Genomic DNA, 72,089 nt, shown 5'->3' on the forward strand with positions numbered 1-72,089 from the left:
AATGCACTATAAAGAAGTATATTAGTATATAACACCCCGCTTCAATCAGTTTTTTGGGGGGACGACTGGTATATCACACCAGTAGAAATTATTTGTTCCAATAACGCTTGTCCCTCTATATACCTGCAGTATCGCAGCAGAACAGCACACAACTGCCGCACAATACAAATGCACTATAATTTACTTTCTAACATAGAAAGTATATTATAACATTGTACAAGGAAGGCAATCCATTAGAATATACATAAAGATACAATGTAACCGCAAAACACGGACACTGGCAATGTGCATTCCGCAATTTGTGGAAAGCACATCACCGGCACTATAATAGAAAATGCCTAATCGTGTCTGCAATTGCGGACAAGAATAGGACATTTTCTATTTTTTGGGTGAAACGGAAGCACAGATGCGGAAGTGCGGATCCGCAAATGCGGATGCGGACAGCACATTCCGGCCCCATTGAACATGAATGGGTCTGCACCCGTTCCGCAAAATTGCGGAACGGATGCGGACCCATTTTGCGGACGTGTGAATGGAAAAGATATCCCTCAAAATGAAAATAAATTAAATTATTAAAGTTAAAGGGGTTCTGCACTTTGTTTTAACTGATGATCTATCCTCTGGATAGATCATCAGCATCTGATCGGTGGGGGTCCGACACCCAGCACCCCGCCAATCAGCTGTTTGAGAAGGCAGCAGCACAACAGCAGCGGCGCGGCCTTTTCACTGTTTACCGCTGGCCCAGTGACATCACGAATAGTATCAACTAGCGTGGGCGGGGCTAAGCTCCATTCAAGTTAAAAGAGCTTAGCCTGCCTACGCTAGTTGATACTAGTCGTGACGTCACTGGGCCAGCGGTAAACAGCGAGAAGGCCGCGGCGCTGCTGAAGCGCCGCTGCCTTCTCAAACAGCTGATCGGCGGGTGTTGGACCCCCATCAATCAGATGCTGGTGATCTATCCAGAGGATAGATCATCAGTTAAAACAAAGTTCAGGACCCCTTTAAGCAAAAAGCATAGATGTGGTAGGCAATAACAAGTGCTTGGCGGCACTAAATCAGGTGCTCGGCGGCACCAAACCAGAAACCATATGTCCTACCACAATACGGGGGGTTCCAGTGCACATCTATGAATCTCAAGGGAAAGTAAAAACCATCTATCCCTGGGCTAGATGATTATGTGGTTTTGAAGGACAGGGTGGGCAAAGAACTGTCCCTGATATTTCCCTACAGGGGGGGGCTATTCTGGCCCTGATAGCCTAACCACAGACCACCCGCCCTAATAAGAGCGACACCCGTCCGGAACCTTACCCTATATAAAAATGGCCCTAGTAAGCCCTAGCCCCTAGGCCCCTGACTTCCAAGTAATCACTATATAGATCTATGTGTTTTAGGTGAACTAAAAAAATGAAACAGAAATTAAAATACCCCTAAAAGCAACAAATATATTTTTCTTTTTGTGCTAAAATAGGCCACTCAATTATTTCTGCGCAAATAACAGCAAAAGTGAACTGAGCATATATTTCTCGTATTGTACTGAAATAGGCTACTAAATTATTTCTGAACAACAGGCAAACGTGACCTGCATATATACATTGCCTGGCCAAAAAAGTCACCACCAAAAAAAAGCCTTTAGCTTTTATTTACGGCACGCATTCGCTGTGGCATTGTTTCGATAAGCTTCTGCAATGTCACAAGATTTATTTCCATCCAGTGTTGCATTAATTTTTCACCAAGATCTTGCATTGATGATGGTAGAGTCTGACTGCTGCCTTCTCCAGCACATCCCAAAGATTTTCAATGGGCTTAAGGTCTGGACTCTGTGGTGGCCAATCCATGTGTGAACATTATGTCTCATGCTCCCTGAACCACTCTCACAATTTGAGCTCGTTGAATCCTGACATTGTCATCTTGGATTATGCCCGTGCCATCAGGGAAGAAAAAATCTATTGATGGAATAACCTAGTCATTCAGTATGTTCAGGTAGTCAGCTGACCTCATTCTTGGAGCACATACTGTTGCTGAACCTAGACATGACCAACTGCAGCAACCCCAGATCATAGCACTGCCCCCACATGCTTGTACAGTAGGCACTAGGCATGATGGGTGCAACACTTCATCTACCTCTCTTCTTACCCTGATGCGCCCATCACTCTGTGACAGGGTAAATCTGGACTCAGACCACATGACCTTCTTCCATTGCTCCAGAGTCCAATCTTAATGCTCCCTAGCAAATTGAATCCTTTTTTTCTGGTTTGCCTGACTGATTAGTGGTATTCTTATGGCTACACAGCTGTTTAATCCCACAGGTGAGGCAACATACTATAACCCTCACCTGTGATTGAAAACAACACCAAGACCGCAGGCAACTGCATGCGGTTACAAGAGTCACGACCATGACCAAGGGTCGTGACAACATGGCAATAAAAGCGTTTAGCGCAAATAACACCAAATGTAAACTGCGTTTATTTTTCTCGTATTGTAGTGAAATATGACAAGAAACGCTTTCAGCACAAATAAGGCTACTTTCACACTAGCGTTGTTTGAATCCGGCGTTCAATTCCGACACCGGAACTGCCCGCCGGATCCGGAAAAACGTGTGAAAACTGATTACATTTGAATCCTGATCAGGCTTTCGATCACAATGGAAAAATGCATTGGAAAAAACGGATCCGCCATTTATGGACTTTAAACTTTTTTTCCCCATTTTTCGGGTTTAACATGCAAAAGCCGGATCCGTTTTGACTGAACAGACGGCGCCGGATCTGGCGTTAATGCAAGTCAATGGGAAAAAGGCCTGATCCGGCGTTCAGTCAAAGTGTTCAGGATTTTTGGCCGGAGGTAAAAATACTGCATGCTACGTTTTTCAGAAAAGCCTGATCAGTCAAAAAGACTGAACAGAAGACATCCTGAGGGACGGACTCTCCATTCAGAATGCATTAGGATAAAACTGATCAGTTCTTTTCCGGATTTGAGCCCCTAGGACGGAACTCAGCACCAGAAAAGAAAAACGCTAGTGTGAAAGTACCCTAACACCAAATATGAACTAAGTCTATTTTTCTCTAGAAATATGACAAGAAACGCTTTTAGCGCAAATAACACCAAACGTAAACTGTGTCTATATTTCTCTATAGTAAAATATGACAAGAAATGCTTTTAGCACAGATAACAACAAATATCAACTTAGTCTATTTTTCTCTTTTTCTCTAGAAATATGGCAATAAACGCTTTTAGCGCAAATAACACCAAATGTGAACTGCATCAATTTTTCTTGTATTGGAGTAAAATATGACAAGAAACGCTTTTAGCGCAAATAACACCAAACGTAAACTGTGTCTATTTTTCTCTATAGTGAAATATGACAAGAAATGCTTTTAGCACAGATAACAACAAATATCAACTTAGTCTATTTTTCTCTTTTTCTCTAGAAATATGGCAATAAAAGCTTTTAGCGCAAATAACACCAAATGTGAACTGCATTTATTTTTCTCGTATTGTAGTGAAATATGACAAGAAACCCTTTTAGCGCAAATAGCACCAAATATGAACTAAGTCTATACTTCTTTTTCTCTAGAAATATGGCAATAAACGCTATTAGCACAAATGACAGCAAATTTAAACTGCGTTTATTTTTCTCGTAATGGAGTAAAATATGACAGAAAACGCTTTTAGCGCAAACACCAAATGTGAACTGCATCTATTTTTCTCGTATTGGAGTGAAATATGACAGAAAATGCTTTTAGCGCAAATAATAGCAAATATGAACTTAGTCCATTTTTATCTTTTTCTCTATAAATATGGCAGTAAATGCTTTTAGCGCAAATAACACTAAATGTTAACTGCGTCTATTTTTCTTGTATTGTAGTAAAATAAGACAAGAAACGCTTTGAGCATATACAGCAAATATGAACTTAGTCTATTTTTTGCTTTTTCTCTAGAAATATGTCCATAAACGCTTTTAGCGCAAATAACACCAAATGTGAACTGTGTCTATTTTTCTCGTATTGTAGTGAAATATGACAAGCGCTTTTTAGCGCAACTAACAGCAAATATGCACTTAGTTTATTCTTATATTTTTCTTTTTCTCTAGAAATATGGTAATAAACGCTTTTAGCGCAAATAACAACAAAAGTGACCTACGTAAATATTTCTCGTACTGTATTGAAATAGGGCACTAAATAATTACAGCGCAGTTTAACAGCAAAAGTGACCTGAATATATATTTGTTTTCTACAGATAAAAGCCACTTAATGCTTTTCAACATAGCACTTGCACCCCAATAACTAATTGCTGGAATGACAGAGCTGTATAATGAGACTATCTGGATCCCCAAGTAGTGTTTCCCTGCACTTGTAAATCACTTTTTTTCACAATGAAGATCGTCCTATGACTCTCCCTAGGATATGTGCACATCTCTCCCTGCCTGTGAAATGATTCCTCTTACTATCCTTTCCCTGCACTAGTAAATCGCTTCTTTCCTTTTTTTTTTTTTTTTACAATTAGTTATTTTTTCACTCTCCCTAGCGCCTGCATACACATCTGTCACTGAACAAAGTACGATAGTGAATGGCAGACTCTAAGATGGCCGCCGCATTTATAGGGCTGTGACATCACCGGGCTGCTGATTAGCTGCATGCATGGCATTATGGGTCTTCCCGCCTTCCCAGAGTTCCTTGTCCCATGTCTTCACAGGTGTAGCCGCCATTTAGCCACCATGTTAGGAAAATTTTTGAATCGTTACCACGAAGCTCGAGGAAATTCGCATGCGTTCAGAATCAAATTTTTTCCTGAAATTCGGAATTAATTTGACTTCGTCAGCTTCGATTCGCTCATCTCTATTGATGACCTATCCTTGGAATAGGTCATTAATATTAAATACATTGACATCCCCTTTAAATCCTTCTGGTATAAAATTCTGTATCAAAGTAAGCCAAGCATAGAGCTACACGAAAGTGCCATCTACAAGATTTATCATTCAGTCTGAGCCACCGTCATAAATCTGGTGCAGGTGTAGACACAGCTTTTCTATGTTTACGCCATCTATAGGCTATTAAGTCTGGGCCATTGTTTCTAGTTGTAGTAGATGCCCCCTTGTGATTGTTACAGTTCAAATAAAATAGAATATTAAAAGGAACCTATCACCACCATAATGGCATGCCAGCCACCTGGACTTTATTTCCTACTCGTGCTCTATGAAAATCAACTATTTGAAGTCAAGGGAGCATTGGTCTTGAAGCTACAGTAGAAGTCAAGCTTACCATGCCCCAATCCCTCCTCTTCACTCTTAATAGACGTCTTTGTGCTGAATGTACATCAGACACAGTGCTCCTGAGAACCCATTTAGCACAGAGACTCAGGATAGGTCATCTATATATGATTTCTGAAAAAAAACTTTTAAGCTACTAACTTCAATATACATGAAAGATATCTGACATTTATCTATGGGCTAATGCCTTCTTGGTAGAATAAGAATAGTTCACAATTTCTGAATAGGCTGGCCATGCCATAAATTCATTATATAGTTATTTTTGATTGGTTACATAGAATTTAATATTATTTGAGATACTTGCTACTGTAAGACTGAATTTGAGATAAATTTCCAAGATAAAGGGTTTGTATCTTCCTATATGAACTTCTATGTGAATAATTGTTAAGACAGATAAAAAGGAATTTTGGGTCTCAGCTTCTTATTTATAAAACCCCTAAAACTTGTACAATATCAAAGAATGTATCAGATGGCATATTACAAGTACTGTATATTACAAAATATTGTATTTTTCCCATCAACATTAATTTTGAACTAGCCGAGGGGCAGTAATGTATCTCTACTGTGCCATCCAATGGTTTCCATGAGGCAATATGTCACTATAGATGAAACATCATTATGGCTTTAGTCATCACATAGAATAGAAAAAATTGGCAATGAGGCAGGTGCGCTTGGGGGACACACCACCACTGTGGCCAGTCATTGGCTACAGCAGTGTACATGACCCTGTCCTTGCCAGAAGTTTAAATGTGGGCTCTGAAGCACAGTGAATACAGCCTCTATAATAAAAGAGGGACCTTGCAAGTGCATTTACTGTTATACTGGAAATTGGTACCAGACAAGTCTATTTTTGTGATCATTGACGGTCCTTGTGGCACATAGTCGGTCAATTTTCTTTAATCCATACATTGCACCCCTTTTCACTCAATAGCATCTTAGGCGACAACTCACTCCACATAACTCCTTCCTAGCACTGACAATAAAGTAGGCTTTTATTAATTGTTCAGTTTAGATTATTTAATATACAAAATCAGGGCACAGTATGGAAGTTCGCGGTGAGAGGCCGCCGGACTAAAAAGTCGGACATGCAGGACTTTTAGTCCGTGCTGCGCCGGAGATCCGCCCCTGTCCCCATTATAGTCAATTGGGTCGGAGCAGCGGTCCGGCGGCACAGCGAAATAGCAGACGGACGGATCCGACAGGGTGAACAGCTTGTCGGATCCGTCCTGCCGCAAGTGTGAAAGTACCCTTAGTAATGATCCCCACAATGTCTTCTTGGTGAATTTTGGAATGGTCTGTATTAAATGCATCATCAATGTTTCCTTTTTGTAAGCTATTACTTTTGACAGGAAACTAATGAATAATTTAAGTCCGCTGGAGAAACAGGACAACCAGCGTTCATGTATTGTAAATGTATTATGTCTGTAAACTTGTAGCTTCTCTGACAGTTTTCCTGACTTACAGTAGAAAAAAAATTATGCGGTGATTGTTTGGTTTTAGAGCACCTTGCAGAAACAAAATTGCCAGAGAGATTATAGATCCCTCTTAGGCCTCATGCACACGACCATAAAGTCCATAAAGAAAGGACACAGTCTCAGTTTTTCATGGCCATTTTGCATCAGTGTGTGCATCCATTTTCTGGCCATGTGTCTGTTTTTAATGTCCGTTTTGCATCTGTTTTTCATGTACCTTAAAAACGGACATGAAAAATGGATGTATTTGATTGGCAGTTATTTCGAGACCCACCCTTCTGAGAACACCCACAGGATGGTAGTCTCCCAGCTAAAATAATATCCCCATGTAGGCCCCCAGCTAAAAAAATGTCCCCCACAGTGTATATAATTTTTTTTATAGTGTCCCCAGCTTTCATAATGCCCCCAGCTAAATAAATGCCCCCCACGGTGTATATAATCTTTTTAATCTTTTTAACCTAGCTTTAATAATGCCCCCAATGTAGGGCACCATCTTAAATAATGTCCCCCACAGTGTGTGTTTTTTTTGTTTTGTTTTTAAGGCCCCCAGCTTTATAATGTCCCCCATGGTTTATATAATGCCCCCATAGAGTCACACAGCAAAAAAAACCACTAAAACTCACCTTATACACTTGCTCACGCTGCAGCAGTCTCTTCACAGTACGGGACCTGCCAAAGGTGCGCGATGACATCACGGCGCGCTCCCACGTGGTTACGTCACCATGCAGATTGCAGCTCCTTCGGCAGGTCCTGCTCAATGAAAAGAGAAGAGACTGCTGCTCCGCGAGCAAGTGGATGAGGTGAGTTTCTTTTTTTAACACCTAAAAGGCCTGTGTACCCATTTTTAACGGCCGTTAAACGGGTGCACTCTTGTCAATCGGCCATTAAAAACTATCCCATTGATTTCAATGGGGTCCATCTGGCCGTGAAAGCGGCCAAAAATAGGTATATTTTCTTTCTGTGTCTGTTCTGTTTTTTTTGCGGATCGTATGTGGAACCATTCATTTAGATGGGTCCGCATAAAAAAAGAAAGTTACTCCGTGTGCATTCTGTCTTCGTATGTCCGTATTTCCGTTCCACAAAAGAATAGAACATTTCCGATTATTCTCCCCATTATGGACAAGGATAGTACTGTTCTATTAAGATCAAGCTGTTCCGTTCCGCAAAATACGGAATGCACACAGACAGACGTATTTTTTGCGGGTCTGTTTTTTGCGGACCGCAAAATTAATGCGGTCATGTGCATGAGCCCTTACAGATATCACATATATACAGTATATAAATAACACAGGATCCACCTTTTACAATAGGTGATATCATAGCTTATCTACTCAGTCCTGACTTATTCACAGGTCACAGATCATGCCTAGAAATTTCTACCACAGAAATTAATGAATCCCCACCTGTCCACTGTGTCTATGGCTCATAGTAGCAACTAGTGTTGAGTGAAGCGAGCTTCGGATGCTTCATCCAAAGCCGCTTTGTTCTAAACTTCGGAATAATACTGTATGGAGAGGGATCTCAGTACAGTATTAGAATCAGAGATGAGCTATTCGAAGCTAACAGAAAAATTTGATTCGTACCAAAGCCAAATTTCCTCGCGTTTCGTGGTAATGAATCAAATTTTTTCCTTAAATGGCTGCTGCACGTGTGAGGACATGGAGAAAGGAACACTGGGAAGGCGGAACCACCCATAATAAGATGCGTGCAGCCAATCAGCAGCCAGACCTGTGATGTCACAGCCCTATAAATAGAGGCAGCCATCTTAGATTCTGCCATTTACCAGTGTACTTAGTGCAGGGAGAGACGTCTGCAGGCTCTAGGGACAGTGTGTAACGGTCGCGTACACACACACACAGGGGGGAGGGAAGTGACCATTGCGCTACACCCTTACCCCTGGCCCTGCCTACTTGCCTCGCAAGTCCTAATGACAAGGGACAACTGGACCGCAATCCCTAGCTTAGAATAAGTGCAGGGATGACAGACAGGCAAACAACAGAACGTGAACGGACCGAGTCAATACCAGGAAAGCTACAAAGTACAAATGGAGCAAGCAGAGAATAGTCAGGAGAAGCCGGGGTCTTAAATACCAGGAGAGACGTGAAGTACCAAAGGAGTCAGCAGAGGATCGTCAGGTGGAAGCCGGGGTCAGAATACCAGGAGAGCAGCAAAGTACACAAGGAGCAGGCAGAGGATGGTCAGGAATTCAGCAAGAGGTAAGTACGCCAGGAAAACAAAATCACAGGTGGAACCTAAATTAACAGGCAACCTGTGGCCAGCAGAGTGAGGGTCATGTGATGTGGCCAGAGTCACATGACCGACAGACCAACTAGTCGAGCACCGAGTGATCAGCTCGGCGCTCAAGGCAGACTTAGGAGCAGGGAGCCACCCAGCTAGTAAAACCGCCCTGAGAACGAGGTCAAACACAGATCCTCGCTCCCAAAGCTAAGTAGCAGGTCTGCGGCTAATGGGGGACCGAGTGCACCTTCGAAACCCCGTTACACAGTGTTAGAAAAAACTTCATTGTGCTAAAAAAAAGATCTACAAGTGTAGGAAAAGATTATTCAAGGTGTAGGGAAAGGATAGGGAGGAATCATTCCACAGCATTTATGTTGAAAAGGATTCAGTAGGAGTAGGGGAGGTTACAGCCTGGGTAATAGGAACAATCCTATTACACCTTGCATCACTGACTGGGGATCCAAATTGACATTATACAGCTCTGTAATTCCAGCAAACCGTTCTTATTAGAGTGCAAGTGCTGACTGATACAGGCATTAAGAGGGTTTATTGCAAGGAAATATTTCTACATCTTATTTGCCCTAGTGTGGTGCTGTTAGGCTACTTTCACACTGGCGTTTCTGGGTCCGTTTGTGAGATTCGTTTCAGGGCTCTCACAAGCGGCTCAAAACGGATCCGTTCAGCCCCAATGCATTCAGAATGCATCAGTTTGGCTCCGTCGCGCCTCTATTCTGCTCTTGAAGCGCTTGCAGCGTTTTGGAGTCCACCTGACGATGAGGAGCCAAACGGATCCGTCCTGACTTACAATGTAAGTCAATGGGGGACAGATCCGTTTTCACTGACACAATATGGTGCAAATGAAAACAGAACCGTCCCCCATTGACTTTCAATGTAAGTCTGGACGATCCGTTTTGACTTAGACTTTTTTTTTAAAGAATAATGCAAACAGATCCGTTCTATATTTGGCCGTAAATCACGGGTCATGGCTCCATTAAAGTCAATGGGTCCGCAAAAAAAACGTAACACATGCAGAAATGCATCCGTATGTCTTCCGTATCCATTCCGTTTTTTCTGAACCATCTATTGAAAATGTTATGCCCAGCCCAATTTTTTCTATGTAATTACTGTATACTGTACAGAAAAACGGTATACAGTATACTGTACAGAAAAACGGAACGGAAAAACAGAAAGGAAGCGGAAACACAACGGAAATCAAAAACGGAACAACGGATCTGTGAAAAACGGACCGCAAAAAACTATAAAAGCCATAAGTTCGTGTGAACTAGGCCTTAGTGTGACTCAGTTTGCCCAGGCAAACCAGGTGCAGAACAGCGTGAGAGTGATGAGAGGGGTTGCACATGGCTTGCATACACTACATGTCTCTAATTATTGGATCTCTACATGAAAATAATGTATTTGCTGTAAATCGCGAGAGGGGCATAGTTGGAGACATTGACTTCACAAGAGATACAGAGCAGCGGAGTTCAGCCACCTCTATTTGTTTCCTGCTGTTTACAGCTCCTGAATTAAAATTGGGACAACCAGCTTCAGCTTCCTCTGATGTGTATGGCTTTGCACAGGGAGCATGTATGTTACGCACAATTCTGATGTAACTCCTGATCTTAAGAAACTGGACTTGGACTCCAAAGCAGAGACTCTCCTGTCATGTCTTGTGTGCTGTGGAGATCGAATGCAGATGGAGCAGATAAAAACACATGAATATTTTCAACTTACTGAAGCTGCTTGATTTAACCCCTTAAAGAACATTGCCGTACATGTACGGTGGGCTGATTGGGCGGGTGCAGGAGCTCCAGCAGTCACTGATAACATAATTGAATATTTTCAACTTATTTAAGCTGCTTGATTTAATTGTGAATAGATGGTAAAGGCAAAGTTCACACAAACTTACTGCTGACACCCTCTCCACTCAGTTGGGGGGCTTTACTTGTATAAGCATTTAATAGAACAAGATCTTTAGACATCTGTGTTAAATAAGCTGACGACGGTGTAAAAGGAGTGCTCTTTTTCTTGGCGCTAACATCGACCTGTAAGGCTGAGTTCATACTTTAGTTATTTGGTCAGTTGTGGCCCCGTAACTGCCCAAATAAGTGAAGTGCGCAGTGATTCTAAGAGCGATGCCTGTCATCTGCATGTCATACGGACTCACAGTATTATTTCACTGCCAAAGCAGACTTCCTATGCGTGTTACTGCAAGTCACAGTGTTCTACACCACTATAAAGGTTCTGTGCAGCCACGAAATAGCAATTTTTTTACATAATTTGCCGCGAATAAATTCGGATCGAGCCAAATCTTTCACCAAAAATTTTGAAAACCATCGAATCTTTGAAAAATGTGCTTATCTCTAACTAGAATGTATGGGCTCCGGTGAGCTGAAGTAAGTTATTTGCGAAGTCGCACGTGACTTTGTGGAATAACTTTGGTTGTCGATTTTTAAAGTGGAAAACTACTTTAAAACTTGAAACCAAACTCTGCTTTGGTTCCAAGGTACTAGTCGGAACAGAAGCCGAGTTCGGTTCAGTTTTAAAATGGTTTTCCACTTTAAAAATCACCTACTGAAGTTATTTAACAACGTCATGTGTGACTTTGCAAATAACTTACTTAAAGAGGACCTTTCATCAGAAAAAAGTATGTAAACTGACTATAACAATGTGTAGAGTGGCGCCCAGGAATCCCCCTGCACTTACTGTTATCCCTGGGCGCCGCTCCGTTCTCCGGTTATAGCCTCCAGTATGTTCCTACTTAGGCTCCACCCGGGGGAACTTAGGCTCCAGCCAGGGGAACCTGCCGGCTTCTCTTTCTCCTATGCTGTAGCGCTGGCCAATCGCAGCGCTCAGCTCATAGCCTGGCTATGAGCTGAGCGCTGCGATTGGCCAGCGCTACAGCATAGGAGAAAGAGACCGCGGCAGGTTCCCCTGGGTGGAGCCTAAGTTCCCCCGGGTGGAGCCTAAGTAGGAACATACCGGAGGCTATAACCGGAGAGCGGAGCGGCGCCCGGTGATAACAGTAAGTGCAGGGGGATCCCTGGGCGCCGCTCTACACGTCGGTATAGTCAGTTTACATACTTTTTCCTGGTGAAAGGTCCTCTTTAAGCTCATCAGAGCCCATACATTCTAATACTGCAGAGAGATGGATCTCCGTACAGCATTATTCTGACAGCAAAATTCCCTTTAAGCCATTTACTTTGTGAATAACCAAGAAGTCAGGACTGTCTTAGAATGGTTTCTTTTTTGAAAATAAAGATTTAGAGATTAAGTCGATCCAGCCACTTCCTTCATGATAAGTGCCTTTGACACACAGGTCTCAGTATATATGTAGCTTCCCTTTCCAGAGTAGCTTTACATTGCAAATAGCAAAAAAAGGGTTTTAAATTGTGTTTGCTTTAATATGTATATTTATTGTGTTTGCACAAGGTACTAATAGGACATATCCACAGCAACCACTAGATGGACCCGATGTTACCCTCTCTCTCTATATATAGAGGATAAAAGAATATTCTAGTCAGTTCATCTCAGTTCAGTGTAGTCTAATCAGTCAGTGTAGTCTAAAATAGTGAACTGATGAAAAAATTTAGTGCTAACTCTTTCAGGAGCAGGTACTAGCTAGGATAAGGCCAAAGAAGAAGAACAACGAGAGCAGGAAAGATGTGACAGAATGCTCTAGAGAAAGCCCAGTAGAGATAACCTATCTAAATTATTAACTCTATGTCATTCATTTTCAGGAGTTGCTTAGGTTCTTGAGCATAAAAATTAAAAATTTGTCTCACTGTTAGAAATACCCACTGTGTGTAAAGGAATTTGACATACTAATTAAGAAATAATTGGTTCTGTCCCCTTTAATTCTGTCCCCTTTAATATCATCATCTATATTCTGTGTAGTGAGTTAGGGATAGTTTGATAACATACACAAATCCCCCAAGCCCCCCCATTGTGCTGAGAAGGCTACATTCCTGAGTGATTAGCTCAGAGATATACGTGGTGCACACTGGGCATGCTTGAAAGGTATAAAACTGGTGAATGCAGACAGTTAATTGGCACTCCATTGAGGAACATCATCAAGGTAGGATGTTGTGATTGAAACACTATCCCTTTCTCTTGTATCACCATGGGGTGTCGGCCATGTGCTATGACATGGTGACCGAAGTGCCTTCTATATTGTATTGTGTTGTAGGCCAGTGATTGTAATTTACTTTTACTACTCTGTATGTGATCTGTCATTATATATATATATATATATATATATATATAAAATTATTATTTATCATATTTAGTAAATATATTTATTCACTTAGCCTTTGTAAGCGTATTTATTCTCAAATCGTTTGAATTCATGTTATAAACCAACCCACCTTCTAAGGTGGATTCTGTGAAGGAGTACTGTAAGTACACTAACAGTTCAAAAATGGTGTAGGAGTTTGCCTGTCGTTAGTGGGGAAATGAAGACTTCGGATTCTGTTGGTCTTTACCGTGGTTGTCCTTCTCTTTGCATTTAATAATGGTTCCTTGCTGTCCATGCCATGAAGTTATCATGCTAGAACATAAGGTAGTAAAGTTTAATTCGTGCTAGGAAGCTTAGAGTGCATAACATTTTTTTGTGTCTTTTAAATGGAGTTCCTAATACAGTATGCAAGGAAGAAGACTTGGGGCCTGGGTTCAGGAACTGGGAGCTGTGTACATGCATATGGCACATATCATTTTAGGTACAGTATATGTATCCTGGGTTAGGAAGCACTACTATTGAAAACTAATAACAATTTTTTTTTGATTTGCTGAAATTAGAATCTTTTGAAAATGTGTAACAATTTAAATTCATGTAGAATCATTTTGCTCATCTCTATTTAGTAGAAAGGTTGTGGGGACTAGTGGCCAAGGTGGGACCAGCAGAAAGGACACCTTCCACCTTCTGAAGTTGCGGATTTAGTCAAAACAGAAAGACAATATGCAGGATGTAATTAAAGTTTCTCCAGGAAAAACACAAGAATAATCCAAGGACAGAACTGTATTTTGACCTTGTATTAAAATACCATTTAAAGTCATTATTCATTGGAGAATGTGTTATTATCCTATTCAATGTATCATTAATTTGGCAATGTCTTGTTTATAATGAAACTGGAGGTCAACTACTCCCATAGGAATTAAATACAGTTCCCTTCACTTAGGTTGTAAAATACATTTACAGAACTAAATATCCATAATAGAGAAAGTTAAGTGACTGTGACCCATTGGACCTTCTCATTACAGAACGCAGAGATTCTTATGAAGATATTAAAATCAGTGTTACCTCAACGTAATTGGTTTACTAATTTGCTGTGTGTTTTTGTGATCATTGTTAGAGGGAAAAAAGCGCTCCTGTGGGGACCACACGATATGTGAAGTCATTCCTCTGTGCAAGAAAGATTGCAAACATTTCTGGTTCTCGCCACTTATCAATGATAAATTAGATATACATTTCTCTTGCATCCAAGTGATTACTGAACCATCAGATGAACCTTGCTTTGTATAAAATGAATATCTCATTTGTTTACAACCGTGAATTCTTGAGGGAATCATTTAATATCCAGATCCTTTCTGCCAGCAATACCAAACCACAAACTGTGCAGGAGACAAGCTAGAGAAATAGTCTTTCATGAAAGCTGCAGACTTGTCATATGTCTGATTCGTTGTGTGAGGTCCACGGGAGACACCACTGTTTATTTCATGAGCTGAAACAAATTAGTCATGTAGAAGTGTGATATGAAGGAACCAGCAGAGCACCGAGGCTCATCTACAGCAATGACGGGTTAGAGATTATTCTGTTTGGTAAAAACAATAGTTTAGTTATTGAGGAATACAAAAACACCCAGCACGACATCAATAATTTATACATGATTGTATCTCTAAACAAATATGTTGCAAGGCATAATTAAACGGGTATTCCCATCTTGGCTTTCCATGGCAGAGATGGGAATAACTGCAATAAGCGATGGCCAGCGGTGACCACAGTTACGGAAACATCTGAGCGACCAGTGCTCCATTGTTTCAATAAATCCCATAGCAGTGAATGGGACCTAAGCGTATTACAGCAAGCTATGCTGTTTCCAGTATATCGAGCAGTCTGGCTTGATGTGCTACTCTGTTTGCACATCTCCCATTCATTGCAGATACGAAAAGAGTGGAGCACAAACCACATGGCCATATCCATTACTTTGCTTACCCCCTGGCTGTGCTTACTGTGGTTACTCCCATTAAAAACAATAATGAGACTAACTACTTAAAGGGGTTGTCCTAAAATTGTCAACTTAGCACCTATATACAGGATGGCTAAGTGTTTAATCAATGGAGGTCTGGCCATTGAGATCCCAACTGACCACCAAAGTGGTCCCCAATTCAAATGCATGAATGGCTCTGCATGCACACTGATGCAACATTTATATTCTATTGGACTATTGATAATAGCTGAGAGGCAGTCCCATGCTCAAATGGAGGACACAGGACCCTGGCTCTTGTGATCACCGATAAGATGCTTTTGGGATAACCCCCTTAAACGTAGGCCTCAAGTCATAAACACAGCCTTATTATGACTTTGTGTTCTACAGAGAAATAATAGGAGTCCCATAGAGATGCATGGGCCTCTACTTTGTTTTTAAATTCTTAAAGGGGCAAACTGAGTTTTTTGTGTAAGTCTGTAAAAATTCAATGGAAAAAGTGTGACATACTGCGTTTGATGCCATGTGTATGGAGATATTCTCCCCTAAAGCTTTGCTTCTGAATATGCAGCCATTTTAGGTGAGGGTAGCGCCTCTTTTAGACTGAGCAACGGCCATCTGCCTGGGGTAGAGTAGAGCAGAATATAAATGTAGCTGGTTCCTACACTGCCCTGAAATTTGTAGGCTAAGGTAAGTTCAAGAGAGGCAGTTTGTTAGTGTTAGGTACCCATCTGTGGAAGCCACCTTGACGCCTGGTTGATGGGCCCTACACACGTTTGATAAAAAAATGTGCACAAAGACCTTCTATTTTTCCCATTTATAGTAGATATAATACCACTTTAATTTAGAATGATCCCCATTTGTCAGATCTGTTGTTTGCATGTGAAATTATGTTGTGCAGCCATTTTATTATCAACCATGTTTGCTTGATGAATATGCACCTGTGACTATGTATATGAATGTGCTAGTCTAAATTTTCTTGTAGTATATACATATATATATATATATATATATATATATATATTTATATACAGTTGCAAGAAAAAGTATGTGAACCCTTTGGAATGATATGGATTTCTGCACAAATTGGTCAAAAAATTTGATCTGATCTTCATCTAAGTCACAACAATAGACAATCACAGTCTGCTTAAACTAATAACACACAAAGCATTAAATGTTACCATGTTTTTATTCGGTAAGACAAATTGTCTATAAATGGAGAAAGTTCAGCACTGCTGATACTCTCCCTAGGAGTGGGCGTCCTGTAAAGATGACAGCAAGAGCACAGCGCAGACAGCTCAATGAGGTGAATAAGAAGTGTCAGCTAAAGACTTACAAAAGTCTCTGGCATATGCTAACATCCCTGTTAGCAAATCTACAATTCGTAAAACACTAAACAAGAATGGATTTTATGGGAGGATACCACAGAGGAAGCCACTGCTGTCCAAAAAAAACATTGCTGCACGTTTACAGTTTGCACAAGAGCACCTGGATGTTCCACAGCAGTACTGGCAAAATATTCTGTGGACAGATGAAACCAAAGTTGAGTTGTTTGGAAGAAACACACAACACTATGGGCCAAATTTATCATTAGCTCAGGTCAGAATAATGGAGTGAAAAAGTCCCCAAAAAAGTCCCAAACGCTAAAACTGCGCACAAATTTGCGACTTTTTTCTGCTCTGCACTATGCTCGCCAGTTTTCTGAAAGTGGGTGTGTTTTCTTATGTAAATGAATCTCTAGACAGATTTACTATTGGGACTATTTAAAAAGTCGCAAAAAAGTCGCAATTTCACTCCAGTGAGGACCATGCTTATCTTATGAGACTTTTTAATAGAACATGCGACTTTTTCATAAAAATGTGTGACTTTTTCGTAAAGATGTGCGACTTTTGTAAAGCTGCTTACTGACGGATAAACTGCTACCGTCAAACCACATCTATTACAGTCTTAAAGGGCCGATCCTAAATCTGACTTGGCTAAAACTGTCTTTAGCCATATGTTAAAGTGGAGTGAGCTGTCAGAGTCATGATAAATCTGGCCCTATGTGTGGAGAAAAAGAGGCACAGCACACCAACATCAAAACCTCATCCCAACTGTGAAGTATGGTGGTGGGGGCATCATGGTTTGGCGCTGCTTTGCTGCGTCAGGGCCTGGACGGATTGCTATAAGCGAAGGAAAAATGAATTCCCAAGTTTATCAAGACATTTTGCAGGAGAACTTAAAGGGGTTATCCAAGTTATATTTATTGATGACCCACCCTCAGGATAGGTCATCAATATCAGATCGGAGGGGGTCCGACAACCGGCACCCCCTCCGATCAGCTGTTTGAAGAGGAGACTCGCACGGTGCCAGCGCTGTCTCCTCTTCACTGTTTAACTTCTAGCCGTTGCATCTGCAGTGGTGAGCAGGTGTAATTACACCCAAGCCTTCCTATTGAAATAAATGGGACGGCTTGGGTGTAATTACACCTGCTCACCACTGCAGATGCAACGGCTAGAAGGTAAACAGTGAAGAGGAGGCAGCGCTGGCACCATGCGAGTCTCCTCTTCAAACAGCTGATCGGCGGGGGTGCCGGGTGTCGGACCCCCTCCGATCTGATATTGATGACCTATCCTGAGGATAGGTCATCAATAAATATAACTTGGATAACCCCTTTAAGGCCATCTGTCCACCAGCTGAAGCTCAACAGAAGATGGGTGTTGCAACAGGACAACGACCCAAAGCATAGAAGTAAATCAACAACAGAATGGCTTAAACAGAAGAAAATACGCCTTCTGGAGTGGCCCAGTCAGAGTCCTGACCTCAACCCGATTGAGATGCTGTGGCATGACCTCAAGAAAGCGATTCACACCAGACATCCCAAGAATATTGCTGAACTGAAACAGTTCTGTAAAGAGGAATGGTCAAGAATTACTCCTGACCGTTGTGCACGTCTGATCTGCAACTACAGGAAACGTTTGGTTGAAGTTATTGCTGCCAAAGGAGGTTCAACCAGTTATTAAATCCAAGGGTTCACATACTTTTTCCACCTGCACTGTGAATGTTTACATGGTGTGTTCAATAAAAACATGGTAACATTTAATGCTTTGTGTGTTATTAGTTTAAGCAGACTGTGATTGTCTATTGTTGTGACTTAGATGAAGATCAGATCACATTTTATGACCAATTTGTGCAGAAATCCATATAGTTCACATACTTTTTCTTGCAACTGTATATATATATATACCATCTGACAGGGACTTTACTGCTTGTACTAGGGAAGTAAGTTCTTCTTCTTGTGAGCTCCGTGCTCACTATTTTACAGTGTGTATTTATTTTATGCACTTATATAGCGCTACTATATTCCACAGCGCTTTACAGACATTAGCATCCAACTGTCCCCAATGGGGCTTACAATCTAAGTTCCCTATCAGGATGTCTTTGGAGTGTGGGAAGAAAACACATTTCCCAGAGGAAACCCAGGCAACAGACTCCATGCAGATGTTGTCCTTGGTCGGATTTGAACCTAGGACCCCAGAGCTGCCCATACTGTTGTACTGACGTACACAGAGATGATTTACATAGAGTGTCGCTGTGTGACATGGCACTCACATGCTGCAGCATATATTATATCTGTAATATCACTCAGGGGCTTAAGAATGGGTGAAGAGGAAGAACAGGTTGATTTGTTTCCCGCTCTTACATTTTCCAGGACACAGCTCTTAATTTACTCTAAAGAAGTCAATTGTTCAAAAAACATTACTGCTTGACACATTAATTGTGAAATGGCTGCTAGAACATGGAGTGACTGATCGAATGTCACTATGAGATCTTCGGTGATGGAAAATTCTTTTGTAGTTGCATGCAAGGTGCGCATTGATTCTCTGAGTATGCTGGATATTTTGAAATAATGTTCTATTTTTTTTTAAAATATATGAAACACGGTTATAAATCTATATAATTTATCCTACTGGTAAAGGAAATTGTGCAAAATCAAAGCTTAGATTTTTTGCTTTCCTATGAGCATACAGCTAAATATAACTTACGTCTATGGATGAAGGGGTAGGGGGGTTACCATGGCAACCAGGTAACACCAACAGGCAATAATGCTTTGAAGGCTAAGTATAAAAAGAACATATTTTTAAATGCACCCCATGCCATGAGGATATATGCTTTTCTGCTATTAACCCCTTCTGCAACTCTGCTGTACATGTACATTGGAAGTCCGGTATTTAAACATGGCCACATTTTACACAGCAGACACCATGTGGTGATAATGCCGATCACAGACATTTGACCCTTCAGATGCCATGGTAAATTGCGACAACAGCATCTGAGAGGCTTTTCCCCAGGAGCACTCCCAAGGCCAGGAGCCACGTATTCACTGTGGTAGCTGCGAGCCTGTGGCAGGGCTCCATAGGAACACAATGAAACTCCCATAGGCTGCAGTGGTAATTCACTGCAGTCTATTGGAGTAGCGATCGCACCATTGCATGTTATAAAGATCATAGGGGTCGCCATGTCCCCAAACACCCTTACTATTAACCCTTTCAAGACCCTGTACATTTTTGTTTTTTACATGAGGACTTACATGTTTTTTTATATGAGGACTTGTTTTTTGAGGGACAAGTTGTTTAATAGTGCATACAATTTAATGTGAAGGTGGGAAAAAATTCCAAATGGGCTGAACTTTTTGAAAAAAAAAAACCCCACAATTCTGGAATACTTATATGGGTTTCGTTTTTACGCCATTCACTTTGAGGTAAAACTGACCCGTTCCCTTCATTTTCTTGATCAGTATGACTACTGCCATACAACTTTGTACAGTTTTTCTTGTGTTTTAATAATTATAAGAAAGCAAAAACTAAAAAAAAAACTTTTTTTGCGTTGCACTGCCATATTCTGACCGCCATAACTTTTTTATATTTAGGTCAATGGAGCTGTGTTAGGGCTCATTTTTGCTAGGAAATCTGCAATTTTCAGTGATACAATTTTGAAATGGGTATGCCTTTTTGATCACTTTTTATTAATTCTTTTTTGGGAAGTAATGAAAAAATGGGGACTCACCCACATTGGTTTATTTTTTCCATTACAGCGTTCGCAACACTGGACAAATATGTTCATATTTTAATAGTCCAGATAATTTTAGATACATGGTGCAAATGATCTTTATTTTTTATATTTTTTATGGGATAAGGATGTGATTAGAAATGTTATATTCTTACACTTATATTAACGGGGACCTTTCACCGTGGAGGCATCATGTTATAGAGCAGATGCAGCTGAGAAGATTAATATATAGATCTGTAAGTAAAGATTCAGTAATATGCTTATTTTATCCATTTAAATTCCTGCTCATTCTGGGCTTTGAAGTCAGGAAGGAGGCGGTCCTATCAGTGATTGACAGACTTCCCTCTATATCTGTGTATACAGAGATAGCTGTCAGTCACTGATAGGACCGCCTTCTTGACTTCAAAGCTCAGAATGAGCAGAAATTTGAACAAATAAATTGTGAGCTATACCGAATCTTTTCCCACAAAACTATATATATCAGTCTGTTCAGCTGCTTCTGCTCTATAACATGCCACCAGAAGTTCAGACACCATATTCAATGTGTCAGGTTCCCTTTAGATTCTCTTAGGGGACTTGAACAGGTGATAACCCATATGGAAGAGAAATATATTTCAAATATATTTAGCAAACTAATTTATATTTGTGACATATATTTAAAATATATTTTTCTTCCATGTGGGAATTACATCGCTTGTCCCATAGACTGCAATGAATTACCATTGTAGCCTATGGGACATTGAATACGTTCCTAGGGAAGGCTGCCAGAGGCTTGCATCAAAATGGCTGATTCTCTTTTGTTTGTCACTTCTAACTACCCAAAACAAAATTGAATAAAAAATAAAGGAAATGTCATTCAGACTCCAAAATGGTTTTAATATAGTAAATATAATTATAGGAATCAGAGGATGACAAAGCATGAAAGAATCAGTTTTTTAAAAGTATTTATGTTTTTATGTATTAAAACCGAAGAAACACTATATGTGTTATTGCTGTAATCGCACTGACTCATAGAATGAAGGTAAGAGGTCAGTTTTACTGCATAGGGAACACTGTAAAATTTAAACCCAAAAATCCTGCTTCACTCAGTCCAATGATGCATTCCCTCTCAATGTCTGTCAGCTTTTTTCCAATTCTACCCCATTTGGATTCTTTTTACAGCTTTCTACTACATTGTATGCAATATAAATTGGTGCCATTAGAAAGTAAAACTTGCACCGCAAAAATCAAGCCTGCATGCATCTATATGAACCCAATACTAAAAAAGATATGGCTGCAGGATGGCAGAGTGTAAACAATAAAATAAAAAATAAAAACACAAAATTGTTAGGTCCTGAAGGAGTAAAACTTAAAAGGATGATCCAGTTTTAAAACATTTTTGCCACTCCTTTTTCTGCTAGAGTTGTGGGGGAAAGAATACTTACCTGCTCCCCACCATTCCAGCTCCTTCATTTCACTGTGCTCCAGTTCCCTGCTTGTCTTCTTCCGGAATAGATGGGGGTCACAAGTGGCGCTGCAGGCAATGACTGGCCGCAGCAGCGACTGTGACGGCATGTGACCCAGTATCCAAACACCCAATCAGAAAGGGTAAATCTTTAGCCTGAGGTGAAGGATGGGGGCTTGAGGGTGTTATCCACCCAAAAACCTGCCAGAAAGTGATCTGACAAGCAAAAAAAAAGCAATTGCCTAAACACTAATCAATTTGTGACAGTGCTTTGTGTGACAGCAGCGATTGAGGTAAGGACACTATATAATAAAGTGATAGATCAAAGCACATTAGAATATATGGAAGAGGCTTGATAGAAAGTGGAAAACCCCTCTAAAACATTTTAGCAAATATTAACAGCCAATACGTGGATATTCTATGTAATTGTTTTTAGTTTTTACAAATGGGTAGTTAGTTTTCTGGGTATAACCTTTTGAAGTTAGTCAATGCATTCTACTTGCTGCCCTGGCTCTTTCACTTGCTCCTTTGTTTATTCTTTTATTTTATGCACTTATATAGCGCTACTATAGTCCGCAGAGCTTTACAGACATTAGCATCCAACCGTCCCCAATGGGGCTCACAATCTAAGGTCCCTATCAGTAAGTCCTTGGAGTATTGGAAGGAAACCCACACAAACACGGGGAGAACATACAAACTCCATGCAGATGTTGTCCTTGGTCGGATTTGAACGTAGGACACCAGGGCTGCAAGGCACCAGTGCTAACCACTGAGCCACCGTGCTGCCTATTGTTTGGACATTTAGCATGGCAGACAGCCTCGCTTAATTTTCTCACTCAGACCATTCACTGCGGCCAGAGTGCGAATGGGGTGAGTGACAAATAATTATTGTTTTAAGTTAGGACTTTTGTGTCTTATATTTAATACTTTTAGACTTTCACACTCGCGTTTTGGCTTTCCATTTGTGAGATTCATCATGGGCTCTCACAAGAGGTCCAAAACGGATCAGTTTTGCCCTGATGCATTCTGAATGGAAAAGGATCCGCTCAGAATTCATACGTTTGCCTCAGTTCTTTCTCCATTCCGCTCTGGAGGACGGACACCAAAACGCTGCCTGCAGCGTTTTGCTGTCCGCTTGACGAAACTGAGCCAAACGGATCCATCATGACCCACAATGTAAGTCAATGGGGACGGATCAGTTTTCTCGGACACAATCTGGTACAATAGAAAACGGATCCGTCTCCCATTGACTCTCAATGGAGTTCATGACGGATCCGTCTTGGCTATGTTACAGATAAGGCTTCGTTCACATCACCGTTCTCCTGCCCTGTCTAGGGGCAGTAAAATGTAAAGGACTGATACTGCACATAACTGAGCCAAACGGAGCCCACGGGCCCCATAGACTATAATGGGGACCTTTAAGTTTCCGCTCAGAAGATGATTTTGGAGCGGAGACAAAAGTCGTGCATGCAGGACTTTTGTCTCCGCTTCAAAAATCTTCTTCTGAGCGGAAACGTAACTGACCCCATTATAATCTATGGGGCCCATGGGCTCCGTTCGACTCAGTTATGTGCCGAATCCATCCTTTCTGTTTTGCTGCCCCTAAATGGGGCAGGAGAATAGAAAGGCTGAATGGTGATGTGAACGAAGCCTAATACAAACGGATCCGTTCCAAAACGCAAGTGTGAAAGTAGCCTAACACAGACAAAATGAAAAGTTTGCTTCCATTTTAATCCCATGATTCTCCAGTTACATATCATGTAACTGGAGAATCATGGGACACATTGACTAAAATGGAACCAATCTTTTCATTTTGTCTGTGTTAGGCTACTTTCACACTCGCGTTTTGGGCGGATCCGTCATGGATCTGCAAAAACTATTCCGTTACAATAATACAACCACAATACAATAATACATCCGTTTGTATTATCTGTAACATAGCCAAGACAGATCCGTCATAAACTCCATTGAAAGTCAATGGGAGACGGATCCGTTTACTATTGTGCCAGATTGTTTCAGAGAAAATGGATCCATCCCCATTGGCTTGCATTGTGTGTCAGGACGGATCCGTTTGGCTCCGCAGCGTTTTGCTGTCCGCCTCCAGAGCGGAATGGAGACTGATCGGAGGCAAACTGATGCGTTCTGAGCGGATCCTTTTCCATTCAGAATGCATTAGAGCAAAATTGATCCCTTTTGGACCGATTGTGAGAGCCCTGAACGGATCTCACAAACGGAAAGCCAAAACACGAGTGTGAAAGTAGACTTAATTGTACAAGCTGTTGATTTTTCTTTTTACCTTATGTGGAATATAATTATTGCATCCTCACTTATATTGTATATTAACCCTTTCATGACCAGGCAATTTTTTTTATTTATTTTTTTGTTTTCATTTTTTACTCCCAGCCCTCCCAAAGCCATAACTTTTTTTTTGTTTTTCTGTTCACATAGCTGTATGAGGGCTTGTTTTTTGCTGAACAAGATGCTCTTTCTAATGTCGGTTGCATACAATGTGGTAGGAAATGGGAAAAAAATATATAAATGGAGTGAAATTGGAAAAAAAAAACCACAATTCCAGAACAGTTTTTGGGGGTTTTGTTTTTATGGTATTCTCTATATCCTAAAACTGACAGTTGCTTTCATTCTCCAGGTCAGTATGAATCTGGCAATACCACATATGTATATTTTTTTAATTGCGGTTTTTTATACTGGGGGGGGAACGGGGAACTGCCATTTTGACTTTTTCTGTTTTGCCTTTTTCCATGAAAAGGTGGAACAGAAGGATAAACAGAAGTGGGGGGCACTACCAGAGAGGAAAACCTAATGTAATAAGAAATGTACACCAGCACTGAGAGGAGCGGATGGGAGCAGGGAAGCTACTGAGCATGTTAGTCCAACCCTGAATGCAGCGAAGGGTGGACCAGAAGGATACTCAGCAAGAAAATATAATTACATACAAATATAAACAATATATTTATTGCATGCTTATAGTAGTAATACTTGATTTACAATGCCTTATTCATTGCATAGTAATACCTTTCATTAGATAACCCCTTTAAGCCATTCATAGATATACAGTATACATGTACATTTATTTAACAATAAGCTCCCACAACCCATGCAACCACTGGTAAAAACTACAATTATTTGCTTTTCATAACACAGATTAAGTCCTCATGGTTTTTTCCGAACAATCTTGTATTACAGTATAAAGTGTGGAATTCATACTGTTTTAAAATGTTCCATAATATATTTCTACCAAATGAAGATAACATTCTAAAATCTGAATATCTTATGATGTATTGATGTAAATAATAGCTAATACCGTTACACAAAGGTATTTGGCATAGAGAACACAGAATTCTGCACTCCAAGAGTAATCTTGTACACTTTGCATCCTCCCAAAATGAGAGCAAAAGCAGTGCCGGGAACAGCAGATTTAATCATGACCATAATGTGATTTTATATTTGAGAACTTTTCTTTTATACATATATTTGTACTTTAAAATGGCATCATCTCAGTGACACTCTTTCATGCTGCTAATTAAATATAGATTGCCAAAGTAAAGTGCAGTCAAAATTGCCCGAAGAAACCAGAGGTGTTTTATCCTCATTACTGAAATGGGGCAAAGTACAAGCTCATATCTATTAAAATGAATATAATTCTCCACTTCCATGAATATAGAGCATCTCTGTTTGAGAGTTTTGACTGAACAGAAGCTTAGCGGCATTTTAAAAGATAGACTAAAATTGTGTATGCTTGCCGGAATAATTGCTGAATCCTAAAAAAAAAAAGATATTGTCGTTTACTGCAGAATTCTAAAGAGATTTTAAAAGAGTAATATATGGGTAATACCCAAGCTTATTTTAAAGTACAAGGGGTTTCGCTTGAAATATCACCATTAAAAGTGCAGTACAGTATATATGTCAGGTTTTTACCTTCACTGACCATTATCAGTTCCTATGCAGATATCTTTTAAAAATGAAGGTATGTCCCGTTTCTTGAATTCATACAAGCATCGGGACATAAGGTTTTTCTTGCCTTTGGCATCTCGTTAGATAGAACACATAGGATGAAGCACTGATGCCCTGCTCATAAACAATGCACAGGGTCTAATAAAATATTAACTTACCAGTTTTAGATCAGGGCTAGAGCAATCAGAGAACTAAAATCTACTTTTTAATGTAGTATATGAAAGTATTTCCCTGGACACCTTTAGCGTATATTTTCTGGGTACATTTTAAGGCATTTTTACATGATCACTGAGAATAACACATGTCAATATTCCTGAGAATTAAATCAACTACCATCTGTCTAGGGCACATCTAACATCTCTGTTGTTTGCAAGCCACTTTCAAATATGGGAGGTAGTACTGAACCCAAGAAAAAAAACATAAAAGTAAAAAAATTCTATTGAAGATATAACTGAAAGATATACTGTTGTTGTTAGGCTGTACTAACACATTACAGTAGCTTCTGAACAGTTCCAGAATGTGTGAACCCAGCCGAAGTATTTAAATAACCCTTGTATAGTTTATACAGCTGCCAAAATCTGGTGAAATGCATACAGGGGCAAGAGAGACCTACATATTTCTCCCGAGCTACTAGTTGGGAATGCTGTACTATAGCCTTTTTTGCATAGTTACGCTCCAGTTCAAGATAAAAAAATCACATTAATTGGGGAACAAACAGAACACTTAGAGTACGGCCACACAGTCAGTTTTCCTGATTCAGTTTTGAAAGCCAAAATCAGGAGTGGATCATACAAGGAAAGAAACTATAAAGGACAGAAACATGTTCTCTTTTTAGAATTCACTGCTGGTTTTGGCTTCCAAAGCTACATCAGGAAACCTATCCCATACCCGATACTCTCATTTTTATTTATTTGGCTGTAGATCTGTAAATTCATGGGCTGCTCTTCTGCCATCCAAGAGGGACACACTTCTTCTCAGACTATCTGATGCATACTGTGCATTTGGTAGTCCAAGACACTTCCTGTTGTCCTTGGATTGGCCAGAACTGCTTACATGAACAGTGCTGACCAATCCAAGAGCTGGCCTAGACAAGTAGGAAGTGTCTTGCGTTATTGATGTCTGAGAAGTGGTGTGGCTATCTTGGATGGCTGAGAAAAAGCCTGAGAATTAGCAGATCTAAAATGTTGTATTTGTTTCCCAGTTTATATGATTTTATTTCCTTGAATTGAAGGCTCGCTTTAAAGGAATTATCTACAAGTCTAGGTGTTAAATTTGACCCTTTACCAATATTCCAACCTCACATGTTCCCTCAACAGTTTCTGCATCCTGTTCCCTCTAGACACACAGTTAATGTGAATGCTCAGCTAATCATTGACTAAGGCAGGACTTAAAGGTTATGTACACCATTGGAGGCGATTTTGTATGATTGCATTTAACTTATTTTTGGCTAAAAAGCATATTTTCTATTGCCCATTATTAAAAATATTGAGCCATTCTGTCACAAAGGGATACAGTCAGGTCCATAAATATTGGGACTTGGAAACAATTCTAACATTTTTGGCTCTATACACCACCACAATGGATTTGAAATGAAACAAACTAGATGTGCTTTAACTGCAGACTGTCAACTTTAATTTGAGGGTATTTACATCCAAATCAGGTGAACGGTGTAGGAATTACAACAGTTTTCATATGTGCCTCCCACTTGTTAAGGGACCAAAAGTAATGGGACAGAATAATAATCATAAATCAAACTTTCACTTTTTAATACTTGGTTGCAAATCCTTTGCAGTCAATTACAACCTGAAGCCTGGAATGCATAGACATCACCAGATGCTGGGTTTCATTCCTAGTGATGCTCTGCCAGGCCTTAACTGCAACTGTCTTCAATTCCTGCTTGTTCTTGGGGCATTTTCCCTTCAGTTTTGTCTTTAGCAAGTGAAATGCATGCTCAATCAGATTCAGGTCAGGTGATTGACTTGGCCATTGCATAACATTCCACTTCTTTCCCTTAAAAAACTCTTTGGTTGCTTTTGCAGTATGCTTTGGGTCATTGTCCATCTGCACTGTGAAGCGCTGTCCAATGAGTTCTGAAGCATTTGGCTGAATATGATCAGATATTACCCGAAACACTTCAGAATTCATCCTACTGCTTTTGTCAGCAGTCACATCATCAATAAATACAAGAGAACCAGTTCCATTGGCAGCCATACATGCCGACTCCATGACAGTAACCACCACGATGCTTCACTGATGAGGTGGTATGCTTAGGATGATGAGCAGTTCCTTTCCTTCTCCATACTCTTCTCTTCCCATCACTCTGGTACAAGTTGATCTTGGTCTCATCTGTCCATAGGATGTTGTTCCGTAACTGTGAAAGCTTTTTTAAATGTCGTTTGGCAAACTCTAATCTGGCCTTCCTGTTTGTGAGGCTCACCAATGGTTTACATCTTGTGGTGAACCCTCTGTATTCACTCTGGTGAAGTCTTCTCTTGATTTTTGACTTTGACACACATACACCTACCTCCTGGAGAGTGTTCTTGATCTGGCCAACTGTTGTGAAGGGTGTTTTCTTCACCAGGGAAAGAATTCTTCGGTCATCCACCACAGTTGTTTTCCGTGGTCTTCCTGATCTTTTTGTGTTGCTGAGCTCACCGGTGCGTTCCTTCTTTTCAAGAATGTTCCAAACAGTTGTTTTGGCCATGCCTAATGTTTTCGCTATCTCTCTGATGGGTTTCTTTTGTTTTTTCAGCCTAATGATGGCTTGCTTCACTGATAGTGACAGCTCTTTGGATCTCATCTTGATTCCAAATGCAAATAGCACACTTGAAATGAACTCTGGACCTTTTATCTGATCATTGTAATTTGGATAATGAGGGAATAACACACACCTGGCGATGGAACATGTCGGGCATATGTATATCTGCACATTAAGGTCTGACAATATTAGAACCAAAATGGAGATTCACATTCCCTTTAAGAGGCCAAACTTTCTGTTGGAATAAGCCAGAGAAGATCATGATGGTCACTGGCATACAATGTATATTGTTTTAAAAGTTATTGCCAACAGATGTGGTATCTTAGAGATTGTAATGGGTCTCACATGAACTGTCTTAACTACCGGGGTCATGAGAGGTTATTGCTTAAAAACACTGGTTTCTCTAAACATATCAGTCTGAGGAACAATGGGTGTTATATAGCTTCATGATCTAATAAGAGACATCCATAAAACACATCTGGTGTGGAATGGGTATCTTTTCGTATATATATATATATATATATATTCCTGTGTGCATTTATTTAGCGTTTGAACTTGTTAATGATTCATATATAATAAGCAATATTAAGTATTATAACCAGACATTATTAATGTATCTTTTTGTATTGTATCTCATTGAGGGGATATAGCAAGTTGTTGTTTTCTTCTCTTAAGAAGGGTCTATTCAGAGGAGCTGAGGGTATTTCAAACATCATTACTCGAATAGCTGTGACAATTAGGTGTATACAAACCAGGGAAAAGCTAGAAGTTTATGGTTCTCTTATCTGACCATAAATAAGATGGTCTGTTAACTGTCAAAATGGATCCATGGTGTCTGGGAAAGTGATCCTAAAGTGTCAGAAAGAGTACCTCCTAATTGATTTAAGTTGGGAGAGACCAAAGGTTAAGAGGTATAATAAAGCCGGATATATATGTTAATTCTAAAAATTGCTATATGATACAACAGTGCCATCAAGTGGTAGATGGGCAGAAGAAATGCCAATAAAATGACGTCATACCCATGATTACCATACGTCACACCCACCTTATCTAATTGGAAATCCCTAATCCAAGAGGGGATGGGCATAGATAAGGATGAGGATATCTAATGCAGTTTTTGGGAGAAGAGAGAGAACTAAGATCACTTGAAAGATCACTTGAGACAAAGAGGACTGGAGCCAAACATCACTTGGAACTTCTTCAGGGAGAACACTTGGGAATTCATTCATCAGCATCACTTCACACGTCAGGAACGTACCTCAGGACGGGATAGATCTGAATCTTGGAAAGCTGGGTCCCTTCTAAAAGCTCTTTATCCCAAAGCAAGGGGTAATGTATAATCCATTTTATTTGCAGTAATTATAAATCGCTCCAATTGGCATATAGTTGAGACCCCATTATTAGTGGGTCAATAGTGTTAACATTAATTTTATGGGAAATTTTAATGAACGTGCACATCATTAGAATTCCTGTAATATTGTTATCAGAGTGGAATCTCTGATCGGATTTTTATTATCCGTAGTTAGGTCAACGGGCGTATTTATAAGGTGTCTCTTACTGCCATATTCTCTGATTGAGCATAAGGGATTTTCCACAGATTCATTTCTATTGTTTTTTTTGTTGTTGTTGTTACATTATAATATTTTGATTACCAGTATATTAATCGGTAATAATTTGATAAAAGGAAGTAGTATTATATTGTACTTAAGTCAGCCTGTAAACGGTGGAGCACCATCTTATGGTCAATTTTGATATTATCTTTGTATTTGTATGCCATGTTTTCTGCTTGTATTTATAATAAATTATATTTTGTATAATTAATTGCACCCTGTTTCATTAGCTGCACAAATTAACTTTAGATCTCATCAATAAAAGAACTGGCGTTTATATGTCCGCCAATTAAATTTCCATTTTAATTTTTTTTATTTTTTTTTATTTTTCATAAAAAAATCTGAAATCATAATTTTTATAATTTCATATTTTTATATATGATAAATACCCGACATATATGGAGGTCCCACCGAGATTGATTGAGATATTTCTATAACCAATTTGTGCAATTAGTGAAAATATTCCTTAATCCTTATTGGCAAGTCAAATTGTTGTTGTTATTGATTATTGATCATAATCATGAGTGTAACAAACAGCGACCCAGGTAATGGCCAGGTTTTAGCAGATAATCCATCTGACCCAGAAAAGATAATCTCTAAGGTTATCAATTATGTTTATTCCCGTTTGAAGTTAGATAAAAATATAGATGAATGGACTAATGAACTGCAAGCGAGAGCCTTTGAAGAACGTTATGATGTATGGAAGTTAGGTGGCATGGTTGATAGATACCTGACCTATATGGATTTGGCAAATGATAATACCAAGAGGGACCAACACCTCTTATGTGCATTGCCACCTGTTTTGTATGCATTGTTGGCAGTCAATACTCTTTCAAAAGCTAGGTATGAGTCTATAATGGGTACAAAAATATATGTATCCAAAATGGAATCAGAACTAAAATCCGCAGAAGCGAAGGTCAAAGACTTAGAATACAACCTTAGTCTCAGCCTTGATGCATACCAAAAGGCAAAAAGTGATTTAGAGGATTTATATCTCCAGTATTCCAGAATTAAACAGACAGAGGAATCAGCCCATAATATAGTCAATGCTGAAAGGGATCCATCTAACACTGTGAGATCTCCTGACCCTCCATTTCTTACTCCCCAATATCCAGACATGTCATCACATGCTTTTACAGCAGACCCCATCCAAAACACTCAGCAACCTGAAAGTGTTGGCATGATTAAACGGGAGGCATTAACCCAATTAGGTCGGGCATTCCAAACTGTAACCACCTTACTAGGTGTTGATATCATGGAAGCCCCTAGAAGTGTCTCTCCTCATACTCCCCTGGATAGACATGTTAGGGTTAGGGTTAAATCACCTGTGCGATATAAGTCTCATGAAAGTTGTGAAAGTGCATGTGAGTCTGACGGTGATGTGGGGAAGCGTGTGACTTATTCCTTGCCACAGAATCACAGGCGACCAACATATGCTGAGGTGGTTTCTAGGAAGAAAAATTCCCAATATTCAGAAAAGGATCAGAGCTCCTCCAACATAATTAAGTTTTTAAATAGTACAGTATCCAAGTTTTCCAAGAAAGGTTCGTCTCAGATAGCCAATCACTTAGAACTGTATGAATCCACTATGGATTCTTTAAAATTATACTCTGATGCTGACCGGATTAGGTTCCTTCCATGGGCATTTGATGATAGATATCGTCATTATTTTACATCCTTTAAGGAGAGAGGAGTACAAGATTGGCCAAGTGTTTTGCATGAGGTTAAATTGGAATTCGGACCATACCGAACCACTACTGCTGCAAAACGGGACATATATAGCCTTACGTGTAGACCCAATCAGAGTCCCCGTGAATTCCTCTCTGTCCTCAAAAATGCCTATGGGTTGGCATATAGATCCCCAAATTGGGAATCTGAAGAATTCAAGCAGTTATTCTATGATGCTATGCCAACCCAGATCAAACTTAACTTAGCCAGAGATCTGGATATTGATGCTCCCTTGGATAGGTTGGTGACGGCTGCCACCACGCTGTATAATATCAGTGAGTGCCATACAACAGGTGAGAGAAGGTTTAAAAATTCCCCAGAGCAAAAGGTAGCTGAAGTTAAGGTAAACCCTAACTTGGGATTTGAAAGCCAGCCACGAAGGTTCCCTCAGTCTACAGGACCTTCTCAACAAGCCCAGCAACAACAGGTAGGACCGCCCAAACAGACCAAACCCCAAAATAATAATGGATCAGAGGGGAATAATTCAGGTAATGGGAAGTCTAACTACCGTCCCTATTACAATAACGTTCCCCAGGGATATAGGCCCTATAACAATCGAGTTTATCAGGGTTATAGACGTTGGGATAATAGGCCCAGACAACAGAGGGAAGATAGGCAGGAATCCTTGAATTCACCCAGGAGTAGGTCACCTACCAATAGCCAGGGTGCCCAACAAAGCCAAAATGTGCCCAAACCAAACAGGTTTGATCAGCTGGTAGAGCAAGTGGCCCAGCTGAGCAATATGGTAAATAAGTTGTCCCAGTTATCCCCAGAAAAACAGCCTAATCCTTTTTTAGGGGCAACTGCCGGTCCCAGCAATGTAACAGCATAAAGAAGATTGGGCCGGGTCAAAATCCAGGCCACTGTAAGGATATTAAATTGATTGTGGTAGAATCTGATGTGATTCCTAATTCTTTATTTCCTTGCAATACCCCTGACCCTGAAATTAGGGCCAGGGGGGAAATGTCTAATATGTCATTTGTCTTGCAGTCTAATGATGTCAATTTAGTTGACCAGATGTCTGTTCCAGTGTATAATCCCATCGTCCCAGCATCTAGCCATAAGCCAGCTGTGATTTGTGATGTCACACAGCTTGTCCCAAAGGGGGGGGCTAACGCTGCTCCTCCAGCTTGTCCTGGGAGACTCAGGAATGCAGAGGTCACGGAGCTGCAGAGAGGTCAACCTCTCAGACAGCAGATGGGTAAACATCCTAACTTTCTCTGTGATTTGTTGCAGGTGGATGGCCGATACTTTGTGGACATATATCTACAAAATGAACTTATCGGACCAATCAAAGGATTAATAGACACTGGATCACAAGCCACCATTTTATCTTACACCTATTACAAACAAGTTTCAGATTTAACATCAAAGAAGCCACGATTAAGGTCATTTGATGGCTCTTTGATAAGTGTAGGTGGAAATGCCTTACAGGTAAAAGGAACATCCTGGTTGACATTTAAGATTGGCAAGAAGACAATTAGACATCCCACATTGATTGTGGATCTTCCATATGATCGGATGATCATAGGAATCGATTTATTAAAAAGATTGAGTCCCATAGTTGATTTCATTAATGAAGCAGTATGGACTCAGGTGAAGGCACCCATTGCCTATGAATACTCTTGCAACACACAAGCACAACGCAGTTGTCATGTGATTGAAGAAAAACCTAACTCTATTGAAGTGCATTTCAGGAACAATCAAATACCAGAGGTCACAATCCTGAAGAATGGTAAGCCCGAGGAAGATATCAATGGTGCTGCTCACACCATTACCATCCAGAGGGACAAAATCAAAAAGGTAACTCTGGATGAAGATATATTAACCATTTCTCTTGAAAGGGGGAATCAAGAAGTCTCGGACCTGACCAGGCACATTCAATCGGTGGTACGGATTGAAAAGGTCAATGACAGTTTATTGATTCCCGTACAGGTAAACAATATAGCCCGGGTGAAATATGCCAAGTTGGATCTGAAATCCGAAGCGAGTTACATAAGCCTAGGACTTTTAAAACAGATTACCAATCCTAAAATGATTAAAAGTTCTTCTCCACAGGACCAATGGATTCATGATCTGGATGGAGATTTCCAGAGTCATAATGTTGTTGCAAGATGCATTTTGTCTATCTCCATAGGAAGTAAAACTACGGAGCACGTTTTCATCGTGATAAATGAACCACGATATCAAATGTATATAGGTAATGACCTTCTGCACCGATTTGCCATACAGATTGACATGGTAAATAACACCTTATGGTCCAGATTGCCGGGAAACCCAGAGGGGTTCCAGGATGAAGAACAAGCCTTACGATGGGGACAACAGATGCCCTATGCCATAAGTATCATGGTTTCTGAGGAAGTTGAAATTCCTGAAGGATGCAAACCATTTCTTCTCCCCATTAAAGTAAAGAAAGGACAGAAGCTGAAGAACGCAGACGCGTTGATCTGTTTATCCAACAGAATGCAGCAACTCGGCCTAAAGGTAAAACCTACTCCACTGATAAACATCCATCAGGATCAATTACACATGGTAATTCATAATATGGTTCCCCATAGCATATCCCTACAAAAGGACACCGTAATTGGTTTAGCTATGGATTCGGAATACTACACATTTGGATTCCAAAATGATGTTATTGGAATAATTCCTGATGAATACCTGACAGAGGAACAAACAGTGGAACAACATTTTTCCTCAACCCCTGAGGGGTTATTTAACATACACTCTGTTTATCCTTTCAGCTCTGAAGAAGGTACATGCCACATCGAAGAGTCATCATTAGTTTTCAACCATGAGATCGATGAAAAAGAGTATGAATCATACCAGCAAGGAAAGGATAAGGTACGCTACACCCAGAATGATCTAACTAGTGAGCTTGAAGAAGCTTACGAGTTAAGTCAGCCTGAGATTTTCCCAGAATTTCAGGAGCGGGTGGAAGAACAAATCTCCATGGCTGACGCATGCTCCGACGAGTCGAAGCGTCAACGGCTAAAGGAGCTCTTCGCAGAGTTCCAGGAGATGTTTGCCAAGGATTCTTATGACTGTGGGGAAACAAACCTACACGTTACAAGAATCCAAACAGATCCCGATGCACCCCCTGTTTTTGTCAAACAATACCGGCTTCCGCTGGCGGCTTACGAGTCACTATCGGAAATCGTCAAGAACTTGGAGGAAAGGGGTATCATCCGTCCAGTACACAGTTCATTCAATCATCCGATACTTGGAGTCCTCAAACCTAACGGTCAATTTCGTCTTTGCTCGGACCTAAGACAGTTGAACAAACGTGTTTATATGTCCGGATGGCCCGTGCCATATATTGACCAGAGTTTGGCACAAATACAAGGATCCAAAATCTTCACTGCCCTTGACTGTGCACAAGGATATTGGACGATTAAGGTGGATGAAAGGGATCAGTACAAACTGGCCTTTACATTTGGCAAACAACAGTATGCGTGGACCCGATTGCCCTTCGGGTACATAAATGCGGGCCATGAGTTTGCAGTATTCATGCATAAGGCAATGCCTGATGCCGCTGAACGAGGTACCTTATCCTATGTGGATGACATCCTGATCAAAAGTACAACTTTTGAGGAACATATTCAGGAATTGAGGCATGTACTAACCCAGCTGAGGAAAGCAGGTGTAAAACTTTCTTTACAGAAGGCTCAATGGTGCCGGACCAAGGTTAATTTCCTAGGTCATGAAGTCACTGCGGATGGAATTAACCCACAGAAAAGGAAGGTGGAAGCAGTGACCAAGACAAAATCTCCTACAAATCTCAAGGAGTTGAGATCATTCCTGGGTATGATGAACTACTCACGTAAGTTCATAGATAATTATGCCGAAATTACAAAACCTCTTTTGCAGTTGCTAAAGAAAGGAGTAAAATGGGAATGGAGCGAGCGTCATGAGCAAGCTGTAACTGAGCTCAAGGCCAAACTTATCCAGGCTCCATGCCTTGCTTATCCAGAAGGGGGAAAACCTTTCTTCGTGGAAACAGGTTTCACTGATAAAAGCATAAGTGCAGTTCTTTTCCAAAAACAGGAAAACCGAAACAAGATCATCGCCTATGCCAGCAAGTCCTTGTCACCGGTAGAGGTAAAATTCAATAGCTGTGAAAAAGCATTATTGTCAACTGTATGGGCTTTGCAATATTTTAGGAGTTTTATCCAAGGCGAAAGGATCATTGTGGAGACCGCACACCAGCCGCTGCAATACTTGCAGAGTGATCGTATAAGAGATGGAAACTTGTCAAACAGCAGGATAACCGCCTGGACAATGTCCTTAATGGGATGGCCATTGGAGATCAGGTACAAACAAAATAATAAAAACCCAGTTGCTCAGGGATTAGCAGAACTCCATGACTGTACCAATACGGAACGTAAAGGTGAGACAACGGAAAATGATTTCCTGGAGGAACAATCATCATCACCATATAAATCTTATGAAGAGGAGTACTGCAAATCGTTACCATGTGTGTACGTAGACGGCTGTTCCTTCCATGCCGTGGAAGGATCTGAACGTACATTGGTTGCAGGTATTGGAGTCGTGTGGAATAATACATTCCTAGATGTATCTGTTGGATACAAAATTGGTTCTAAAAGCAGCCAGGTTGCAGAGCTTACTGCTGTGTACAAAGCCGTACAAATGGCTATCGAATATGATATTAAGGAGTTTGTAATCATCACAGATTCTGATTATGTTCGTAACAGCTTTGTGGAGTACTTTCCCGGATGGAAAAGATCCGACATGATGAGAAGCAATAACAAGCCAGTAAAGCATGGTAAGATGTTTTGTAAAATTGATGAGATGGTTACCGTCCACAGTCTTATCATTTATTGGAAGAAGGTAAGAGGTCATTCAAAGTATCCAGGCATGGATAAAGAGGGGAATGACCTAGCAGATTCCCTTGCCAAGCAAGCAGCCATTGACGGAGAAGTCTTTGACGTTGACGACCTCATGGGAACTGTCCAAGTGGATGCTATGACAAGAAGTCAGGCCCAAAAGGGAGCTGAAGCCAATGTGGCACAGTGGGGCCAAGATTCCCCTAGTGAAGATCTCATTGCGAGCCAAAAGGGGGATCCGATTATTGGTCTCTTTTATAAGTACATTGAGGATCCACACAACTGTCCCATAACCACAGAAGACTGTAGGGATAAGGAGGAGTTACGAATTTTGATGAAAGGTAAGTCCCAATTCTCATTACAGGATGGATTACTGATAAGGACCTCGAAGAACGGTATCACACAATGGGTAGTACCTACAGCATACCGAGGTCTGATGTTACAACATGCACATGATGCCCCAACCGCTGGTCATCGAGGTGAGAAAATAACGTACGAGTTACTACGGGACTACGCTTACTGGCCACATATGTTACAAGATGTGCGAACATATTGTCACGGATGTCTAATCTGCCCTCAATTCCAGCCACAAGGACCCACTCATCGGGCACCGCTGATGAAAAGGGGGATGTCCATGCCATGGTCAGACATCCAAATTGACTTCATTGGACCAGTAACAACCTCATCAAAAGGAAACAAGTATATGTTAACCGTAACTTGTCTGTTCACCAAATGGGTGGAATGTTTGCCGTGCAAAACATGCAGTTCAGGCGTATGTGCATCTCTGCTCATTAACCACGTATTTTCTAGATTTGGTCTTCCCCAGCGCATTGAATCCGATCGTGGAAGTCACTTCACCAGTGAGGTGATGACAAAGATGTGGGAAATACTGGGGGTAAAGAGGAAGCTCCATATAGCTTATCGACCAGCCTCTAGTGGTGGAGTAGAACGTTACAACCAGTCCATTGTAAACATCCTGAAAAAGTTTGTCAATGAATCTGGTAAGGACTGGGATGTCAAGTTGCCTTTGGTGCTTATGGCCATCAGAGCCACCCCAAGCGCAGCAACTAAGCTTTCTCCCTTCGAGATGATCACGGGAAGGAAGATGGTGTTACCCCAGCATTTACTTTACAGAACAACGGACCATAACTTGATCAATGCTACAACATCGCATCAGTATGTGGAAAATTTACGCAAGCACCTTCAGCATGCTTTTGCGTTCGCACAGAAGAATATAGAGAAAGCCGCAATGAGTGCTAAGACATACTACGATCTGAAGACTACACAGAAGGAGTATCAAATTTCCGATCGGGTATATCTCTATAACTTCGCTCGGGATCAAGTGAAGGAGAGAAAATTCCTACCTTCCTGGAAAGGTCCCTATGTCATCACTGACAAATTATCTCCAGTGGTCTACAAGATCAAAATCCCTAAGGGGGATGAGTTTATTGAAAAATGGGTGCACATTAATCAGCTACGTGTTTGTCACCCTAGTGCACGACTTCGAGAGATTGAAGGAGTTGGATGAAAAGAGGTGAAGAGACTTTACGGTTCCAGCTAAAGACGGAAATAAGGATTGGTATCGTATGAACTAAAAAGTGTTATCTGTTATTGAACATCTTTAACTCATACTAACCCATCCTCATGTATGTTTCCTCTGTAACAAAATGTCTCCTAACTCACCTCTGAAACCAGAACTTACTCTGTCCAAGAAAAGAACTTATGCCAGTCGGAGGTATATGGTATTAGTAACTCTTTTCTTGCAGGATAAAGTTGAAAAGTGTATGTGCTCATATGTGTCATACAATATTTTAGGGGCGTAAGATGTCATCAAAGATGATTGCCATTATCTACGTCGTCCTGATCTTGGGGAAGAAGTTCCACGCTGAGCCGATTGCTGTGCCAGGTCCTTCATCCGGAATCATGCTACAAGACACCGCGGGGTTCATATTGACGAACAAGAGGATATTATCCCAGAAGATCTACAGCAGCCTGGATCCTCGCATCTTCGTCGAAAAACAACTCAACATGTCTGAGATCCTGTCGACGGAGCTCCAATCCTGGTACCAGATGCACATCGGATATTTCCAAGAACGGATTACGCAGATCCTGGAACAAGCAAGGAAGACCTTGACCAAAGAAGAGTTTTCTACAGACCAAAGCGATTCATATTTTTGCAATCGTAGCTGCCATAATTTTTGGCATAGTGGGCACTGTTATTACTACCGGTGTGACAGTTACCGATTCCATCTCTATCAAGACATTGGAACTTGAAGTTGGTTCATTGAAAAGGAACCTATTAAACATTCATATGGAGATGGAGAATCAAAACAAACCTTTATCGAACTTATATCCTGTTTTGCAGTATCTATAGGATGTTTGAATTTGTGTCCCATCCAAGTCATGCGTTAGATAAGGTTCTCCAGAAGAACTTTAACCAAGCTCTGGTTGGAACACTATGAGCCAAGTCTACGCATCGAAGAAAATATATGGAAAGCCCTTTATTACATTCCAAATGCATTCACATTTTTATGGAATATTTTGGAATGAAGGGGGATTTGTCGGGCATATGTATATCTGCACATTAAGGTCTGACAATATTAGAACCAAAATGGAGATTCACATTCCCTTTAAGAGGCCAAACTTTCTGTTGGAATAAGCCAGAGAAGATCATGATGGTCACTGGCATACAATGTATATTGTTTTAAAAGTTATTGCCAACAGATGTGGTATCTTAGAGATTGTAATGGGTCTCACATGAACTGTCTTAACTACCGGGGTCATGAGAGGTTATTGCTTAAAAACACTGGTTTCTCTAAACATATCAGTCTGAGGAACAATGGGTGTTATATAGCTTCATGATCTAATAAGAGACATCCATAAAACACATCTGGTGTGGAATGGGTATCTTTTCGTATATATATATATATATATATATATTCCTGTGTGCATTTATTTAGCGTTTGAACTTGTTAATGATTCATATATAATAAGCAATATTAAGTATTATAACCAGACATTATTAATGTATCTTTTTGTATTGTATCTCATTGAGGGGATATAGCAAGTTGTTGTTTTCTTCTCTTAAGAAGGGTCTATTCAGAGGAGCTGAGGGTATTTCAAACATCATTACTCGAATAGCTGTGACAATTAGGTGTATACAAACCAGGGAAAAGCTAGAAGTTTATGGTTCTCTTATCTGACCATAAATAAGATGGTCTGTTAACTGTCAAAATGGATCCATGGTGTCTGGGAAAGTGATCCTAAAGTGTCAGAAAGAGTACCTCCTAATTGATTTAAGTTGGGAGAGACCAAAGGTTAAGAGGTATAATAAAGCCGGATATATATGTTAATTCTAAAAATTGCTATATGATACAACAGTGCCATCAAGTGGTAGATGGGCAGAAGAAATGCCAATAAAATGACGTCATACCCATGATTACCATACGTCACACCCACCTTATCTAATTGGAAATCCCTAATCCAAGAGGGGATGGGCATAGATAAGGATGAGGATATCTAATGCAGTTTTTGGGAGAAGAGAGAGAACTAAGATCACTTGAAAGATCACTTGAGACAAAGAGGACTGGAGCCAAACATCACTTGGAACTTCTTCAGGGAGAACACTTGGGAATTCATTCATCAGCATCACTTCACACGTCAGGAACGTACCTCAGGACGGGATAGATCTGAATCTTGGAAAGCTGGGTCCCTTCTAAAAGCTCTTTATCCCAAAGCAAGGGGTAATGTATAATCCATTTTATTTGCAGTAATTATAAATCGCTCCAATTGGCATATACCGTATTTTTCGCCGTATAAGACGCACTTTTTCCCCCCCAAAAGTGGGGGGGAAATAGCAGTGCGTCTTATACGGCGAATGTAGCCGATTTTGCTTAGTTTTCAATGATACACCCGCCGCGATGCCGTGCGGCGGGTATATCAGCTGTGAGGGAGGAGGGGCTGGGGGCGGCATCTGCATTTATAATGACAGCGGGGCCCGTGCAGTGACTGTATTCTACTACACGGGCCCCGCTTACTGTACAATCATATCCCTAATACCGTAGTTAATTGTTGTGTGCACTGCATGTAAAAGCATAATGAGCGATGATGAGCGCTATTACTTACAATTAGAAGCGCTTGCCGTTCGGAGCAGGGAGGAGGGAGGAGGCAGGAGGCAGGAGGCAGGCCGGGAGGACGGGCGCTGGCAGTGTGAGTCATACGTCACGCGCCTGCGCCGCCTGCTTCATGAATGAAGCAGGCGGCGTGGGCGCATGACGGATGACTCACACTGCCAGCGCCCGTCCTCCCGGCCTGCCTCCTGCCTCCTCCCTCCTCCCTGCTCCGAACGGCAAGCGCTTCTAATTGTAAGTAATAGCGCTCATCATCGCTCATTATGCTTTTACATGCAGTGCACACAACAATTAACTACGGTATTAGGGATATGATTGTACAGTAAGCGGGGCCCGTGTAGTAGAATACAGTCACTGCACGGGCCCCGCTGTCATTATAAATGCAGATGCGACCCCCACCCCCATTATAAAAGCAAATGCGACCCCCACACTTATGGAGGGGATCTGTGGATGACACATAGCATAAGATGCTATATATGTGTCATCCACAGATCCCCCCCATAACTGTCATACACAGATCCTCATAACAGCGCCATCCAGAGAGGATCCCCTATAAGTGTCATCCACAGATCCCCCATAACAGTGCGTCATCCACAGATCCCCATAACAGTGCATCACCCACAGACCACAATTAGTTCAAAATATTTTTTTTCTTATTTTCCTCCCCAAAAACCTAGGTGCGTCTTATACGCCGGTGCGTCTTATACGGCGAAAAATACGGTAGTTGAGACCCCATTATTAGTGGGTCAATAGTGTTAACATTAATTTTATGGGAAATTTTAATGAACGTGCACATCATTAGAATTCCTGTAATATTGTTATCAGAGTGGAATCTCTGATCGGATTTTTATTATCCGTAGTTAGGTCAACGGGCGTATTTATAAGGTGTCTCTTACTGCCATATTCTCTGATTGAGCATAAGGGATTTTCCACAGATTCATTTCTATTGTTTTTTTTGTTGTTGTTGTTACATTATAATATTTTGATTACCAGTATATTAATCGGTAATAATTTGATAAAAGGAAGAAGTAGTATTGTACTTAAGTCAGCCTGTAAACGGTGGAGCACCATCTTATGGTCAATTTTGATATTATCTTTGTATTTGTATGCCATGTTTTCTGCTTGTATTTATAATAAATTATATTTTGTATAATTAATTGCACCCTGTTTCATTAGCTGCACAAATTAACTTTAGATCTCATCAATAAAAGAACTGGCGTTTATATGTCCGCCAATTAAATTTCCATTTTATTTTTTTTTATTTTTTTTTATTTTTCATAAAAAAATCTGAAATCATAATTTTTATAATTTCATATTTTTATATATGATAAATACCCGACAAACAGCTGAGAAGCCAATTGTCCCATTACTTTTGGTCTCTTAAGAAGTGGGAGGCACATATGCAAACTGTTGTAATTCCTACACCGTTCACCTGATTTGGATGTAAATACCCTCAAATTAAAGCTGACAGTCTGCAGTTAAAGCACATCTAGTTTGTTTCATTTCAAATCCATTGTGGTGGTGTATAGAGCCAACAATTTTAGAATTGTGTACATGTCCCAATATTTATGGACCAGACTGTAACTGTTTTTCTAACTGTGTGACTAGTTCTTGCACTAATAAGCCGTGTCTCTAAACTATTGCAAGGTTGTAAACACTTATGAGCCACATTCTTAAGTACAGGGAGTGCAGAATTATTAGGCAAATGAGTATTTTGACCACATCATCCTCTTTATGCATGTTGTCTTACTCCAAGCTGTATAGGCTCAAAAGCCTACTACCAATTAAGCAAATTAGGTGATGTGCATCTCTGTAATGAGAAGGGGTGTGGTCTAATGACATCAACACCCTATATCAGGTGTGCATAATTATTAGGCAACTTCCTTTCCTTTGGCAAAATGGGTCAAAAGAAGGACTTGACAGGCTCAGAAAAGTCAAAAATAGTGAGATATCTTGCAGAGGGATGCAGCACTCTTAAAATTGCAAAGCTTCTGAAGCGTGATCATCGAACAATCAAGCGTTTCATTCAAAATAGTCAACAGGGTCGCAAGAAGCATGTGGAAAAACCAAGGCGCAAAATAACTGCCCATGAACTGAGAAAAGTCAAGCGTGCAGCTGCCAAGATGCCACTTGCCACCAGTTTGGCCATATTTCAGAGCTGCAACATCACTGGAGTGCCCAAAAGCACAAGGTGTGCAATACTCAGAGACATGGCCAAGGTAAGAAAGGCTGAAAGACGACCACCACTGAACAAGACACACAAGCTGAAACGTCAAGACTGGGCCAAGAAATATCTCAAGACTGATTTTTCTAAGGTTTTATGGACTGATGAAATGAGAGTGAGTCTTGATGGGCCAGATGGATGGGCCCGTGGCTGGATTGGTAAAGGGCAGAGAGCTCCAGTCCGACTCAGACGCCAGCAAAGTGGAGGTGGAGTACTGGTTTGGGCTGGTATCATCAAAGATGAGCTTGTGGGGCCTTTTCGGGTTGAGGATGGAGTCAAGCTCAACTCCCAGTCCTACTGCCAGTTTCTGGAAGACACCTTCTTCAAGCAGTGGTACAGGAAGAAGTCTGCATCCTTCAAGAAAAACATGATTTTTATGCAGGACAATGCTCCATCACATGCGTCCAAGTACTCCACAGCGTGGCTGGCAAGAAAGGGTATAAAAGAAGAAAATCTAATGACATGGCCTCCTTGTTCATCTGATCTGAACCCCATTGAGAACCTGTGGTCCATCATCAAATGTGAGATTTACAAGGAGGGAAAACAGTACACCTCTCTGAACAGTGTCTGGGAGGCTGTGGTTGCTGCTGCACGCAATGTTGATGGTGAACAGATCAAAACACTGACAGAATCCATGGATGGCAGGCTTTTGAGTGTCCTTGCAAAGAAAGGTGGCTATATTGGTCACTGATTTGTTTTTGTTTTGTTTTTGAATGTCAGAAATGTATATTTGTGAATGTTGAGATGTTATATTGGTTTCACTGGTAAAAATAAATAATTGAAATGGGTATATATTTGTTTTTTGTTAAGTTGCCTAATAATTATGCACAGTAATAGTCACCTGCACACACAGATATCCCCCTAAAATAGCTAAAACTAAAAACAAACTAAAAACTACTTCCAAAAATATTCAGCTTTGATATTAATGAGTTTTTTGGGTTCATTGAGAACATGGTTGTTGTTCAATAATAAAATTAATCCTCAAAAATACAACTTGCCTAATAATTCTGCACTCCCTGTAGATAAAGATAAAGAGCATAGTAGAGTATATCAGCTCTGTACAAAAAAAAAGGATTCCATATTGTTAATGAAGACCAATTTAAAAAATATATTGTTAGCTTAAAATTGCAATACAATAAAAAAAAAAAAAAAGCTCCAAAGGTGTACATAACCTTTGCTGCCAATAATTGGCTGAGCAGGCATTTCATGCACATCAAGACTGACCAGGAAACAAAGACTGATGGGTAACTGTGAGTGGCAGGACTTTGGTGAGAACTATTATTTTACAGCACCAGGATCTTTTTTTTTTATCTAAACATCCAGAGAACCTCTTTGCCACATTGCCACAGTATGGCTACCCATTCCTAAAGAATGAGAAAATGTTAGTTGAATCCAGATGATTGGCTGTGCATACTTTAGAATTGTAACAAGTTTTTATCATCTTCAGGCCTTCATCTTTGGTAAAAGTAACATAAGCTTTGCATAGTGGTTTGTTTAATGCTTCTAAAAACATAGTTTGCATACATCAGTAGTACATGTGAATACATTGAACTTTGTAGCCCCTGTTTCCTAGTCCAGGCACTATGTAAATGTTCAGAAACCCCCTTCAGTCCCGAGAAAATCCTTCACACTAGACAAGGAGGAGAGGGCCATGCCACTGCAGTATCTATCCCTCAGTTAATTTGTAAAACTGCAAAATATGAAAGAGAGTGGGACAGGAGGGGACATCTGATTGTCTTAGGGCACAAAGAAATCTTTTCCACAGAAGAGGCCTTCACTGCAGAGTTGCACCGTGTTTCTAGTGTTTGGCAATAAAAAATGTTAGCAAAAAATAACTAGTTGTGTTAAGTCATGCAGTCAGCATATTTACATTTCTGATATGTCCCAATTCAAGGTGAGATAAAGAATGAACCCCTGATGCAATAACTAATATATATTGCCCTCGTCTCCTTGTCTATCTGGAAAATTACCCATTAAATATTAGGGACCAATGAGCAGCAGACATTGGACATTTAGATTTAGTTTGGGATGCTATGCAAAGGAAATTGCTACAGGTTATAGTCAGTAAAACCCATGGCTTGTCCTGAATTCTTATGTTAGTATTTGTAGAAGCCGCAAATTATTACAGATATAGAAAAAACACTGCTTGAGATTTGGCACGGTTTCTGGCCTCCTAGTCTAATCCTATCCTTTAGGGCAGTATTTATAACCCTCCCCCCTTTATAACCCCCCGCTCATCCACCCCATTACATTTAGGGAAGGGAAGATCTACATTATAAAATGTAGGTTAACATGCAACATTGCATTTTTCCTCAAAGTAATTGGAATATGAGCTGTTTTGCTGGGGCTTGCTATGACACAAAGAATTTACTATACCTTTTTTTTTCACCTTTGATTCATTTCATGATATAGCGTACCCAGGCCAATGTCAAAGATATGTCACACTAGTGAGTCGCTAAGATAGCATTTATGGATCTTTAAGCAGTGGACCTTCACCAATATGTGGCAGCATTTTCCAAGACCTGGCTTTTTCAGCTTTTTCAGAACTAAAAATTATTATTTTTTGTTTTTTTATTGTAGGTCAATGATAGAAACACTTCAATCAAGATTAATTACTGTGTATACTTCTTTCCAAGAGCTTCGTTTTATCTGAATCTGACCTTAAGAGCATATTATTTGACAACTTATTCAGCTGGCAACATCAGAGATGAGAAAGAGTGATTTAACTACCAAAGTTAAACTAACAGTTTTCTGAAGAGGGTCATGTTCACATTCGTGTCATGAATGAATGACATAAATTGAGTAACTGCAATTATGCTTTTAGTATTTAGCATTTCAGGCAGAATTCGTTATGCGCGGTGATGTTACTTAAAGGAATTAACAAAAATAACTAAAAGGACTGCTATGTTAAAGGACATTTAAAGGACATACCTGAGTTTGGAACTCTTTCTCAGCATTAACGTTCCACAACTGAACCTGCAGTAATTATTATTATTATTATTTATTATTTATTATTAAAGCGGCATTCATTCCATAGCGCTGTACATATGATAAGTGGTGCACATATATAACACAGACAATTGCACTAATCATAAACAAGATGAGTTACAAACTGGTACAGAAGGAGAGAGGGCCCTGCCCGTGAGGGCTTACAATCTACATGGTATGGGAGAAGGACACAGTAGGTGCAGGGGAAGTTGGTCATGGCGGTATAGAGGCAGCAGGGTCACTGGTTGTAGGCTTGTCTGAAGAGGTGGGTTTTCAGGTTTCTCTTGAAGGATTCCACTGTAGGTGAGAGTCTGATATGTTGGGGTAGCGAGTTCCAGAGTATGGGGGATGCACAGGAGAAATCTTGGAGTCGATTGTGGGAAGAGGCGATAAGAGGAGAGGAGAGAAGGAGGTCTTGTGAGGATCGGAGAGTGCGTGTGGGGATGTATCGGGAAAGTAGCTCAGAGATGTAGGGAGGGGACAGGTTATGGATGGCCTTGTATGTGTTTGTTAGTACTTTGAAGTGGATTCGTTGGGCAATGGGGAGCCAGTGAAGGGATTGGCAGAGGGGAGAGGCAGAGGAGTAATAAGGTGAGAGGTGGATTAGTCGGGCAGCAGAGTTGAGGATAGATTGGAGGGGTGCGAGAGTGCTAGATGGAAGGCCACAGAGGAGAATGTTGCAGTAGTCTAGGCGGGAGATAATGAGGGCATGTACAAGCATTTTCGCAGATTCAAAGTTAAGGAAAGCACGGATGCGGGAGATGTTTTTGAGTTGGAGGCGGCAGGTGGTGGAAAGGGCTTGGACGTGCGGTCGGAAGGAAAGTGCAGAATCTAAGGTCACTCCAAGGCAGCGGGCTTTGTTGACTGGGGATAATGTGCAGCCATTGATCGTGATAGATAGGTCTGTTGGGGGGGGTTGAACAAGATGGGGGAAAGATTATGAATTCTGTCTTATCCATGTTAAGTTTAAGAAAGCGAGAGGCGAAGAAGGATGATATAGAAGATAGACATTGTGGGATTCTTGATAGTAAGGTAGTGATGTCTGGACCAGAGAGGTAGATTTGTGTGTCATCAGCATAGGAGTGATACTGAAAGCCATGGGACTCTATGAGCTGTCCCAGGCCAAAAGTGTAGATTGAGAAGAGCAGGGGTCCTAGGACAGAGCCTTGCGGGACACCAACAGAGAGGGCATGAGACGAGGAGGTGGTGCGGGTGTCACGGACGGTGTACAGGAAACAAGACAAAGCAACATGCATATATGACTCACTGGATCCAAAGCTAAGGAACCAAAAGGGAGACCCCTGCACAAGACCTGAGACTTTCCCTGGCTGCTCAGCCTATGCAAAGATCCCAGAGGTGGATGGTTGCATATCCACGTACCTCGACTATATAACCCCTGAACACCCTACAATAGTGAGGGGACACGACCACCGGCTCCCTACACCAGACACGGAGGGAGTCAGGGTCACCTGGGATCCAGCAAACAGAAAATAACAGATAAATGTTCAGCACTTAACTTTGTAGCAGACTGGAAAACAGGATCAGCATGCACACACACACACTCCAGGAAGTAGTATAAGCCGCCCAGTAATGCATTATGGGGAGGAATTTAAAGGGAGGCAATCAGTCCAACTACATGACAGCTGAGAGAGGCTAACGAGATGAGGAACTGAACATCACAACAAAGAAAACTCAAGGAGGAGGTTCTGAAAGGCTTCTGTCAGAGCTTCTCAGCTGTCTGGTTGTGACAGCGGGAGTAGGAGACGCGAAACGTCCGGTCTGTGAGGTATGATGTGATCCAGGAGAGAGCCAGGTCAGTGATGCCAAGAGATGAGAGAGTTTGCAACAGAAGGGAGCGGTCAACAGTGTTGAAGGCAGAGGACAGGTCAAGGAGAAGGAGGACAGAGTATTGTTTCTTGGTTTTGGCTGTCAGTAGGTCATTGGTGATTTTGGTAAGGGCAGTCTCGGTCGAGTGGTGGGTTCGGAAGCCAGATTGTAGGCGGTCAAAGAGGGAGCAGGAGGAGAGGTGGGAGGACAGTTCTGAATGGACATGTTGTTCAAGTAGCTTTGAGGCATACGGAAGAAGTGATATGGGGCGATAACTGGACAAGGAAGATGGGTCAAGTGAAGGCTTTTTGAGGATGGGTGTAATGGTAGCATGTTTAAAAGCAGAGGGGAAGACACCAGAGTTTAGTGATAGATTGAAGAGATGAGTTAGGGCTGGGATAAACACTGCGGTGAGGTTAGGGATGAGGTGGGATGGGATCGGGTCAAGTACGCAGGTGGTGAGATGTGATCTGGAGAGTAGAGTGGAGAGTTTTTCTTCTGTAATGGTGGAGAAGCGGGTTTTGGGGGGAGAGGACCGAGCAGTTGTGTAGAGGGTCTGTGGGGACTGTGTAGTAAAGCTTTCTCTGATGTGGACTATCTTTTGTTTGAAATATTTGGCAAAGTCCTCAGCTGAGAAGAGAGGAGAGGGTGGGGGTGCTGGGGGGCGGAGAAGGGAGTTAAAAGTGCTAAAAAGTTGTTTAGGGCTGTGTGACAAGGAAGATATGAGAGATGAGAAGTAGGCCTGTTTTGCATCAGCGAGTGAGGATTTGAATATGAGAAGGGATTGCTTGTATGCAGTGAAATGATCTTTAGAAGGGGATTTTTTCCATTGCCGCTCAGCAGCCCTGGAAGCTTGTCTGAGTTTCTTGGTCAGGTTGGTGTGCCAGGGTTGTCTGTTGATTTTCCGGATTTTGTTATGTGTGAGGGGGGCAACAGTGTCCAGAGCTGTACTTATTGTGGTGTTATATAGGGTGGTAGCAGCTTCTGGGTCCTGGAGGCAACAGATGGTAGAGAGTGGGAGAAGAGAGTCAGAAAGCAAGTGAAAGTCGAGATGTTTAAGGTTCCTGCGGGGGTGTGCTGGTGTGGACCGGGGGGGCTACAGAAGAGACCAGTGAAGAGAAGGTGAGTAGGTTGTGGTCGGATAGGGGGAGAGGCGAGTTAGAAAAGTTAGATAGGGAGCAAAAGCGGGTAAAGATCAGATCCAGAGTGTGACCATCTCTGTGGGTGGGAGCTGAAGACCACTGTGATAGGCCGAAGGAGGAAGAGAGCGACAGGAGTTTAGAGGTGGCCGAGTGGCAGGTGTCAATAGAGATGTTGAAATCACCCATGATGATAGTGGGGATGGCGGCAGAAAGAAAGTGTAGTAGCCAGGTGTTGAAGTGGTCAAGAAATATGGTGGCTGGGCCTGGAGGGCGGTAAATGACTGCTACTTGAAGGTTGGATGGAGAGTAGATGCAAACAGAGTGTACCTCAAATGAGGTGAGCGTAATGGAGGGTGGCAGTGGAGTTGGGCTGTAGGAGCAGGTGTCTGAGACCAACTCCTCCACCATGTTTGCAGCCGGGGCGGGGGGTGTGAGTGAATTGAAATCCACTATAAGAGAGTGCAGCAGGGGAGAAGGTGTCTGAGGGTGTCAGCCATGTTTCTGTGAGACCCAGAAAGGAAAGGTTTTGAGAGATGAACAGTTCATGAATGTACGACAGTTTGTTACGGACAGAGCGCGCGTTCCATAATGCTCCTGCAAGAGAAACCAAAGGGGCAGGGGTCAGAGGAATGGTAATTAGGTTTAAGGGGTTGCAGAATTTTGCAGAAGGAGATTTGTAGTGGGACATGGAAGTGATAGTGGGGATTTGCTGAGGGGGTCCTGGATTTGGAGAGATATCACCAGCAGTAAGGAGAAGCAGAGAAAGTGTTAATAGATGAGAATAGGAGAGGGCATGAGGTGTCTGTGTGTGTTTGGGAAGGAAGTGTTTTATGTTTGCAAACAGGTTTGTGCAAGCGGTCAGATGAGAAGGTAAGATGGAAGAAGAGATGAATAGTGCCTTGCTAGGTGAATGGATGTGGGGGGTATTTCAGGAGGTTGTGGAAAAGTAGGAGGAGTAAGAGGAAAAATGTAAACATTGTTTGCATTGATTATGTCTGGAATTACCTGCGGTCCCCTTCTGGTTCAATTCTGGTATAATTCAGTCTGTGCACTTAAAGAGTTGCACTTGAGAGATGTTGCATGTGGAAAGACCAAGGTCTGAGAAGACCATGGATCTTAGATTTATACCAGTCAGTGATCAATCAGGTGTGACCAAGAGGGGAGGGGGCTACATATGTCCTAATTAAGGAGGACCAGATACAGGGGTGAAATAGTGTAAACAAATACTCAATAAATCCAGCAGGAAAAGAGACATTAATAGTTCAGACAAACATACCAGGATTTAGAAGGTAATTATCAGTAATTATCTGATTGTGGCTCCAGCTTCATTTTAGAAGGGGTTCTTAGGGTAAGATAACATTTTTAAATTGCTATTCCACCAATACCATATTAATACAAACCTGTGGTGAGTCCTTTGTACAAATACGAACAGTTTCAAATTTTTTCATAAATGAATATTACAGGCAAATATAAGAATTTTGTACTGTGTCTTATCATTGAAAGATGCTTCCTTCTCCACTTATCAAGCTCCTCTCCTCCCTCGGATCAATTTTCAGTGATGATGGGCTGCCTGCTCACAGAGCGATCAGATTAAATAGAAGTCTATGGAGAGGGGAGGAGGAGGAGGAGCAGGGAAAGGTTGCTTGAGACCGGCAGGGCAGAGAAACTGACATAGAGATTTACATCTAAACTGCTTATTTTATGCTGTATAGTGTCCTCCTTTTCTGCTGCTGCTTTTGAAGTTGTGCTGCAGAGAATTAGGAAGCAGGATCCTCTGTTTGTCTGTCCATGTTCTACATATGGGTAGACAGGATCTCAGCTAGTCTACACCCACTTGCTCATAAAAAAATTAGGAGTAGAAAAAGAAGTTAATGTTGCTTTCCTGATGTCCAGTGAGTTAATCTCCCCTCCAGACTCCAACCTGGTTCACGTAGCCGTAAAGTTGAAAATAGAATGGACAGAAATCCTCCCTCTCCCTCAGACTGTTCCTCGTGGTTTTTCCAAGTGCAGGGAAGCAGGATAGACTAAAACATTCGGGGCCTGGGCCCCTGATGTTTTGTCCAAGGCCCCAAATGCCCTGGCTGCCAGCTAGATACAACTGTATTGCCGTCCTCAGGAAGGCAATACAATTGAGTCTAATGTACTGGAAATGCTGAAGGACCTGTGGTGACATCACAGGTCATGTGACCAGTAAAACAGACAGTGGTTGAGAAGGACCTGCAATGATGTCACCATCATGTGACCAGTGCAGGAAAGGACAGTGAAGAGGAAAATTCCTGGGGGAAGGAGAGGTGGTAATGTCTTCTACTTGAGGAGAGGTAAGTGAAGGGAGAGGCAGAGCAATGCTGGAAGTTATGGTTATTTAACTGGGACTGTATGTTAGGGCTGAAGGGAGGGATTTTATTTACATGGAACTGTGTGTTGGAGGTGGCTGGGAAAGGAGTCATGTTATTTACATGGGACTGTATGTTGATGTGGCTGTAGGAGGGAGTGATGTTATTACATAGGACTGTATGTTGAAGGGAGCTGTGGGAGGGAGTGATGTTATTTACATGGGACTGAATGTTGGAGGGGGCTGGGGCACGGTGATGTTATTTACATGGGAATCCATGTTGGCGGGTGCTGGGGCAGGGTGATGTTATTTACATGGGACTGTATGTTGATGGCAGCTGTGGGAGGGAGTGATGTTATTTACATGGGACTGTATGTTACCGGGGTCTGAGGGACTGATGTTATTTACATTGGACTGAATTTTGAGGGGGCAATGTTATTTACGTGGGACTGTATGTTGAAGGTGTCTGGTGGGGCGAAATTATGTTATTTACATGGGACTGAATGTTGAGGGGGTGATGTTTACATGGGACTGTATTTTGGAGGGGGATGTAAATAGAGAGGGATGTTATTTACATAGGACTGTACATTGAAGGGGACTGGAGAGATGATGTCATTTACATGGGACTCTATGGCGGAGGGAGGAAAATAGTGTTATTTACATGGGACTGTATGTTAGAGGGGCTGAAGGGAGGGGAGTGATGTTATTTACATAGGACTGTAATTTGGAGGGGGCAGGAGAGATGGTGTGATGTTATTTACTTGGGATGTGGAGGGAGGAATATAACTACAGGGGGCACTGCAAATCCAGGGGACATTTAGGAATTATTATTACTACTGGGGGCTCTATAGGAGGGACTTAAAGATCTGCCTTATTTCTACTAAGAGCACTATGGGGGGGGGGGGGGCTTTATTAATACTGAGGGGTCTGTAGAGAGCTTTATTACCACTGGTGAAACAATAGGGGCATTATTTCTACTGGGGGCTCTGTGAGGGTATTATTAATACGAGAAGGCTCTTTTACTAATGGGGACACTCTTGGGGAGCATTATCATGGTTGGGGGAACTGTAGGGGGCAGTATTACTAATGAGGGCATTCTTGGGGAGCATTATCACGGCTGGGGGCACTGTAGGGGGCAGTATTATTAATGGGGCATTCTAGAAGGGAATTACTATTGGTTGGACTATGAGGTGCACTATTACTATGGGGGGCACTGATATTTCTTCAGGATAGTATTTGGGGGTATTGGGCAGCACAGCAAGCAGCAGGATAATACTGTGGGTACTCAAGGTTGGGGGATGATAGAAATGTGAGGAAGCTAAGTTGCCTGTGTGTCACACTCTGCAGAGACGAGGCGCGGCTAAAAGAAGTTGTACGGACCAAATGAAGAAGATGATGACAAAGAAGATCTACATCTGAGGAGACCACACCTAGGAGGCCCTGGATGTGAGAGGTATGTGCTGCTGTATAGCAAGTACAGCCAAATAGCCAAATGCGGCGTGCGGGGGGTGGTGGGGTGACTTAGAGAACTGGGCCATATTTATTTGGGCTTGGGCCCAGGGTCTTTTGAGGCCCTAGTAATGCCCATGTCTAAGTGGCAACTGAAATCAGTGCAAGCAGTACAGACACTAACTAACCTGCTTGTTCGGGCAAGGAGCAGTAGGGGAAGAGTTATTATATAGCCACAGAGATTAGCACTGAAAGAGTTAAGGACTGTTTAATTCATGAACTGGGTGAGGTTAGATTACATAGCAGTCAGTGAGCACAGACAGCAGAGATAATTTTGAAACATGGCATCCAGTCAGTGGCAATGGACATAACAGCTGTAGTGGGTAACAGCAGGTTGTGTGTTTTTAAGCTGCATGGCCATGCGGACACTCAACTAAAAGGGAACCCATAACTTGGTTTGGTGCTGCAAAACCACCATGTTATACAGCTGGGGTTTAAATTTCTAACAATTCCCCATGTGAAACTGGACAGTTACAGGATTACCTAGAAAAAGAAGTTAGAGTATACTGGAGTTGAACACGGGACTCATCTCAAGTGGTATTGGGCGCATTCTCACTGGGCATAGGAAACTGAAGACAGAGAAGTTCCATTTAAAGTGAAATGTGTGATATTTATTAAGACTGGTGTTATATTCCCTGCTCCGTTGATATCAGATGCACCATAATTGTGCATGCCTCTCATAATTGTGGCGCATCTTGGCAGGTCCATCCACCAGAACTGAAATATACACCACGTAGGAACTGGCATAGATTTCAGGTATAATTTATAGCAGCCTTCTAACAAGCCAGGCCACCTAGGCCAAGCCTGGTACCACCCATTCTCTGTCCCACATCACACACTTTTTATAAAAGTGGCAGAGCAAAAAAGAAACACCTTAAAAGTTGTGACATTACTTCCAGAAAACTAGCATAAGGGATTGATAAATGTGCCCTGTTGATTTTCTTAAAGCTATCGATTCCAGATTTCTATGGGTTTGTTCACATCTGCGTTTTAGGCTCGGTTTGGGGTTTTGTCATAGAGTTTATAAAAAACAGAGACGGGAAAAGTCAATATTCTCCCTAATGGAAACCCAACACATTCAGCGATAGTCAATAGGATCTCTTAGGCTCTGTTCCCTTTATTTATGTGCCGAATCTGGCCCTTCCGTTCTTTCCGTTCTTCTGCTCCTCTATAGCCGAATAGAAGAACAGAAACAAATTGCATCGATGCGAAACCTGGATGTATCTTTTGCTCAGTCTAGGAGGATAATTCCCTCACAGTACAATGCTAAAATTTCTGAATATATTGAGCCTAATTTATTTTCTGCCTTGTGCTTGTATGTGATGTTGGTGCATTCTCTGGAAACCAGTGAAACGGTTCAATATTTGATGGCAACTTCATGACATATCTATACAATGAATGAGTTCTTTCTCAGCCCTTCTTTATCTTTTAAATGCACATGGCATTCTCCCTCGATACTTCTCGGAATTGCTTGCTTCTAAATACTAGAACTTTAATACAATGTGTTCTCCATAGGGAAATATATTGCAATACTTTGAATTGAAATGAAAGTGTTTGTTTTATGCCAAAAGGTTGTTGCTGTAATAGGAAATGTCCAAGTGAGTCAGTTCCATGCATGTGAGATCTAGAAGCATATATTCTGTGATGTCAATGATGTTTTCAATAATAGAGGAGATTGGTAGAAAGGGATATACAGTGGTATGCATTATAGTATTAAAGTATGCAGTCTGCATTTATGTTTTAATCAATCACATGGAGGTATTGCTGGCTTAAGACACCTATCCCCAGGTTTACTGTTCCTTATTTATTGCTATTTTTATATTAACAATTTGCAGTCTGAGCCTTTCTGTGCCATGGAAAACATCGAAAAAATTAACACAACTGTTACCTGAGGTGCAAATTAGACATAAATTAAAGGGAATGTGTTAATTATATTTTTTCTACCAGTTGAAACTTTATAGTGATACATATCCTTTTTTCAAATCTGTTTTTTCTTTCTTTTTTTTCAACATTATCTTTCTTATTAAAGGTTTAGAGTAGAGATGAGCGAACCATTCGAGATTATTTTCAGGTCCAGTATGCCGATATTTTTGAGAATTTCGGTTCGGACTCCAATCAGTTCTGGCAGAGACGAATTTGCTCCAATTGTCCTAAAAGTTGGTATATAACCTCCTCTCAAAGTCTCAAAGGACTCATAACAACTTTTCCTAAAAATTATCTATTTTCATGAATTTTTTATGATTTTTTTCCCTCTCCCTCCCCAACCTCTTGTCTTCAACCCAATGAGAGCAATAGTAAATAATGTATAAGTGACATTGACATAAATAGCAAACACATGCTTGAAGGCATCAAAATACATCGTGTTTAAAAACACACCATGCCAGGCACATGCAGTACAGACCAAAAGTTTGGACACACCTTCTCATTCAAAGAGTTTTCTTTATTCTATGAAAATTGTAGATTCACACTGAAGGCATCAAAACTATGAATTAACACATGTGGAATTATATACATAACAAAAAAGTGTGAAACAACTGAAAATATGTCATATTCTAGGTTCTTCAAAGTAGCCACCTTTTGCTTTGATTACTTCTTTTCACACTCTTGGCATTCTCTTGATGAGCTTCAAGAGGTAGTCACCTGAAATGATCTTCCAACAGTATTGAAGGAGTTCCCAGAGATGCTTAGCACTTGTTGGCCCTTTTGCCTTCACTCTGCGGTCCAGCTCACCCCAAACCATCTCGATTGGGTTCAGGTCCGGTGACTGTGGAGGCCAAGTCATCTGGTGCAGCACCCCATCACTCTCCTTCATGGTCAAATAGCCCTTACACAGCCTGGAGATGTGTTTGGGGTCATTGTCCTGTTGAAAAATAAATGATGGTCCAACTAAACGCAAACCGGATGGAATAGCATGCCACTGCAAGATGCTGTGGTAGCCATGCCGGTTCAATATGCCTTCAATTTTGAATAAATTCGCAACAGTGTCACCAGCAAAGCACCCCCACACCATCACACCTCCTCCTCCATGCTTCACGGTGGGAACCAGGCATGTAGAGTCCATCCGTTCACCTTTTCTGCGTTGCACAAAGATACGGTGGTTGGAACCAAAGATCTCAAATTTGGACTCATCAGACCAAAGCACAGATTTCCACTGGTCTAATGTCCATTCCATGTGTTCTTTAGCCCAAACAAGTCTCTTCTGCTTGTTGCCTGTCCTTAGCAGTGGTTTCCTAGCAGATATTCTACCTTGAAGGCCTGATTCACACAGTCTCCTCTTAACAGTTGTTCTACAGATGTGTCTGCTGCTAGAACTCTGTGTGGCATTGACCTGGTCTCTAATCTGAGCTGCTGTTAACCTGCGATTTCTGAGGCTGGTGACTCGGATGAACTTATCCTCCGCAGCAGAGGTGACTCTTGGTCTTCCTTTCCTTGGGCGGTCCGCATGTGAGACAGTTTCTTTGTAGCGCTTGATGGTTTTTGTGACTGCACTTGGGGACACTTTCAAAGTTTTCCCAATTTTTCAGACTGACTGACCTTCATTTTTTAAAGTAATGATAGCCACTCGTTTTTCTTTACTTAGCTGCTTTTTTCTTGCCATGATACAAATTCTAACAGTCTATTCAGTAGGACTATCAGCTGTGTGTCCACCTGACTTCTCCACAACACAACTGATGGTCCCAACCCCATTTATAAGGCAAGAAATCCCACTTATTAAACCTGACAGGGCACACCTGTGAAGTGAAAACCATTTCAGGTGACTACCTCTTGAAGCTCATCAAGAGAATGCCAAGAGTGTGCAAAGCAGTAATCAAAGCAAAAGGTGGCTACTTTGAAGAACCCAGAATATGACATATTTTCAGTTGTTTCACACTTTTTTGTTATGTATATAATTCCACATGTGTTAATTCATAGTTTTGATGCCTTCAGTGTGAATCTACAATTTTCATAGTCATGAAAATAAAGAAAACTCTTCGAATGAGAAGGTGTGTCCAAACTTTTGGTCTGTACTGTATGTTATGCTTTTTCATAGTCCAAATATTTCAAAAATTGTTCCTTATCAGGGGCAGATGATGTTTAATCACACATGATGATAAATTATGCCTTTACAGGGTCAGAATGCCTGTCCATACGATACTCACAAGTGTTGATTGTCAGAAGAAAAAGTGGCTCATTTTGAATGAGCCTGAAAAACATTATCCATTTTACTGTATTTGGAAGCAGCAGCAGTGTGGATGTAGACAGGTTACAGTATTGATATAATGGCATGTAGCCATTATATCAATAATGGCAGCATAGAAGCAGCATAGCATGGAACATGCAAGGCTGTCTATCGGTAGTTGTGGCATTAGTTGTAGTCGTAATAGTAGTAGTAGTAGTAGTGATAGTGGCGACAGATGCTTTGCGTTAATGGTGGTGTCGGTAGGGGATTAACAGCAAGAAGCTGCAGCAGTGGCCATATGGTACATGTTGGCAGAAAGGCATCAGCATGATGATGGCAGCATCTGCCTTACAGAAGATGATGGTAGGCTGCTTGAAGCAGTGGCATGATAGCTGCGGTGGCATGATGGAGGAGGTCGCAGCAGCATCTTTACAGAACATGATGGTAGTTAGGCAGACAGACGGCAACAGTGGCAAGATGGGGCACTGCCAGCAAGGCTTAAGCTGTGAGAAAATTTCAATATTAATGCAGTAATCATGTACATATGCTACCTTATGAAACGGAACCCCCCCAAAAATGTTTTGAATTTCACCCGTGTGGAAACATGATGCAGCCTGCAGCATACAGCTGTACAAAATTTTGAGGTAGTTAGGCAGTAGGACAGCAACAGTGGCTACATAGAACATTGCCAGCAAGGCGATGTGTATTTATCGGAATCAGCCTGAGCTATGAGAAAATGTCGGTATTGATGCATTAATCATCTACATTTATGCTGCAATAAAGAAAAAAGTGTCTCAAAATACGTTGCCTTCCTTCGATGCGCTGCAGGTCCTGTAGTAATATGGGCAAGTGCACACAGCAATGCGTTTTATGTAAAGGACCGCTGCTTAAAAAGAGTTAACCCCCCAAAAAAATATTTAAAAAAATACAATTTCAACCGTGTGGAAACTGAATACACATAAACTGATGATTGAGGAATTAGCCGCATGATGCAGGATACAGCATCTGTACAGAACATGATGGTAGGCAGGTAGCAGCATTGGCATGATGCAGGTGGCAGCAGCAGCCATACAGAATGTGATGGTAGGCAGACAGACAGCAACAGTGGCAAGATGGGGCAACGCAAGCAAGGTGAGATCTATTTATCGGAATCAGCCAGAGGGGTGTGAAAATCCTCCTGAATCCAGGCTTGGTTCATTTTGATAAAAGTGATGTTTTGGACAGCGCTGGAGAGCATCTCAATCAGTTTGGTCGTCACCATGCCCCGCACAGCGCTGAAAACCCTGTCAGAGATGAAGAGATGCTCATCACCGACGTAATGTGTTTGTTGCGCCCAAAATCGCACGCATTTCCAGGTCAAGGCGCATGATCACTTTGTTTTGTGAGACCGATTCCAGGACACCGCGCGGGCACTGACATGAGTATCCAAGGCGCATGCGCGAGATTTCAGGCACAACAAACACATTACATCGGCGATGAGCAGTGAAAAAATTAACAGTGGGGCGGTGCAATGGACCATAGACACAATAGACAGAAGAGTACCTCTATGAAAATCTTTCAAGCATGCTCTGCTACCTGTGCAGATGTTTATATATATATATATATATGTATACTAGCAGAAGGACCCGCACGGGCATATTTCCTCTATTTCATTTAATGTTTGTGTGTGTCGTTAAAAAATATCGACAGTATACCCCACACAGCGACCTATACAGCACCCAGCTACATTAACAGTGAACTCCACAGCCAGCCTCCCCTTAACACTGAACCCCCCACAGTGCCCTGCCTCCTTAAAATGGGACCTCCACATCAGCCCATCCCCTTAACTTTGACCGTCACAGCAGCCCACCCTTTTAACAGTGAGTTTTATAGCATGCCTCTCCCTTGACAGTGACCTCCTCATGTGCCCGTCCCCTTAACAGTGACCTATACAGCACCCCGTATCTTAACACTGACCTCTATAGGGGACCGTACACTTATCAGTGATCTCCACTGTTCCCTGTCCTCTTAATAGAGACCTCTACAGCACCCGTCCCTTTAACAGTGACTGCCTTAGTACGCCATTCCCTTAACAGTGACCTCCACAGTACCCCGCTCCCTTTACAGTGACCTCCCAGTACCCTGCTGCCTTAACAATGACCTCCACAGCAGCTACCCATTTAATAGTGGCCCCTGACCCCTTAACAGTGACCTCCACAGTGCCCGCCCCTTTAGCAGTGACCGAAACAGCTGCCTGCCCCCTTAACAGTAAAATCCACAGTGAACGCCACTTTAACAGTGACCTCCACAGTGAACGCCCCTTTAACAGTGACCTCCACAGCAGCTTTCCCTTTAAAAGTGGCCCCCACCCCCTTAACAGTGACCTCCACAGCAGCTGCCCCTTTAATAGTGGCCCCTGCCCCCTTTGCAGTGACCTCCACAGCGCCTTGCTCCTTTAAGGCTAGGGCAACATGATTTGCACATTTTGTCGTACATGTGTCGCGCAAAATTTTTATAATGATAGGCTATGGTGTCGCACTGCGACATGCTGCGACTGCGACACGACAGCCGCAAACAAATCCATCTAAGATGAATTTTTCTGTGACTGTCGCCTCACAGTCGCAGCATATCGCATGTCGCAGTGCAACACGCAGTGCAACACGCAGTGCAGACTATCAGTATAAAAATTGTCGTGCGACATCAATGTTGCAGTGTAGTTGTGCCCTATGTGTCGCGCGAAACATGTCGTCGTGTAACCCTAGCCTAAAGCTGACCTATAGCAGTGAAGAAAAATGGCTGTTATAGAAACCTGGAAAAAAACTGTGTGTATGTGGAGACTAAGGACCTGCAAGCTTCTATTGGCTGATAAGGGACCAGTGATCATGTGTATGGCAGTTGGGATATGAAGAGAAAGACTAACAGGCTTCTATTGGCTAATGCAGGTCATTTTGGGGGGAATATCTCAGGGATGGTACGTCCTAGAGACCTGAGACCCGGTCTAAAAGCTTCCTGGACACCTGATGTACCTGTGTGCCAAATTTGGTGAAGCTCAGTTTAGTCATTTGGTCGCGCATAAAGAACAGATGTCCAGACAGAAATTAATTTTATATAGAGACTAGCAGAAGGACCCAGCTTCACCCTGGTATATTTAATTTAATGTTTCTGTGTGTCGTTAAAATATATCTATAGTATCCCCCATAACAGTGACCTCTACAGTACCCTGCCCCCTTAACAGTGAACACCACAGCCCCTCACCCCTTAAAGAGGACCATTCACTAGTTTTTCCTTTATAAAAGCGACGCCTCACACTGTAGCCCATGTTCCCTAGATGTCATAAGGTTAATGTTTTTCCTGATATGCTCCTCCGCTGCGCCGCTGTTCCCCTCGTTATGTTTAGGTGCCCTGTATGCTAATTAATAGCATCAGAATAGGGAGGAGGAGACATCAGCTTTTATCAGTGGGCTTTTATAAAGTAAAAACTGGTGAAAAGTCCTCTTTAACACGGACCACCCTCACAGTGCCCCACCACCTTAAAATGGGTCCTCCACAGCAGCCCATCCCCTTAAGTTTCACTTCACAGCAGCCCACCCCTTTAACAGTGAGTTTCACAACACCCCACTCTCTTGACATTGACCTCCTCAGGGGCCTGCCCCCTTAACAAAGACATATACCGACATATACAGCACATCACCCATTAACACTGACCTCCATAGAGGACAGTCCCCTTATCTGTGACCTCCACTGTTCCCATTTCTTACAGACAGTCATTAGACTATTTTTGCCTTATCTTGACATATGTCTTACACTCCCATAAATTTTTACTTTTATTACAGCTGAAACATTTTTGCTGACCATTAAATCTGACCTTTATTAACATTTATCAGTTGAGTAGTCGATTTTTTGCCAACTTATCTCTAAATATTTGTTAAGAATTTCTACTATAGTGTGGTAAGGGGCTGGAACCCGCACGCTGGCTCCAGGCTCCCCACTATTCTTATGCTGAGTACATTAGATTATTATTACGCACAGGCTACACTCATGTGCTAAAAATTGCCCTCAATTACTGCCCCCCGACATGTTTCGCCAGCTAACCTGGAGTCTTCAGGGGATCGGACAGTCGGTGCATTGGTGGGCGTGGCTAGTATCTTTTATCAACTCCCAGTGGTTGCGTCATAACTCTCTCCCTATTCGGTATTCTGTTACACTCGGCCCTTACTTAATTCTTTGTTATCTACTTTACCATTGGGCCGGATACATCAGATGCTCCTTCCCTAGGAATCTCCTCGTATTAGCGATCATCCTCCACAGTCTCGCGCTATCTTACCTGATCCCGCGCATATTTCCAAACTTTAACATCATACCCTTGCAGCATTCCATCCTGCGCATGTCTGGGCACTTAGTCTGTTTGACATCCCGGCGATCGTTTCTGCGCATGTTTGTGGACTTAGGCTTTTTTCCATCACATCCTAGTAACTATACTTGATACTCAATAACCTCATCAATACAGAAAAAAATGATTGTACAAAGTATAGCATGATTAGTTTGTATTTTTGATTCATTATTATACCTGCTCATCAATGATGTATTCATAATTTACAATAGTTTACTTGATTTGACTAGTGTGTATATAAATCATGATTTTTAACTCGCTTCATTATTTACACAATTTGTTTTCTTCCCTTTTATTATATATATGTTAACATGATTTACATATTTAGTCATTATGATCTCATAACATAATCTATTGTGCTAGAATAATGATTACTCAATTATGTATACAGCATGATGATAGGGTTATGATTATTAATATAGTGACAACTTAATTAGGACTATTTCTGCCATTCAATAGGCGCTATGATGTACTTTTTAATCTACCAATCTTTTTAAGTCTTCCACTTAATGTACTAGATATCAACCAAGCATTTAAAGAATTGAATAAAACCTACAAACGGTATATTAGGTCCATATGTGAAATCACAAGCTTAGAAACATACCTACAGCAGAATATCATGTATAGAGGAATGCAAATTAACATTAAACCAAATTTACACCAGGAGGACCTAGAATTTAGGGTGGGAAAGGTTATTGACTGAGAACTCTCTCTGCATGCAATCGTATCTCCTTGACTATGAAAATAAACAATTAGGAAAAAGAAATAAGTGAAATAAAAATATTCCAAACCCATTCTGACTTTGTACAATTAGAGAACAGACTTAAAAAAAATAGAGATAGTCTACAGAGCGAAATAAAAGAAAGAAAACATCGCAAATACAATAGTGATAGGAAAGACTTTTTATCTGGTCAAATTTACTTAAAAAATACTGGTAATAGAGGATGAAAAAATTACCATAATAGACTCACATATTGCACCGATATATCTGAATCTGAAACTTCAGACTCAGAAACAAGTGGGCACAATTTGAAACCTGAAATAAAACGTAAAGCGAAAAATAAACTGGGTCTAAAACAAAGAAAACATAACTCAAGTAATTTACCAAAATTTCATCCAAATCAATATCCACCCAATGGGGCTCAAGACATACAGAGAGGAGAGGGAACTATAACATCTATACCCTCGCCCTCATCTCCTTCAGTGTTTACATTACCGTCACAAACACCTCTGCCAACCACACTATAACACCAGCAACTCCTTTTTAAATACCAGGAATGCAGCTCAGAGATCGAGACAAGTGGGGATACCAACAGCAGAAAACCTAAACATTGAAGCACAAGATACAGGGATGTGGATTATTAATTTATCAAATATTATCCTAGATTCGGAACATGAAAAATTAATACAAAAAGGGCTATAGTTTACACCAGCACCCCAATGTAACTGTTTTACATGGGTTAAAGATATTAACTTTTTTGCAAGAAAACTAGCATTACACAAAGAGTTCAAAAATAAAGACAGGGATCCACAAGAAATAGCAAAAAAAGAAGCAAGATCGATACTAATTGTAGAAGAACTACAAAAAGAACAAATGGGTGAAGTGATATCTCCAACAGCACCATTCTCTACATTAACTCCTCAGTCCATATTTACTCCACCATTCACCAAATACGGTAATATACAAACACTTGTAGATCTAGTGATGGCTGATCTACAAAAGATATTAATAATATCTAATAAGTGGACATTAATAATAACCTTACCACTAATGAGAAAAAAGCATTGCAAGATCTAATGACGAATCAAAATCGTGATTAAGCCGTCTAATAAAGGAGGCAATGTTGTGGTGATGGACAAAATGGAATATAAGAGAATGGTGATGGATCTCCCAAAAGATGACAACACATATAGACCTTTATCCAATAACTCCACTGCGAAATATACACAAGAACTAAAATAAATATTATAAACAGCAAAAAGGGAAGAACTAATAACAAAGGAAGAAAACAAAGTTCTATACTGACCTAAAACGGTGATAGCGACATTTAATGCAATCCCAAAGGTACATAAAATATGCCATTAAATTCCTGGCAGACCAATCGTGTCAGGCAATCAGAACTTATGCGAAGGGATTAGCAACTATGTAAATCAAATCATATCCCCATTTGTCCAGCGTCTCACGTCATACCTAAAAACACAAAAGATATCCTATCTAAATTACAGGATATATATGTTGGAACAAACACACTGATTTCGAGCTTAGATATCGAGGCGCTGTATACAAACATTCAATACCAATTGGGACTAGAAGCCATCAATTATTATTTGAGCACCAGTGGCACACAATTTGAAGAAACATAATAAATGTGTCCTTATAATCTTAGAATTCACAATTTTTTATTTTATTTTTATGGAAAATATTATTTTCTGATCACAGAAACCGTGATGGGCACAATTTGCGCACCAAATTTAGCAAATTTGTTTTTTGGGGGGTGGGAAGAATGTACAATATTCACAGAGGAAAATGTTAATTTCACAAAATATATCACTTTCTGGGGTCGTTATATAGACGACATTTTAAAGGGAACCTGTCACCGGGATTTTGTGTATAGAGCTGAAGACATGGGTTGCTAGATGGCTGCTGGAAAATCCGCAATACCCAGTCCCCATAGCTCTGTGTGCTTTTATTGTGAAAAAAAAAATAACAATTTGATACATATGCAAATTAACCTGAGATGTGTCCTGTACGTGAGTTAAGTCAGGAACAGGACTTATCTCAGGTTAATTTGCATATGTATCAAATTGTTTTTTTTTACATAATAAAACACACAGAGCTATGGGGACTGGGTATTGCGGATGTGCTAGTGGCCATCTAGCAACCCATGTCCTCAGCTCTATACACAAAATCCAGGTGACAGATTCCCTTTAATTTTTTGGGATGGCACTAAAGAGGACTTCAAAAAGTTTGTGGAAATTCTAAATAAAAATGTAGTAGACCTCAAATTTACAGCAGAAATAGATGAAAGAAACTCAACTTTTTAGACTTAACTCTGACCTTGCAATCAGATGGAGGTGTGTTGACAGAGGTATACAGGAAGTCAATCTCAACTAATAGTCTCTTACACTGGCAAAGCTATCACCCACAACCCCTCAAAAGAGGTATTCCTATAGTTCAGTACCCACGGGCAAAAATAAACTGTTCTGGTGATGAAGCCTTTGAACAAGAAAGCCAGATACTATATAAGAGAATTTTTGAACGAGGGTACCCTAAAAAAGTGCTACATAAAGCCTATAAGAGAGCTAAAACAGCAGAAAGGAGAGAGTTATAACAAAACCAACAACAAGATAGTGAAGGGAATATTGTATGATGCATAGGAACATTTAATATACAACACCAGGCAGTTAGACAAATTTTGAAGAAATACTGGTATATTCTGAGAAAAGATGAGGACATAAAAAGTATCATTCCTGCGTATCCAGTCGTGACATATAGAGGCACAAACTTAAAAGAGCACCTCGTCCATAGCCACTTTCAGTGGAAACGTGATGAAAATTTTTTATAAAAAATGATACATGGCTAACCGCCAGAGGCTCACATCCTTGCGGAGAGTGTATCTTTTGTAGTCAAGCAATGTCTCAGAAAGAATTTGTGAACCCAGTTGATGGTAGTACATTAACTGTAGGACCTCTGGAGTAGTATATGCCATAAAATGTGGATGTCCCAAGATATATATAGGCAAAACAACACAAGACCTAAGGAGGCATATCTCCAAACATTTCAGTGATATCAATATTGGCGCTGATACAACAATATCATTGCATATATGAGATGTACATGGAGGGCTTACTGGCAGCCTCAAATTTGGGGGCATAACTAAGATAAGATCAGGTCCTAGACAAGGTGAGATAGACCAAAAACTACAACAGGAGGAGGCTAGATGCATCTATCAGTTGAAAAGTCTAGCCCCTCAAGGACTTAATGAAGGATTTACCTTTGCCTCTTTTTTCTGATGCGGCATATCATAAGAAGTACAAAAGAAGTATGATACGAGCAATAGATCATTGTGGATAAAGAAGACATTAATCTAATGTAAGTAAGTGGTTTGGATCATCCAATAAACACAATTACTAATCTTCATAAAAATTAAAAAATAAAGATTCCATATGAAGTGAAGAATAATAATTGATATTCGAGGAAATTGATGATTCATGATAACTATAATATTTATACCTAGTCTACAAAAGTGAACAAGTACACTAAACCAATAATAAATGGGAATAGTGTATAGCTCATATAACAAAAATACATAATTGGCAGCAAGTTTAAACATGATTTTTAAAGAAAACGTGTAGCTAATACATTAAGAATAAAATAATGACAAAAGGACAGATGTATATGGGTAGATATAGACATGATTGGTAAATTAAAAAGTACATCATAGCCCCCGTTGAATGGCAGGTATAGTCATAATTAAGTTGTCACTATATTAATAATCATAACCCTATCATCATGCTGTATACATAATTGAGTAATCATTATTTATCAAATTATGATTGATGAGCAGGTATAATAATGAATCAAGAATACAAACTAATCATGCTATACTCTAGTAACATAGTATATAACATAGTACATAAGGCCGAAAAAAGACATTTGTCCATCCAGTTCGGCCTGTCATCCTGCAAGTTGATCCAGGGAAAGGCAAAAAACCCCTGTGAAGTAGAAGCCAATTTTCCTCACTTTAGGGGAATAAAACTTCCTTCCCGACTCCAATCAGGCAATCAGAATAACTCCCTGGATCAACGACCCCTCTCTAGTAGCTATAGCCTGTAATATTGTTATGCTCCAGAAATACATCCAGGCCCCTCTTGAATTCCTTTATTGTACTCACCATCACCACCTCCTCAGGCAGAGAGTTCCATAGTCTCACTGCTCTTACCGTAAAGAATCCTCTTCTATGTTTGTGTACAAACCTTCTTTCCTCCAGACGCATAGGATGCCCCCTCGTCACAGTCACAGTCCTGGGGATAAATAGCTGATGGGATAGATCTCTGTACTGACCCCTCATATATTTATACATATTAATTAGATCTCCTCTCAGCCGTCTTTTTTCTAAAGTGAATAACCCTAATTTTGATAATCTTTCAGGGTACTGTAGTTGCCCCATTCCAGTTATTACGTTAGTTGCCCTCCTCTCGACCCTCTCCAGCCCTGCTATGTCTGCTTTGTTCACTGGAGCCCAGAACTGTACACAATACTCCATGTGTGGTCTGACTAATGATTTGTAAAGTGGTAGGACTATGTTCTCATCACGGGCTTCTATGCCCCTTTTGATGCAACCCATTATCTTATTTGCCTTGGCAGCAGCTGCCTGACACTGTTTTTTGCAGCTTAGTTTGCTGTTTATTAAATTCCTAGATCTTTTTCCATGTCAGTGTTACCGAGTGTTTTACCATTTAATAAGTACGGGTGACTTGCATTATTCCTTCCCATGTGCATAACTTTACATTTGTCAGTGTTAAACCTCATCTGCCACTTATCTGCCCAAGCCTCCAATCTATCCAGATCCCTCTGTAATAGTATACTGTCCTCTTCAGTGTTAATTACTTTACACAGTTTAGTGTCATCTGCGAAAATTGATATTTTACTATGCAAGCCTTCTACAAGATCATTAATAAATATATTGAAGAGAATAGGGCCCAATACTGACCCATGAGGTACTCCACTAGTGACAGTGACCCAATCTGAGTATTTACCATTAATAACCACCCTCTGTTTTCTATCATTGAGCCAGTTACTTACCCACTTACAGATGTTTTCTCCCAGTCCGAGCATTCTCATTTTATATACTAACCTTTTATGTGGTACAGTGTCAAATGCTTTGGAGAAGTCCAGATACGACATCCATTGATTCGCCGCTGTCAAGTCTAGAACTTACCTCCTCATAGAAACTGATTAAATTTGTTTGACATGATCGATCCCTCACAAAGCCATGCTGATATGGCGTTATTTGCTTATTTCCGTTAAGATGCTCTAACATAGCATCTCTCAGAAAACCTTCAAACAGTTTACCCACAACAGATGTTAAACTTACCGGCCTCTAGTTTCCAGGCTCTGTTTTTGGACCCTTGTCCAATAATTTTCTGTATTGATGAGGTTATTGAGTATCAAGTGTATTTAGAGTAGAATCACTTTAATATAATTAGTAGATAATGTAAAAAAACAACATTGGATCCATAATCATGTAATCTCAAGTTGTGTAGATACTGTGACGTGATGGAAAATAGCCTAAGTCCACAAACATGCGCAGAAACGATCGCTGGGATGTAAAACAGACTAAGTGCGCAGGATGGAATGCTGTAAGGGTATGATATTAAAGTTCGGCGACATGCGCGGGATCAGCTAAGATAGTGGGAGACTGTGGAGGATGATCGCTAATACGAGGAGATTCCTAGGGGAGGAGTGTCTGATGTATCCGGCCCAATGGTAAAGTAGATAACAAAGAATTAAGGTATCTACCGAATAGGGAGAGAGTTATGACTTAATGTCACGAGGGTGTCAAGAGCCACGTCTGACTCCGTTATACCCGGGGTCAGGAAGTCGCAGCGGGTGGCTGCGCGCTCTATGTCTAAAGATCACGTTGTTTCTTAGTGATTGTTTTCTGTGTTTGCCTTGCAATCCTTTTTGTCTCACTCAGGGATCCGTAGCTTCTCCTCCTCAGCTGTTTCTTGTCTGCCACTCCCAACCTCCTTATATTCTCCTCTCACACTTCTCTAGTTGCCAGTTATAGAGCTTCCTGTCTGGACTTCTATACTGACCCACTGGAGCTGTGAATCCTGGTTGTTGTTCCAGAGTGCTACCCTCCGGATCCCTGTTGGGCTTTTTGTTGTCTCCTGTTGTCGCCCACCTGGGATTATATGTTTAGTCTGTATTGTCTGTCCTCCCCTTGGTGTTTTCCTTTAGAGCTAGTGGTGCGGACTAGTGTTCCCACCGCCCTGTTCACTATCTAGGGCTCATCTTAGGGAAAGCCAGGGTTTTAGGCACGTGATCGGCGTACGGGTGAGGAACCCGTCTAGGGACGTCAGGGCAGCCAGGTGCCAGCCGCAAGGTGAGTCAGGGGTCACCACCTTCCCTCTCACTTGGGCAGGGCCTTCCTCTTTCCCTCCCTCTGTGTCACGTATGTGATAGTCACGCCGATCGTGATATTATAACTGGCCCTTATTTTTTGGGAGAAAAAAAAACAAAAACATTTTTTTTCTCTCTCTACTTGGAATCCAATATGGATCCTATTGCTGCTTTGGCAAAACAGCTTCAAGGCCTGTCTTTGGAGGTGGCAGGATTGAAGGCGTCTGTCCTCCAACAACAGCAGCAAATGCAGCAGACCGCAAGCCCAGCAGTTGCTATGGGTAACCAGGTTGTTACAGAACCCAAGGTTGTTCTTCCTGACAGATTTTCTGGGGGAAGGGACAAATTTGTGACGTTCCGTGAGGCCTGCAAATTATATTTTAAGCTGCGCCCTTACTCCTCAGGTAATGAAGAACAGCGGGTGGGGATTGTTATTTCCCTGCTTCAGGGGGACCCGCAATCCTGGGCGTTCTCGTTACCCCCTGGTTCCCAGGCTCTCCGGTCAGTGGAGGGATTTTTTGGGGCTTTGGGTCTCATATATGATGACCCTGACCGAGTCGCCCTGGCTGAGTCGAAGTTACGGAGACTCCTACAGGGAGATCGGCCAGCAGAGGAATATTGCTCAGAGTTCCGTAGGTGGGCTACGGATACTCAGTGGAACGACCCGGCTCTCAGGAGTCATTTCTGCTCTGGGTTATCTGAAAGGGTTAAGGATGCGCTGGCGCTGTATGAGACCCCCCTTTCCCTTGATGCTGTTATGTCCCTCTCTATCAGAATAGATAGACGTCTTAGGGAGAGATCGAAAATTCCTGAGCAATTGGTAACCTCTCCCAAGCAGCAGTTAGTCTGTACTGACTTAGATGAGCCTATGCAGCTAGGAGGAACTTCTCGTCAGGTCCGTCCTCCTAAGGTTCGCCGTAGGTGGGGGGCTTGTTTTTCTGTGGGGGGAGGGGTCATTTCATTAATGTCTGTCCCTCCTTTCTCAAAAACAAAAGACCGTCGGAAAACTACTAACCCCAGGCTGTGCGGAGGATGTCAGCCGGGGGGTATACGTTTCCTCCATACGAACATCTCAATTTGTGTTGCCAGCGGTTATTGTTTTTGGTGTTAAGACGGAGTCTATTTCTTTTTTTCTAGACAGTGGAGCAGGGGTAAATTTGATAGATGCCCATTTTGCCCGCACTATGGGTTTGTCTCTCTGTACGCTGCAGAGACCTATTCCCATATTCGCTATTGATTCTGTTCCTCTGTCTCAGAGAAACCTCACTCACATTGTCCATAACTTACACCTTCGGGTAGGGGACCACCATAATGAGTGTCTTTCATGTTACGTTCTGGAGGGCCTTCCCTCTCCTGTGGTATTGGGTCTTCCCTGGTTGGTAGCGCACAATCCAGTGGTGGATTGGCAGGCCAGGGAGATATTGGAGTGGAGTGAGCATTGCAGAGAGAATTGCTTAAATAACAATTGCTTAATCGCCTCCATAGCTTCCCTACCTACATTTATTTCGGACTTTGAGGACGTTTTTTCTGAAAAGGGTTGTCAGAAGCTACCACCTCATCGTCCTTATGATTGCCCGGTTAACCTGATTCCCGGTGCAAAATTACCCAAGTCCAGGTTGTATAATCTTTCGGGTCCCGAGAGACAAGCCATGAAAGATTATATCTCCGAGAGTCTGGCTAAGGGACACATCAGACCCTCTTCTTCACCCGTGGCTGCAGGGTTTTTCTTTGTTAAAAAGAAAGATGGGGGCCTGCGTCCTTGCCTAGATTTCCGTGAGCTAAACCGGATAACCATTCGAGACCCATACCCTCTTCCTCTCATTCCTGACCTTTTTAATCAGATTGCGGGTGCTAGGTGGTTCTCCAAACTTGATCTTAGGGGGGCCTCTAAACTGATTCGTATCAAGGAAGGGGATGAGTGGAAGACAGCTTTTAACACCCCTGAGGGGCATTATGAAAATTTAGTCATGCCTTTCGGTCTGACCAATGCCCCTGCTGTCTTCCAACATTTCGTTAATGATATTTTTAGTCATCTCATCGGCAGGTTTGTAGTCATATACCTAGATGATATCTTAATTTATTCAGCGGATCTGAAAACACATGAAGTACATGTCAGGCAAGTACTGCAGGTCCTACGGACGAATAAATTATATGCGAAAATTGAAAAATGTGTCTTCGCCGTTCAGGAAATACAGTTCCTGGGATATCTATTATCTGCTTCAGGTTTCCGTATGGATCCTAGGAAGTAGGGATGAGCGAACTCGAACTGTATAGTTCGGGTTCGTACCGAATTTTGGGGTGTCCGTGACACTGGACCCGAACCCGGACATTTTCGTAAAAGTTCGGGTTCGGTGTTCGTCGCTTTCTTCGCGCTTTTGTGACGCTTTCTTGGCGCTTTTTGAAAGGCTGCAAAGCAGCCAATCAACAAGCGTCATACTACTTGCCCCAAGAGGCCATCACAGCCATGCCTACTATTGGCATGGCTGTGATTGGCCAGAGCACCATGTGACCCAGCCTCTATTTAAGCTGGAGTCACATAGCGCCGCCCGTCACTCTGCTCTGATTAGCGTAGGGAGAGGTTGCGGCTGCGACAGTAGGGCGAGATTAGGCAGATTAACTCCTCCAAAGGACTTGATTAACTGATCGATCTGCAGCTGTGGATCATTGAGCTGCTGATCCTCAATTGCTCACTGTTTTTAGGCTGCCCAGACCGTTTGTCAGTCACATTTTTCTGGGGTGATCGGCGGCCATTTTGTGTCTTGTGGTGCGCCAGCACAAGCTGCGACCAAGTGCATTTAACCCTCAATGGTGTGGTTGTTTTTTGGCTAAAGCCTACATCAGGGTGAAGCTGTCACACCAAGTGCATTTAACCAGCAATAGTCTGTTCATTTTTTGGCCATATACAAAATCAGGGGCAAGCTGCGCCTGTCACCAAGTGCATTTAACCCTCAATGGTGTGGTTGTTTTTTGGCTAAAGCCTACATCAGGGTGAAGCTGTCACACCAAGTGCATTTAACCAGCAATAGTCTGTTCATTTTTTGGCCATATACTAAATCAGGGGCAAGCTGCGCCTGTCACCAAGTGCATTTAACCCTCAATGGTGTGGTTGTTTTTTGGCTAAAGCCTACATCAGGGTGAAGCTGTCACACCAAGTGCATTTAACCAGCAATAGTCTGTTTATTTTTTGGCCATATCCCAGTCTAATTCTGTCACTAAATCCATACCGGTCACCCAGCGCCTAAATACTAGGCCTCAAATTTATATCCCGCTAAATCTGTCCTTAGTGCTGTAGCTGGGCGAGTTATTTAGTGTCCGTTCAAGCACATTTCTTGTTCTGGGTTGAAATACAATTCCCAATTTAGCAATTTCATAATTTAGTGGTTTCTGCTATATCAGAGCTATTTGAAATCTATCCCTAAAAGGGTATATAATATTCAAGGTGCACATTGGGTCATTCAGAATAACTTCACACACACCCGCTACTGTGTATTTCCAAGTCTAATTCTGGCACTAAACCCATACCTGTCACCCAGCGCCTAAATACTAGGCCTCAAATTTATATCCAGCTAAATCTGTCCCTAGTGCTGTAGCTGGGCGAGTTATTTAGTGTCCGTTCAAGCACATTTCTTGTTCTGGGTTGAAATACAATTCCCAATTTAGCAATTTCATAATTTAGTGGTTTCTGCTATATCAGAG

General features: G+C 41.4%; 1 protein-coding gene across 1 annotated transcript; it reads left to right on the plus strand.

Moving 5' to 3' along the window:
* Positions 1-30,529: 30,529 nt before the first annotated feature.
* Positions 30,530-32,569, plus strand: LOC122919789. Its single transcript, XM_044268976.1, has 3 exons — positions 30,530-30,719; positions 30,831-31,081; positions 31,463-32,569. Exons 1-3 carry the CDS (start codon positions 30,530-30,532, stop codon positions 32,567-32,569), a joined length of 1,548 nt encoding a protein of 515 aa, XP_044124911.1.
* Positions 32,570-72,089: the final 39,520 nt, after the last annotated feature.

The sequence above is a fragment of the Bufo gargarizans genome, chromosome 9 (genome assembly GCF_014858855.1).
Source record: "Bufo gargarizans isolate SCDJY-AF-19 chromosome 9, ASM1485885v1, whole genome shotgun sequence".
NCBI lineage: Eukaryota > Metazoa > Chordata > Amphibia > Anura > Bufonidae > Bufo > Bufo gargarizans.

Excerpts from the sequence above, each read along its gene's own strand:
- LOC122919789 (XM_044268976.1), top strand. The coding sequence starts at position 30,530 with ATGAGTGTAACAAACAGCGACCCAGGTAATGGCCAGGTTTTAGCAGAT. Across the intron at positions 30,720-30,830 it reads TTATGATGTATGGAAGTTAG|TCAATACTCTTTCAAAAGCT; the intron begins GTGGCATGGTTG and ends CATTGTTGGCAG. Across the intron at positions 31,082-31,462 it reads AAAGGGATCCATCTAACACT|AAGAAAAATTCCCAATATTC; the intron begins GTGAGATCTCCT and ends GTGGTTTCTAGG.